Source organism: Ambystoma mexicanum, chromosome 5q (genome assembly GCF_040938575.1).
Source record: "Ambystoma mexicanum isolate Mex_15411 chromosome 5q, UKY_AmexF1_1, whole genome shotgun sequence".
Taxonomy (NCBI): domain Eukaryota; kingdom Metazoa; phylum Chordata; class Amphibia; order Caudata; family Ambystomatidae; genus Ambystoma; species Ambystoma mexicanum.
Genome location: NC_090933.1, coordinates 871,959,755 through 872,031,843, shown reverse-complemented (window position 1 = coordinate 872,031,843; position 72,089 = coordinate 871,959,755).

Sequence of the window (72,089 nt, the reverse complement as noted above, 5' to 3'; positions counted from 1 at the left end):
TGCACGGGGCTACAGGCTAAGTCATGTGTATAACAGACAGGTTAAGCTAAGTATACAGCGCAAAGCTGCAAGATAAGTCAGTTATGTTATAGACAGGTGTTAGGCAGAAACCTGTGCAGTTCCCTTAGGGAACACTGCAAAAGATTTAAGACTACAGGTGTTGGCAGTAAACCCACTTGGTAGCAGTCTGCACCACCCAGATTTACCTGGTAGCTGTGGCTGAGCAGTCAGACTTCCCTCAAGAAAAGTTAGGCAGTATGCAAAGTATACACAATAGGCACTCAGATACAATAATACAAGCAAACACTGACCAGAGCTTTGGTATCAAAGTATATAATTATTTATTTAAAAACACACAGTTTGAAACACTCCAGCACTCTTATTGAAAAATATTCTAAACACAGTTACTATTGTAATATATACACCCCTTTTTCCTTATCAGATAAGCCACAGTAAAACACCACTTATTTTCATACAGAGGTGAGCGCTTAACTAGATTGCACTCCAATAAGTTTGTGAGAAAGGGAGGGAAAAAGACAGAATATGGAAAGGTACACCACTCTAAGATTCGGGAACACTATAAGCAAGGCAGAAGAGCAAAAGTCACTAGTGAGCCAAAGTCCAAAGGCTGGGCCCACTCTTAGAGAGAGCAGAGCACAAATGCGCCCAAGATCACACAGTTACACTAGGCTTAAAAAGTCTTGCAGAGGGTTCAAAAAGAGTTTAGAGAGGCTTAGGAAAGGTTAGCCAGGGTGTCCCAGGCTAACCCAGGTTCGAAAGCCGGGGGCTAAATCTACCCCGTACAGTCGGTAGCAAGGGAAGCCAGGCGGGACACGGTACCTTAAGTGGGAAGGATCCTCCAGCGATGGCAGTTGTTCCTGGTAGTGGGTGCAAGTTGCATCGTCGTCCAGGGGAAGAGAAGATCTCGACTTGGAGGAAAGATGAAGGTCGTTGCACTACCAGGGCAGAAACCAGCCGCAGAGTTTTCCGGTTGAAGGTGGTACCTTTGTTTCGCGGTCGTGGTAAAACGTGGTATCCCGGTTGCCGGGGTGCTTGGCATGGGCAAGGCGGCCACGAGGTATGTCGGGAAAGCGAAAAGACGGTGAAACTGGTTATCCCCACCAGTCAAAGGAAGAAGACTCTCCGGCGGGAGATCTCCTCTGTCGTTGGGAAAAGTGGTGAGGCAGTCCAGCAGGGCTCCACCGGTCGTGGTGTCGTGGCAGGTCGGCTCAGCTTCTCCCTCGTCAGATTCTTAGGTCCTGTGGCAACTTCTGAAGTTCCAGTTCCAAAAGCCCTGCTTTTATACAGCAAACCCCCATTCACTCAGCCTAGCTGTCACTCAAACATGCTAAGTGGTGAGCCGGACGGCTCACCACTTGGGCCAATCAGGATGGAGTGCGACTTGAATTGCCTAGGCAACTCAGTCCAGGGTGCCTACATTTCCCACCACCCCTCCTAAGTACCCCAGACAGAGTGGCACCACTTTGGAGGGCTTCTGTGGAGAAGCCCGCTAAAAAGTGGAACAAAGGGCTCGACTTGGGTTGGAGTCACAGAAGAGAACACAAACGCCATTTTAGAATCAAGTTTTGGCAAAAAACACTAACCGGAGAATTAATATTAATTAAATAAACCGGCGGTATGTTCGAGGCTACCGTAAATAATTAAATAAAGATAGTAGCCTAAAACAATGGGAAATCCCATAGGAAAATATTCGCGGTTGAATATAAAAAGTAGTATCCACTGCCACCAGCCAAAACTCGATCAGGGGGGACAGAGACGTGCCCCCTCGACTAACAGACCCTGGGGCAATCGAATTGCCCCAGCCAGTACGTCCACAATATGATGGTTTGTACTGGTTCTGTTCAGAATTTAAAGGACAGTAGTCAGTCCCAGGGTATGGAGTCTATATGGGGAGTCACTATGACACCCCTGTGTTACTGCACGGAGAGTGCTGTGTAACACACATCACAAAAACACATGAAGCCCTATGGAGTAAAAGACCCCATAGCCCATTAAACACATCTAGATTCAAAGAAACGCACTCAAATCATGCCCAAGAGTGAGGGTGAAAGAGTCTCACTCTTGGCAGGAGAAAAAAATAAACCCCAAAAATCCAGCAAAGCTGCTGGGGGACTCACTAGGTTAGGAAATTCAGCCTAAACAGAGAATTCTCCCTAACACTAAAGGTACATAGGCAGCGCAGGGCTGCGGGACAATCCGGTAGGTTACAGAGCAGGTTAAAGTTATACATACAGCGCGAAGCTGCGAACTGAATAAATATCAAAACATATCTGCAAATAATGTTCAACTTAGAGATGTATATACAGGGCCAAGCTGTTGGTCAAGTCCGATGAGTTGTAGACGAGTTCAGTCATGTATACAACGCGGGACAGCTGGACAAATCAGGGGAGTAACGGTTCAAGGTTGACTGGGTTGTCACGAGAAAGAGTGCCGTCAGGTAGTGCCTCAGTGCAGGATACGTGAACTGGAAGAGTTTCTACTGATGTCAGGCTGACCATGCGAACGATTTGTAGAAAGGATAGATAGCATCAGTGCAGGGAGCAGCCCAGGACAGGCGCTAGATGTGTAAAACGAGGGCCCAGTGGCCGCATGTTGCATGCGATTATAGGTGGGGACACAAGGATGAGGACTTATACATGGACGCGTACCTGACATAGGTGCATAGGTGAATGAATGGCTGGATCGCTGCAGTAGTGGTCCAAAGTGACTCCATGGGTGGATGCAGAGTAGTATTCCCTTTGGCCTTGTATCCAGACCTTCGAGCTGGGCCGGCATCGCCTTCTGGCTCGGTTGGCTGCTTCATTTGTTGTATCCTTCATCCAATCAGGATGCAGTTTTGGAGCAGGCCTTCCTGGGCATTGAGAGAGCCTCTGCACAGCATTGCGCTCCATGGTGGCCATTTTTAGAGGTCTTGCAGTGTTGATCAGCCCTGTTAGCACCAAGGTATTGCCTCCCAGTGAAGCTGCACCATATGAAGAACTCCAGGGACCAAGGATGCTGGCGACAATGTGGGGCACAAGGGACATATTTTCACATGTGGTGGGGGTGGCCGTGGGTCCAGACCTTTTGGGGCAAGGTGGCATCCATAACTGAGGACATAACGTAGACAAGGCTTCCCCTACAGCCTGAGGTACTGCTCTTGTGAACGCTAGTCGGGCGGACCTATCTCAGATCGGGGGCGACAGCCAGGCTTCTTACACACCTCCTTTTTGTGGCGCGGATTACCATTGCACAGGTCGCAAAAGTCCCTGAGGGCCCATTTATCCCCCAGCAGTGGACCATGTATTGGGACATTTTGGTAGCAGAGAAGGTCTTGGCAGCCAAGGAAGGGGTGCTCCACCACTTCACAGAGACTTGGTTCCCCATTTTGGAGTATGGCTTAGACTTCCCAGCACAAGCTTATACGCCACGGCAGGTGGCACTATTTCTACAAAGCGATGACTAACTAAGCAGGGGAGTCGGACTAGCGCGGCGGGGATGAGGAGGGATGTACGACGAGGGGAGGGGGTAATAACCTTGGGACTTTGAGATTTGCATTGTCTTCTATCTGGTGCTTAAAGAAACAGTCTTTTTTCTTTTCTATCTTGTGTATCTTGTCTATGCAACCGTACCTAAATAAAGTTGTTTTAAAAAAAAAGAAGTGAGAAGTAGAATTGAGGTAAGTAGCTGAATGAGGTAATTCCAGTATAGATGGGTAACGTGAATGAGTTTGAAGTACAACTAAGGAATTTGGTAAGGGTAAAAAGGGAGTTTTTGCTCAAAAGAAAACTTGTGGGTTCGACTCAGTATAAGATTTTTTGTGAAACAATTTTTTGATAACTTGGGTTGGAGTATGGACACTCGGTTGAATCATTTGTGCCATGTGTTGCCCGGCTATAAGGCAAACATTTTAAAGTATCATAGAGAATGGTTGCAGGAGAGTAAGGGGAAAATCATAATTTCTTGGCCTATTGAGGGAACCTATGGTACAGTGATATTGGAGAACCTGCATACCTTTGTAACTACAAAACACAAGGGCTCGAAGTTAGAGAAGCGGTTAAACATCTTGATATTTTGGAGGATGTATGAAAAAGGCAGGAAGGGCCATAATGTTGAAATTGTGGGCGGATGGCTGAAAAATGAGGATACGGGAATTCCTTCTGCACCGTCTCCATATTGGTGCGATCGTACACAGACCGTGAACTCATACCACCACATTCCCCAGCGGCTACTCCAGTGGTTGCAAGACGGACACAGGTAGAGCCTCCATCAGCTACAATTTCTAAGAACGGGGATTTTGAAGAAAGTTGAAGTATAACTCCTTCAATGGTTAGGGCTATAGAGAGGTTGAAAACGGAGAGCGGGAAGGGGATAACTCCCCCGACTAGTAGGTTAGCAGATAGATTAAGTGTGGAGGAGCGAGAAAGAGTGAGGCCGGTAGACAGAAGAGCATAGGAAGGATTGAACATGAGAGAGAAAGAAAAGGTTAGTCCTCTTCCTGCTAGGATAGAGGAAAGGCAGTGAACAGTGGTAGCTATGCAAGAACAGGAAAAAATGAAGGTAGCGCTAAGGCTAGCGGAGTAAGCGGTAGTCCTGCTATAGCTGCAAAGAGATGAAGAGCTGAAGGAAGTGAGAAGACAGGTAAGGGATGTAGAATAAGGAAGGTGGAGACATGTACTAGTTCTTGTTACATTGGACAACACGGTTATCAGAATTGTTGAGGTGGATATGGAGAACAGGGATGCTGCCACGGGTACAGAGGATGAGTAGGGAGGATGGGAGACTGCACCGCATGGTAGCGCTGATTATGCTACCATGCTTGTAGAAGGGTCATGGGATGCAGTAGGTGGAGTTGACGATGAAGACGGAAAAGAATGGGATGTCGAGCAAGGAGAGCAGGGCCTAGTCACCCTACCTCCCGCTCCAGTAGCAGCGATAGAAAGTACACCATGGAGCCATAGGATGCGCCAGGGTACTCACATGGGTGTAGTGAGTGGTAGGGAGAACTGGGGGAAGTCACATTAACAACAGGGATTAATCAGTTTCCGTTGCTCCAGAAGGGTCTGGGAAGGGCGTATTATGGCCTGTAGTCATACATGGACTGGAGTAACTTGATGAAGACACTCCCTTCACTCACTGCAGGAGAGGGTAAGTGGATTCATGCATTAGAGAAACACGCTGCTGGTGTCATGTTGGCCATATGGGGCATGAAGAGTTTATTCACGGCCCTAATGGGGAAGCGGTCAGATGATCTTTGGAAGAGATTGTGTTGTCCTGGGAGGATAGCTCAGGAGCAACGTGCTTGCCTTGGAAGCAAGACGACACGGAGCACCACAGGTTCGATCCCCAGGTCTGCACGTAGAAACCTCTGGGTATTAAGCGCGTTATAAATAACCTCATATCTTATAATATCCAGGAGATAGGTTGCATAGAAATACCCATGATAGAGCAGCTTTTAATAATCTTAGGGCACAGTTATAGGAGGCTTGTCAATTATGTATCCCGATACGCCTGATATCAATTCAATTCGAACTAAAATGATAAAAATTGGATGATGATCCTGTCGCACACATACAGTTAATTCCAGAGATGCAGAGGGCAGCATAGGGAGAAGCATGGGAGAAGAATCTGGCAATTTATTACGACATGCTGAAGAAGGGACTTCCTAAAGCAGTACAGCATGATTTAGATGAAGTGGTAGGGATGGAGGCCAGGAGTTGGCCGTAATTAAGGCACGCATTGTGCATTTTTGTAAGAGAAGACAGGAAAAAGAGAGGGAGAATGTAGAACAGGCAAGGAAAACAGAGACTAAGCGTGTTCAAAAGAAATTGGCAAAGAATTGTTTAGAAGGGACAGTCATTACAAATTCTATGAAGGAACAGTAGGTTCAATCGCGACAACAGGGACACAGTGAACCGGGTTAAACTGACGCAGGGTTGGATGGATGGGTATGCTCCCGGTCCAAGGCCAATGAGAGGGGTTCTGAGGGGCAGTGAAGGATAACAACAGGGAAGTGGGTCATTTGGTGGGGTCGGTGGAATGGGTCCTCGGTTTAATGGGCCGATGGGAAACAGTTATGAAAGATTCTATGGGATTCAGTGTTGGTCATGTGGAAGGATGGGACACATGTCACGGGATTGTCGTGTACGTCCACAGTAATATAACATGGGAGAAAAACAGATGCAGGCCCTTGCCCTGCCATATGCCCCAGGCTTTGTGCAATTGCAGCAGCACAGGTTGAACAGAACCCAGCGACTGGGGCTGCACAGACCTTCGAAATCCCACCAGCCATGCCAGCACAAGCATCAGTGCAGAGATGGGACAAGAACCCGTTATCCCAAGGAACAGTTGCGCACACTACAATGGAGTGAGTGTTATAGGGGGACATGCTTTTTCTTTACCAGATGCTAATATGTACCGGGAGCAGGACAGCCCACAAGGATCTCTGATGTGTCCAGACCTGCCCATTACAACCAATCCTGAAGAGGCACCCCAGATAGGTGTGCAGGTAGGTGACCAAATGTTTTCATTCATGGTTGACACAGTGGCTACCAAGTCTTGTATTAAGGAAGGTAAGTTCCCTTTTTATAAGGTGTCTAATCAAAATGTATCAGCCCCTTTGCTGTATTGTACGAACACCCCAGCAAATCGTTTGGGAAGGGACATCCCGAGCAAGTTGCAGATGTCAATTGCTTTCACGGAGGATGGTATAGTATGCTCAACCCAAGGGTTGTATCTGTTAAGAGAAGGAGCACATGTTCAGACCTATTGTAGTGACAGCGTCATTATGGGGGTTACCGTGCATGCAGCATTGCTTCTTTATGGGGTGATGGTTTTGTTCAGTTGGGTCCCGGGGAACAGAAATCAGGTCTGGCGAGTACCATTTGAGTTTTTTATGTCCTGGTGTGCCGCAGGAAGTAACGCTAGGCACCATTGTTACGATTCTCTTAGAGGTTGTAGTGATCAAGAACAACAAGGTGGTGCTCTCAGACACAGATGAGCAATACGGAGAGTGGTGAACAGTTCTGTGCATCGATCCATCCTTCAAGTCATGTCACCAGCAGGAAGAAAGGTCAGATCGGAGAGAGCCACTGCAGTTCAGAATACGCCTCAGCCAGACACAGTGAAACAGATGCAGCAGTTTTTGGGGCTCTGTAACTATTGTAGGTCGTGAATCTTCGATTACTCTAGTCCTGTGATGCACTTACTGCAGGGACTAAAGGAAGCACAGAAGGTGAAAGGTATGTTTGAGTGGTCTGAGGAAATGGGCACTTGCTTTCGGGAACACAAGGCTGTGATCAACAATGCTCCAATCCTGGCAACCCCAAATTACAAGAACCCATTCTTTCTGTTTTCCCATTCAAATGGGCAGGTGATGACAGCGGTCCTGACCCAGCAAACATTGCTAGGCCACACACTTTAAGAATATTACAGCAGACTCCTAGTCCTAGTGGTGCAGCAACAGTGCCCTTGTAAGCAAGCTGTAGTGGGAGCGGCTTTTGTGATTCAAAACTCATCAACCAATACTCAGGGTTGCCCAGTGACATTGCACGTGGAGCCTGCAGTCTTCACAATTCTAGAAAAGTCTAAATCCATGTTTATGACTCAGAGTGTCAGGGTATGAGGTCCTTTTGTCAAATGTTTCAATTCATCCTGTGCCATGTCAGCTAGTAAATCCTGCGTCATTTGTAGCAGAGCCAGTGCAGCCTGAGGTTATTGTTCACAAATGGGCCACATATGAGGGAGAAGAGGAAGAGAGGGTGAATGTGAAAGAGGATGCCCTGGAGGGGAGTGAGGTAATTTTTGTTGAGTCTCCGATCATCAACCAGAAGACGGGTGAGAGGCATACAGGTGCAGCTGTCGTGGGTCTTGTGGATGGGGAGTATCGGGTCAGACTGAAGAGACGGTTGCCTTCTCATTACTCTGCACAAGCGGCAAAACTGGTGGCACTTATAGAGGTGCTAAAAACGTATAAAATGGCGGGCCCGCACTTGGAAGCATTTGAGTCCTTTGTGCATTTGAGTCTGATTTGGTGTGGCATGCTGCAATTGGCTGGAGGCCTCACTATCTTGGTCTATGGTATAGCCGGCAGGCGTGGCCGGCCCTCCCACCTAAGGCCCACTGCTAAGGCCCCCGTCTGCTCCCTGTCCACTACCAGGATGCTCCAAGGTCCAGATTCTGTCCCCCTGTTGTGTGCCTGTGCCAGTGTGCCTGAACCCCATACCTAGTGTCCCTCCTGTTGTGTGACTGTGCCAGCGTGCCTGATCCCCGTACTTAGCTGTCCCCCTGTTGTGTGACTGTGTCAGTGCACCTGGACCCTGTACCTAGCTGTCCCCCCTGTTGTGTGACTGTGCCAGTGTGCATGAACCCCGTACCTAGCTGTCCCCCATGTTGTGTACCTGTGGCAGTGTGCCTGAATCCTGTACCTAGCTGTCCCCCCTGTTTTGTGCATGGGCCTGAATGTGCCCTCCTAACTTGACCTTCCACATCTTTGTGTCGTAGCCGCCTTACAACATGAGGTTAGGCTCCATGAATGTGCCTATCTGATTGACTTTACTGCATTTTTATGTTGCAGCCGCCTTGCAACATGGGGTTAGGCTCCATCAATGTGTCCATCTGACTTTACTGCATTTTTGTGTCACAGCCGCCTTGCAACATGGGGTTAGGCTCCATGAATATGCCCATCTGATTGACTTTATTGCATTCTTGTGTCGCAGCCGCCTTGCAACATGGGGTTAGGCTCCATGAATGTGCCCATCTGATTGACTTTACTGCATTTTTGTGTCGCACCCACCTTACAACATGGGGTTAGGCTCCATGAATGTGCCCACCTGATTGACTTTACTGCATCTCTGTGTCACAGCCGCCCTGCAACATGAGGTTAGGCTCCATGAATGTGCCCATCTGATTGACTTTACTGCTTCTCTGTGTCGCAGCCGCACTGCAACATGGGGTTAGGCTCCATGAATGTGCCCATCTGATTGACTTTATTGCATTCTTGTGTCGCAGCCGCCTTGCAACATGGGGTTAGGCTCCATGAATGTGCCCATCTGATTGACTTTACTGCATTTTTGTCTCACAGCCACCTTACAACATGGGATTAGGCTCCATGAATGTGCCCACCTGATTGACTTTACTGCATCTCTGTGCCACAGCCGCCCTGCAACATGAGGTTAGGCTCCATGAATGTGCCCATCTGATTGACTTTACTGCATCTCTGTGTCGCAGCCGCACTGCAACATGGAGTTAGGCTCCATGAATGTGCCCATCTGATTGACTTTACTTCATCTTTGTGTCGCAGCCGCCCTGGAACATGGGGTTAGGCTCCATGAATGTGTCCACTTGAACTCTTTCTGCACTTTTGCCTGTGATGTAATTACTTCCATACTGCTCTCTATGATGTAATGACTTCCTGCACTTACTTTCTGTAAGCATAAGCACTGTAACCAATCTCTTAAACATAAGCGCCTAGATACCTCCGGGTTTGGTGCGCTATATAAATAATAATAATAAGGCGAGGGTAGTCATTGTCACTTCCACCATCCATTCTGCATTATCAAGATATCAGAGAAGAGGATTTAGGAGGTCTGACTGCTATCCCAGGTAATTGGAGCATTAACCTTGCAAGCAGAGCTAGGTATACTAATGTGCGCTGCCCTATTTGAGGAACTCATGGTGGTCCACAAGTAAGACAGACACAAGTGATCACAGTTCAAGGGTGTTCATTAAACAATTAATGTTGTATGCAGGTTGCAAAAATACCTATATCTAAAATGGGAACAAGCATCGGCCATCAAATGAAAAATAAGGCAGTCCTAGTGGCGTTGTGTCAAAATAAAAAGGGCCTATAATAAGAAATCTATTGCCAAACCTTGCAACAAATGAAAAACGGGGTGTGGGAAGGTTGTCAAGAAAAGAATGAAATGTTCTCAAATAATATATCAGGATGCTGTTTTGGAAATAAACAAAGTGAAAGGGTTTAAGTGCTCCAGCCTCTCACTGCCTATTTCCCATTTATAAATTTCACCAGTACAGAAAGCACCACTACTCAATGTGAAGTGGTTCTATTGATAAATAAAAATACTCAATTCCTGGTGATTTGAACATCATTTGTTTATAAAGTAAAGCAAAACTATTTGCACAAAAACATGAAGAGAAACAAGTGCACATCTTTGCACGTACAGTTATACATATTACACAATACTGTTACTTCTGTCGATGAATATGAGACAAGGACAGGGGTTGATACATAAACATAGATTGAACAAAACAAGTCTACAGACTTAGTTACATAAACAGTGATGACGCATGTGACACTGTGATTTATAAGGAAGAATTTCGTCTACACCAAGGTGTTTCAGCCAGTTCTAAAAGGCTCTCTAAGCAGTCTTTTTCTGGCCTTCGTCAGGACGGGGTGGACAATGTTGTCAAGAGGTTCAAGAATAGCTGAAATGGGAATGGAAGAGCGTGAGAGGGCTATTTCTAAATGTTTGGATGAATCATATAGTATCTAGTGTATAAAACACAGGCACTGCTTACCTGGGTGGTTATGAATAGCCACATGGAGCAAGGTCCCTGACAGGGCGGAGAATTATGGGACTCGTAGTGTCCAGTGTTAGTCGGTAGGGTACCTAATACACATATGGGAAACACAAAAGGGACAACTGTATTGTCTCTGTTGTTCCCACACTATGCTTAAACCATAAAATGCATGGCAGGAGCTTCTGTGTGGGGCAAAGAAAAAGCTTACCTCTATACAGGTAGCGTTAAATCAACAGGCTCCCTCTGAGTTGGGCTCGCCTGATTCAGTAGATCGCCTAGTGAAGTATGGTCTGTCTCCTGTTAATTGAAAACCACATTTAAAAAGGTTGGAGTTTGTGACATGGCACCATTTTCTAACGGTGCGTTAATGGATGTATCCAGACAAGCCCCTGAACGTACCTCGCTGATGATTACTTGGATCGATCTCAGCGTACGCTGTGGAGTGCCTCAAAACAACTGAGGCGTGACAGGGGGGCCGGAGCTTCTGGTGTAAGTCCGGCGGGCCCCTTGCGCACTCTGATTCAAAGCATCGACGAGTCGCGATGCGAACGCCGTTGCTATGACATTGAGGGATTAAAAAAGACGGCGGCCATGTTGGGAGTGGCACGCGGGCGTGTATGACGAGTATGACAAGTGCCTACCTGGCAATTATGTCCAGGCTCACACAAAAGTAAAAATAAAGTAAGTTAGATGGATTACTGTGTTTAATATTACAAAGTCCCATATATTTTTGTCGTTGTTTACATCAGTGGCCATGGCAACGGTATGCGTGTATTTCGGAGTGGGAATGCATTGCAGGAGAGGGCCAAAAAATGCCTCTGATGGTATTTGGTAGTGCATGTTGTTAGAGCCTCAAAAGGGACTAAATACCCATGTAATGGGACTAGGATAATGGTTACAGAAAGGGTGTACCCCATGTTGGTTGCTATGTCGGTGTACCCACGGTCCAGGCCAGAGCAGGGGGATTCTGCGTAGAGTTGTAACACAGTCAATGGCCGCACATATCTGCAGTGTGCGCATGTATTTATAACCGAAGCCAATGTGTAATCGTCCTGAAATGGGATAGTCTCCCCCATACTGAGCAGATAAAGAACAGATATCCACAGGGCGTCATTTAGCTTGATGTGTGACAATTCACTTATTCAAACAAAAACAACAAAAGCATGCTTAAAAATCAGATTACATGGAATACATATATATATATATGGTCTAGTTCTGTGCAACACCTATTCCTCATTGCAGAGCTAAATTCAGGACTGCGTGATGCACATAACTCCCTGATAATTTAGAGAGACCAGATCAAGGTACAGTCATCACAAAGGGAGAATACTGGTCAGGTCTGCAGTCTTAGTAGAAAGACTATCATACAAAGGCAGAGTATGGTCAAATGAATGATTTCCACTCATTGTACTGTGCCTAGCTTATGGACCCACCTTTCCTCCAGTTGGGTAAGGGTCTTGTTGAGATCCTCCCCCCTTATTGTTGGTGTAACTTTTTGGATGATGTACCACCTAAGATCAATGTCCTTATGGTTTTTTTGGCAAAATGTTCTCCCAATGGTTTGTCTGGGACATTGTTCCTGATGCAGGAACGGTGTTCTGAGATGCGCATCTTAATAGGGCGAATGGTCTTGCCTACATATAGTAGGCCACATGGGCATTCGATGATGTATATCACCCCTTTGGAGTTACAGAATTCCTGACCAGAATCCCTACCAACAACACAGAGTTATGCAACAATAAAGGGGGGATCTCAACAAAACCCTTACCCAACTGGAGCAAAGGTGGGCCAATAAACTAGACACAGTACATTCAGGCCTCAACATCTCTGTAGAGTGGAAATCATTAATTTCACCATACTCTGCCTTTGTATGATAGTCTTTCTACTAAGACTGCAGACCTGGCCAGTATTCTCCCTTTGTGATGACTGTACCTTGATCTGGTCTCTCTAAAGCATCAGGGAGTCATATGCATCACGCAGTCCTGAATTTAGCTCTGCAATGAGCAATAGGTGTTGCACAGAACTAGACCATATATACATGTATGTATTCCATGTGATCTGATTATTAAGCATGCTTTTGTTGTTTTTGTTTGAATAAGTGAATTGTCACACATCAAGCTAAATGACACCCTGTGGATATCTGTTCTTTATCTGCTCAGTATGGGGGAGACTATCCCATATCAGGACGATTACACTTTGGCTCCGGTTATAAATACATGCGCACACTGTAGATATGTGCGACCATTCACTGTGTTACAACTATACGCAGAATCCCCCTGCTCTGGCCTGGATCGTAGGTACACCCGACATAGCAACCAACACAGGGTACACCCTTTCTGTAACCATTATCCTAGTCCCATTACATGGGTATTTAGTCCCTTTTGAGGCTCTAACAACATGCAGTACCAAATACCATCGGAGGCATTTTTTGGCCCTCTCCCGCAATGCATTCCCACTGGGAAATACACGCGTACCGTTGCCATAGCAACAGATGTAAACAACGACAAAAATATATGGGACTTTGTAATATTAAACACAGTAATCCATCTAACTTACTTTATTTTTACTTTTGTGTGAGCCTGGACATAATTGCCAGGTAGGCACTTGTCATACTCGTCATACACGCCCGCGTGCCACTCCCAACATGGCCGCCGTCTTTTTTAATCCCTCAATGTCATAGCAACGGCGTTCGCATCGCGACTCGTCGATGCTTTGAATCAGAGTGCGCAAGGGGCCCGCCGGACTTACACCAGAAGCTCCGGCCCCCCTGTCACGCCTCAGTTGTTTCGAGGCACTCCACGGCGTACGCTGAGATCGATCGAAGTAATCATCAGCGAGGTACGTTCAGGGGCTTGTCTGGATACATCCATTAACGCACCATTACAAAATGGTGCCGTGTCACAAACTCCAACCTTTTTAAACGTGGTTTTCAATTAACAGGAGACAGACCACACTTCACTAGCCGATCCACTGAATCAGGCGAGCCCAACTCAGAGGGATACCGATGATTTAACACTACCTGTGTACAGGTAAGCTTTTTCTTTGCCTCACACAGAAGCTCTTGCCATGCATTTTATGGTTTAAGCATAGTGTGGGAACAACAGAAACAATAGAGGTGTCCCTTTTGTGTTTCCCATATGTGTATTAGGTACCCTACAGACTAACACAGGACACTACGAGTCCCATAAGTCTCCCCCCTATCGGGGACCTTGCTCCATGTGGCTATTCATAACCCACAGGTAAGCAATGCCTGTGTTTTATACACTAGACACTGTGTGATTCATCTAAACATTAAGAAATAGCCCTCTCACGCTCTTCCATTCCCATTTCAGCTATTCTTGAACATCTTGACAACATTGTCCACCCCGTCCTGACGAAGGCCAGAAAAAGACGGCTTAGATAGCCTTTTAGAACTGGCTGAAACACCTTGGTGTAGACGTAATTCTTCCTTATAAATCACAGTGTCACATGCGTCATCAATGTTTATGTAACAAAGTTTGTAGACTTGTTTAGTTCAATTTATGTTAATGTATCAACCCCTGTCCTTGTCTCATATTCATCGACAGCAGTAATAGTATTGTGTAATATGTATAACTGTACGTGCAAAAGATGTGCACTTGTTTCTCTTCATGTTTTTGTGCAAATAGTTTTGTTTACTTTATAAACAAATGATGTTCAAATCACCATGAATTGAGTATTTTTATTTATCAATAGACGCACTTCACATTGAGTAGTGGTGCTTTCTCTACTGGTGAAATGTATAAATGGGAAATAGGCAGTGAGAGGCTCGAGCACTTAAACCCTTTCACTTTGTTTATTTCGATTAAGCCCTCCTGGGCAGAATAGTTTTTTTTTCCAGGAGCCCTTATATATAATTTTAAAAAAAGGATGTGGTTTTGGACACAGGGTAAGATGGGAGCTTGGAGCACAGTACAGTCTCAGGTTTCTGCAGCACGAGACAACAGTTCAAATGGCAGCTCTCAGGACATGTCGCTGACCAAGTCTCGTTTCACTTGAAAGTCTCTTGCCTTCGAGGACCTGATGTGTTCAAATAACCAAACCGAAGTTCCTTTAACAAATTAAAAGTTTGTTTCCAATGTTCGCTGGGTGATGGCTCCATCCCTGGGTCCCCTCTCTTCTGGGCGCTGACCCTTCCTGTATCATATTCCATGAATTTTAATGTAATTTCAAACAGTTAAAAACACACTGTTTCTTGGGACTTTAGACTTTGCCGCTCTTGGGATTCTCTTCCCTTGTTTTCACACTGATGTAGATCAAAGTCTTTCGAGTCTACAGGAATTTTACTAGACCTCCTGTATGACCACTTTGACCTCTTTCGGCGATTCTCCTACAGCATTCTGGTACCCATAGTTTCGCTCAGATGGGGATCGACCAGAGTCTCTTGAATTAGCACCCACGTGGTGCCGGCTTTCCCACTGCAGCTGGTATCCCCTTAACACTTCTTGCAGTTCTTTACACAGTTAATTAAACTTGGCTCAAACTTGCCACTTTGCGCTTCTCATTCAACACAGCCCAGTTCTTATCGTTTCTCCCCTTGACTCACCCGCTGTGATGAACCACTTTTCTTTTCTTCTTCATTGGAGTCAAGGACGGTACCACGGTCGTGGGAGCTTCCCTCGCTCCTGTTTATGGTGTAGGCTGCCCCTTGTACCGTTGAAATCTGCTACAAGACACTTGTGCTATTGTTGGCGGTCTTAGGCTCTCTTCCACTAAGGTTCAACGGGTGTGGGATGAAATGGGCAAGGTCACTTCTCTCCCCGCCACCCTCTCCATTCCTGCCACCTTTCTCCTTCTCTTGAACTGCTGCATCTGATTAGCTGTCTTTTTGTGCTGTCTGCCGTGCTCTTACTGTGCTCTCGGACTCCACCTTTTATCCCTGTGGGGAAGGGAAAGGGCTATCAGGTGTGTGTGATTCTGATCAATTGCCTGACTTTGCCTGACGCTTGTATTGGGACATGTCAGGTAAATCGCTCTGGTGTTAGTCAGTTGTCCTTTGTGGTGTGCAAAAGTATTCATGTTGGAGAATGGGTGGGGCAGTGGTTTAGAATGTCCTATGTGAGAGGAGGGGAAAAAGTGTCAAAGGAAGGGTTATACCGTGTCTCACTGGTCGGTGTCCCACTCCTCAAGGACCCCCCCATCCAGGTGATCCTCCCTCACTGGTTCACCCCCAGGAACTGGATCCAATAGCGATGGCCGTGTCCTAGCCACCTGGATGACAGATCCCCGGGGACTAGCTAGGGAGACACCTTCAGGTTTCTCACACCAAACTAACCACACTAATTAAATAGCAGAGTCATGGTGGTGAAGGAAGCAGTGTATTTTCCTATCACAGATTCCCAGAAAAAGGAAACTGTGTCCAAACACATACAGTTAACAGCCCTGTATACCGTAGACCCGGTACTGCAGATAATAGAAATGCAAGGGAAAGCCCCTATAGAAGAACGGGAGGTCTGGAAAAATATAGAACATGTTCTCGCACCCACAGATTTGAGTTGGAGGCAGGAGGTGACAGGGAAGGTAGTAATGCCTGTAGAGCTGCTTCTTTTTGCTCTAGAGCAACTACATTACCCGTTGCAGACTTCTCAATGACAAATCGCAGCAGAGCTCCTGGGGGACTGGTTTATCCCTAACTTACAAGAACAGGTAAGTAGATTCGTAAGGAATGGTGTAGTGTACAAGGAGTTGAATCTCAGAAATAACATGAGGTCTCGCCCAGGCCCTCTGGTCCATTCAAGGAGCTTCACATCGATTTTGTGGACATAACAAGGTGCAGTCACTTAAAATATTGAATTGTCATGGCTTACTCATTTACCCGGTGGTTTGAGGTTGGTCCCCGAGTACATCCTGAAGCTAAATTGGCAGTGAGATTTCTGGTGAGAGGTATTTCCAAAATGGGGAATGTGCGAGGTCCTAAAATCCGACAAGAGTACCCACTTCTTTAATGCCTTGTTTGTAGAAATCACTTCGCTGCTAGGAATATAGCATCAGTTGTGCTCAGTATATCACCTGCAGGCCAACGGTATTGTGGAGAGGCTCAATGGGGTCCTTAAGGCACGTTTAGCTAAAATAGGTGCAGAGTTTAAAAAATCATGGTTTACATGCCTCCCAGTAGACCTGTTTTTTTTTACAGAACCAGCCAGCCAGGGACCATCACTTGAGCCCTCACGAAATTGTGGGTGGGCGTAGGCTACATACACCTCTCTGACCTACACAGACGCACAAAAGCCTACAGCAGTCCTAGGAGAGGAGCTATGGGAACACCTTACAGCATTAATGAAAAGTGTTAAGATCATATCATCACAGGTTGTGTCTTCTCACCAACAGACATCAGGAGAAATTGGGGAAAGCAGCACAAGACACAGCTGCTCACTCGCTGGTAAAAGCAGTATTTCCATGGGCCGCACAGGGTGAACTACATGATTCCGACTGCCGTGTAGGTGGAGGGCAACAACAGTTGGACAGCAAGATAACATCTGTTCCCCTGCAGGATTGTAAACCTTGTCCTGTTCATACGCTGACCATCTTACTAGGTGACTCATTCTTTTTCCGTCAAGAATGTCCCTGCTACTTAAATTCTATGCCTACTCCTGCTCCTGTGCAGGTGGAGGGCTGCTGGCATCCCTTCAAATTCCTTTCAGGTGGATCCAACTGTTATTGCCCTCCACCTTTATGGCAGCCAGAGTCACGTAGACAACTGCATGAGGTCCTTGGAATGTAGACTTTGTCCCCAGGGAGAAGCTGTATTTTGTGCTGATCGTCGCTAGTCTTGCTGCTTTCTCCTGTTGTCTGTTGGTGAGAAGACACAACCTGTGATGTTATAATCTTAACACTTTTCACTAATTTTGTAAGATATTCCTTAAATTCCTCTCCTAAGACCGCTGTAGTCTTGTGTGCATTTGATGTCATACATGTAGGTGAGAGAAGTGTATATGTAGCTTACCCTCTGTCTCTCCTATCTTTTCCAACTGTTACTCTATCAACTATCCTTCCCTCTTCACTAAGTCTCGTAGGAAGAAGTTCAAAAAGGATATCCTGGTCTCCAACCCAGGCCTACCTATCACTGATACCTACGCCAGCGCTTCCACCAGACAGACTCTCGACGACATTCTCTTTGTCGTTCCTTCGCCAGACCTATGGACTCTTCATATGGTCTCTGTGCTCTCATCTTTCTCCTCCTCTCCCATTAACGGTGGCACCTGGTAGGAGGCCCTCCTTCCCGCTTTCCACTTCTCCAAGATCATCATTAATGTTTACAGGAATGGTACCGTCCTGGTCCAAGGCCCTCAGGCCAACCTCCTCCTCTTTGACAGACATTTCCCATGCCTTATCAATTTTCTTTCTGCTCTCACTATCCCTTCCCTCCCTTCTGTGGCTTCATTGCCTCCACCCTCTGCCCCCTCTCCCTCGCTGTCCCTACTCTGCCCTCTTCTTCCTTTCCGCCCTCTCTCGGGCTGCTCCTACACCTGCGCAGGGAGTACCTCTGATCTGTACCCCTCCCCGGAAGTCTTTCAAGGACAGCAACGTTCTCCACCTTGCCACTCTTAACTCTCGCTCAGCTGTTAAACACTCCTCTGACATCTGCCGTCTCCTACAAGAGCATGACCTTGATGCTGGCTCTGTTATGAGTTTTGACACTCTCCTCCCTGATGGCTACAAGATCCTCTCCGTGCCAAGAGCCAACCGCATCTGTGGGGGTGCAGCCTTGATCTACCCTGAGTGGATTCCTGCCTCTATCAATCCCATGCTGGCCTACACCTCCTTTGAATGTCTAGTCTGTAGGCTTTCTCTCTCTCCTCACCACTCTTACTATTTACCGGCCACCTGGCCAGATCACCTCCTTCGTCTCCGAGTGGGAGGACCACTCCTCCATCCTTGGAGACTTCAACATCCACCTGGATGCTTGCTGTCCCTCCTCTGGACTCTTTCGCGACATCTGCGACTCTCTCCCTCTTTCAATTCTTCCCTCTGGCCCAACTCACTCTGCAGGGCACACACTAGATGTTCTCATCTCCCCCAACCTCCCACTCTCTAACCCTCTCACCACTCCTCTCTCCTGGAGGGACCACTTTCTCCTTTAATCCCAATCTCTCCCTCTCCACCCCGCAGGCCAAGCCAGTTCCAGTACTGCAACATACCTTCTCAGTTATCTGGCCCATGAAGCGCATGTCAGCTGTGGCTTTTGCTGCTACTTTCTCTCCCCCTCCTCCACCTCATGCAGGCTCACATCCTGACACTGTCCTTTCCAAGCTCCACACTGCTATCTCTGATACTCTCAATGTTCTTGCTCCTGTCTTGGTACGACTCTGACCTCATCACCCTGAAACGCAACTGTAGGGTTGCCGAGAGGAAATGACTGGCTTCTTGTGCATCCTCTGACAAACTGGCCTGCCACATGCTCCAATGACATTACCGGCTCTCTGTCCGCAAGAAGAGAGCCCACATCCAAGCCTGTGTCTCTGCAGCATAGAACAACTCAGCCAAACTCTTTAAAATCTGCAAGGAGCTGGCCAATCCTGCAACAGTCTCCACTTCTGTCCCCTCCCAGGCCCTCTGCACGGCCCTGGCTTCTCATTTTATCACAAAAACCCAGGACATCCTGTCCACCCTCTCGTTTTCTCCTCCTCTTCTCTCTCCCCTACTTCCGCCCCCCCACAGCTCCCTCTCCTCCCTCTTTCTCTTCCTTTCCTCTGTTCTCCCCATTTGAGATTTTTAGACAAGTCCGATCTATGAAAGTCTCGTCAAAACAGGTTCTTCCCTGTTTGTCTAAAACCATCAAGGATCACATTGACGCCCTCACTCCTGCCCTGACCAATTTCTGCAATAATTCCTTCGTCACTGGAGCCTTCCCATCCCCTTTGAAGCACTCTCTTGTGCACTCTCTTCTCAAGAAACCCACAGACAACCCCTCTCTGCCGGCTAACTTCTGCCGATCTCTATGACCCCTTACCTGGGCAAGGTCTTGAAAAAGCTGGCCATCTCCCATCTTAACCTCCACACTGGCTCTGTCTGTTGTCTTCATGACTTTCAGTCTGGCTTCAGAGCTGCCAGGTTCACAGAAACTGCTCTCTTGAACATCTGTGAAGACTTGTTCCCCAACCTTGATTCCAATCTCCCCTGTCCTCATCCTACTCGATCTCTCTACTGCCTTTGACAACGTCAACCATGCCATCCTGCTCAAATGCCTCCGTGATAACCTGGGTATCACTGATCAGGCCCTGGCCTGGCTGAACTCTTTCCTCTCTGACCGACCCTCCCATGTCCTACTTGGGTCCTTTCACTTTCCACTTGTAGTGTTCCCCAGGGGTCTAACCTCTCTCCCTGGCTCTTCAACCAATACCTATCACCCCCGCCCACTGCATCGCTGCTCCAATCATCACTGCTATGCGGGTGACACTCAGCTCATTTTCAGGCTCCCCTCAGCCACCTCCTCTCCCTCCCTCATCTCTGACTGTCTGTCTGCAATCCAGGATTGGTGTGCCACCAATGACCTCTGCCTCAATGCTAGTAAGACAGAGATCATTTTCATTGGTACTCCTGCATCTTCCTTTCCTGTCACTTTCTGGCTGGCCTCCCTTGGCCCCCTTCCTGTTCCCACCTGTGAGGCTAAGAATCTCAGGGTCATCTTTGACTTCACGCTCTCCTTTTCTCCACACATCACCGATGTCTCTAAGAAGACTAACTAACAACTGCACCTCCTCAGGGGTAGTCTTCTTTTCCTCTCCTTCCCCCAGAAGCTCACTGTCTCTAGAGTTCTGGTTCTCTCCAGGCTAGACTACTGCAACAGCCTCTTTCTAAATCTGCCTGCCTCTACTCTCCACCCTTTGTAACTCATCCAGAACAGGACTGCGAGACTTGTCTTTGGCCTTAAACCCCGAGATCGTATCTCTCCTTCCCTGAAATCTCTTCATTGGCTCCCTGTGGCTGCAAGGATTAAATTCAAGACCCTCTGCATTGTATACAAGGCCTTCTGGGGCCTAGGTCTGCAATACCTTCAACTCTCCTTCTGGAAATACCTTCCTACTCAAGCACTTCGCTCCTCTACCTTCAACTCCATCAGGGTCAGTCGCTTCTCCAAGCAACGAGTTGGTGGTAGATCTCTTTCTTCGGCTGGGGCCTCCCTCTGGAACAGCCTTCCTACCTCTCTGAAACTCAAAGAGAACCACCTTTGGTTCTGGAAGCACCTCAAGACCTTCTTCTTTGTTTCTGCCTTCTCTCCTTCTCTCTACCTCTCTCCTACTGATCTGTCTGTTTCTTCCCTGAGCTCCTGGTTACCCTCTGTATTAAGGCCCAGATCCCTGCCCAACCATCTGCTTACATGCACTGCCTCATGGAGACCCTGCACTTGGGTCCGTTTCTGCAACCCTTCAGTCCCCTTACCTACACTTATCTGACACTCATTGTCTGTGCTTAATTTATTGCACTTTCCACCTGCCGACCGCACTAACTGTTGTTGTTACTTTTAATCCTGTTTCAGCACTTTCAACTCCCCCCTGCCCCTTGCACTTTCCTCTCTCCCTCTACTCTGCACTTGCACATTCTCAATGTCACAGTGCCTAGTAAGATCATTGTGTTTTATTTTTTTTCCTCCCTTGTACTCCTCCCTTGCCTCATCGTGCCCTGAAACACTTGTGTATGGGCGCGATATAAATAAACTATCATATCATGATTCATTTAACCCTGCACACAAATTGGCTAACCGGGCCTTAAGGGCCCCATTGAGCCTCTCCACAAATCCGTTGGCATGTGGATGGTACAATGAGCACAACCGATGCTTTATTTCTATCAGCTAAGTGATTTCTGCAAATTCCCCATCTTGGAAATACCTCTCTCACCAGAAATCTTGCTGCCAATTTAGCATCAGTATGTACGCAGAGACCAACCTCAAGCCACTGGGAGAATGGACAAGCCACCACAATAAGATATCTGAAATTACTGCACCTCGTTATCATGTCCACAAAATTGAGGTGGAGCGCCACGAATGGACCAGAGGGGCTGGGCAAGAACCCCCCCCCCTTCACCGACCTCATGGTATTTTCAGGATTGAACTCCTGGCACACTACACAATTCCCTACCAATCTACTTACCTGTTCTTTAAGTTAGGGATAATTCAATCCTCCTAGATCTCTGCTGTGATTTGTCATCGAGAAATGTGACATGTAATGAAGTTGCTCTAGGGCCAAAAGAAGCAGCTCTACAGGCATGCCTGCCTTCCTCATCACCTCCTGTCTCCAAAGCAAGTATGTGGTTGAGAGAACACATCCTCTCTTTTTCCAGAGCGTCTGTTCTTCTCTAGGGGCTTTCCTTTGCATTTCTAGTATCTGGAGCACCAGGACTGCTGTGTACGGGGCTGATAACTGTACCTGTTGGGACATAATTTCCTTTTGCTGGGAATCTGTGAAAGGAAAACACGCTACTTCCTTCACCAGCTTGTCTGTGGCATAATTTCAGAGAACTTTTGAATTAGTGTGGCTAATATGGGCAGCACACTTCACTAGACCTATCTCTGCTGGCAAGGTTAACGCTTCGATCAGCTGCGAGAGCAGCACAGCATGCTGGACAGGGGACCCATCAGACCTCCTAAATCCTCTTCTCTGCATATTGATAACCCAGAATGGACGGTGTAGCTGATGAGGTGATAGTACTTTATTTAAATCATGCTGGACGTTTTTCAGAAAGTCCCTACTTCAGTATGTGGTAAAAAAAAATCACCACATTCTTGTCCCATGCCTCTCCCGTTTCAGCCCTCCACATCTCCAGAATTAACTGGATGTGTGCATCAGGATCATTATCCAATTTCATTGTCTTGGTTAAAATCGAACTGATATTAGGCGTATCAGGATACATAATTTACAAGGCCCCCCATACTTATGCCCTAAGATTAGTAAAAGCTGCTCCATCATGGGTATTTGTATCCAAATGAACTACTGGATACCCTGATCTCTTCCAAAGCTTGTCTGACTGCTCCCCCTATAGGGCCGTGAATAAGCTCTTCATGTCACCTATGGTCAAGATGGCCCTGGCAGTATGCTTCTCCAATACATTAATCAACTCCCCCACCCCTGCAGTGAGCAAAGGGAGTGCCTTCACCAAGTTATTCCGGTCAATGTGTGACCATGGGACATAACACGTCCTTCCTAGACCCTTCGGGAGCATCAGAAACTGAGCTGTACCTATTTTTAATGGGGCTGCCCCCATCTCTCCGCTACTACTTACTGCAGCCATGCAAATACCCTGGCACGTCCTATGTCTCCATGGTGTGCTTTCTATTGCTACTGGAGCGGGAGGTAGGGTGCCTGCACCCTGCTCTCCTTGCTCGTCATACCATTGCTCTCCTTCATCATCTACTCCGGCTACTACATCCCCTAACCCTTCTACAGTTACAGAAGCTTAATTAATACTAGCATAGGTTGCCATCTGCTGTCCTCCCTGCTCAGCCTCTGAGTCCATGGCAGAATATCTGTTCTCCATGTCCATCTCAACCATTCTGATAACTGAGTTGTCCAATATAACAAGAACCCGCCCATGTCTCCACCTTCCTCCTTCTACGTCCCTTACCTGTCTTCTCACTTCCTCCTGCTCTTCATCTCTCTGCGGCCCCAAATGCATTACCTCTTCCTCCGCTAGCAGTATCGCTTCTGTGGGATGTTTTTATCCACGCATCCAAGCCCTACCTCAAAACTGTGCAGTACTGACATGGAAAACATCATGATGGCCAGAGATTCCCAGAAAATGCCCAGGGAAGTGCATGAAGAATAGGCTGCCACCCATTTTGCCGATGTTATGGGCACAGAAGGGCACTGCCTAAAACCACCATTGGACTACCCACACAGTAGCCTGAAACCATTGGGAATGGCAATGCTGATTGCCAAAAGCAACCTAGAATTGTGGGGAATTCATTTTCTTAAATCCCAAAAATGGGTGCATTACCAGTACTCACCACTATCAGAAAGCCGGCGTTTTAAAACAACACCAGACTTTTTTTCTTTTTCGTGTAAAACTGAATAAATGAACCCAAAGCAGGCCAAAGAAAGACTTACTGAGAGGTGGATCCAATGTAAAGTTATATTCTGAAGTGACTTGAAGGTTTATACAAGACTGGCTGAGCTGTGGATTTCAGCAGTTTAAGTAAATTTGGACTGAAAGACACTAAAAATCTAAATGTTTAAAAGAAATGAGTGACCTACTTTTGAGTGTCACATAGGTTGCAATTGTTTAAATGTCATAGTTTTAAACTTAGAATCAGAATTCTAGCTGCATATGTAAAAATGGTTAGTTTTATTTGAATGCAGAAAACTGGGTAACTAAAAGTGACATTAGCTGGGGCCTGGCTTAAGGAACTGAATTCTGCCCACCAGCTACCCCCGACAGGAGATGAGACTTGCACAACAGCTGTGTTCCCAGGCCTAGCTGCCCTTTTGCTGTTCCCACCAAAAGGGATCTGACACTTCTCTGATTGAATTACCTGGGCTCTGCAGGAAATTGAACAAAGCCCTGTCCTGACTCAGGCAAATGTTTTATTGGTGGGACTTCGTAAATGTGGTTTCCTCCTGGAAGGAAAGGGGAGGAGCACTGCATGTGAGAGCAAGCTGGCTTGGCAGAAACTGGGAGGGGGAGAAACTGGAGACAGAGGCTGAGCTTGAAGAAAGTGGAAAAACTGGTTTCTGTACCATGTGACCTGAAAAGACACACCCCTGTAGCCGGAATATGGTCTTAGAAAAAGATGAATAACTCATAGTACGGACTTGTCATAATTATTTAAATGATACCATAATTCTTGTGATTTTTCTGCCCACATTTTAAGAGGTTTTTAGAACCGGCGGCATGATCTGGGGGCAAGCTAGCAGTTAAGAGGGTATTACTTAAAATGTATGCATGTTAAAAGTCTGATACTTCATCAATTAATGCCTGCATGCCTTGCACACATTTGGGTAAATTTGAGTAAGAATCTGATATTGGTAACCTGACCAAAAAGTGAAATATGTTGCCATTTCTGAATGCAAGCTCCCAGGAAGAGCAGATTTGGACAGGGTATACCTCCTGTGATATGTGATGGGTGCATGTAATTTTAAACAAATGTGTACCTGTGCAAATATGTCTTTTGGGTCAAAATATAGATTGTGTGTAATTTGACAGGGGTGGGTTCTCTGTACCATAAACAGACCTCATCATGATGACACTTCATTTCATTCCCCCAATCAAGGGGAAGAGGATGAAGTGGCCAATGACAAGTGGAGAGGGGTAGGGCCTAGGAAGCTAGCCTTTCCACCCATTTTCAAAACACATAAAAGCAGACAGTCAGGACAGATAGGGACATTCAATTCCATTTGCTGCGGAGCATGCTGCCGGACCATACAACATCCAGAGATCCAGACTTCAAATCCATCAATCTCCAGAATCCAGAGAGGCTAGACCAGCAGAGCAGAGCTGACCCAGACCGCTGTTAGCAGAACCAGAGAGCTGACCCAGATCACTGTGAAGAGACCCAGACCAGACCAGAGTCCAGTCTAAAACCTGACCAGATCCGTGGCAAGGCCTAATTCAAAAATATATTGTGAGTACCTAGCAGAACTGTGCAGAACCAATCTCTTAGTTAAAATAATATAATTCAATCTATTTTAATCTAAGTAGAACTGCCTAAAAGCTGTAACCTGTCATTTCTAGTTGCTAGCTGTCAATTGTCACTTTGAACTTTAAAATTTCAAATCTGAAAAACGACCTTTACCATATCGCTCATAACTCCGTAACCGTTTGTGCTAGGAACTTGGTTTAACTTTCCTCTGAAAGCTTAGAATCTTGGCTTTTGAACGAACCTAGAACCGCATTCCTATTCCATACACCTTTGCCGCAATCGTGAAAAACGCACTCACGAATTTTGCCGCGATTTGCAAATTTCTCCACGTGTGAAAACAACAGTTTCCTTGCTTTCCTTGCTAAAAATTCGTTTGCCTCTTAAGAACCATCCCTGAATCATTGCTAGAGTGAGCCTGGACTAATATTAACTAGATACCACTCACCCTGAACCTCTAGAGGGAATTAAAAGCATTTTAGCATATTTTTCACTTCATTGCCAGCACATATAAAAGCATTTTGGGCCTGTGTTTCCAACTTCTGTGGTCTAAGCTTGCTGGGGTGAACTGAATTACATTTGATTGCATTTCTGAGAACTGTGTGCTTTCCTTCCATTTCCTTGCATTGCATAAAGGGGGGAGGGGATTGCCAGAGAAAAGTGATTACATTGTTTTGTTGAAATCATATTGAGTATTTTCTGTATTGCATTTTCATTCAACATTACATCCATCTGAACTTATATAAAGCATTCTCTACCACCGTATTCTTCTGTCCCTATTTACCAGTGTTGCTATCTTATCCATCCTATCACCACTCATCATTGATTATAAAGAAGTGTGCTAGTGCCGGACTATCCATTATTGATTACTGCTCAGATTAAGTGTGATATTCAATTATTAATTTATTATAAAGTGTGATATATATATCTATTGTTTAAATTATCAAATAAACCTTTTAAACTTGCAAAACAGAACTACTTCTTGGCTCAGTGGGGTCAGGGGGGTTCCAAGAGAGGGGTGTTATATAGGGGTAGTCATCCAGAACGCATGAACTGGACATAAAGATATATTAATAAGGGTTTCCATTCAGTATCCCAGACTAGGCATTGACTTAGCTGTAGTGTTGAATTGAACCCTCTTACAAATTGGGGGCTCGGGCCGGACGTTTGGGTTAGATCTATCACTTGTGCAGATTAATACAGTGTGCCAGCTGACCAGATACACATATCCGGTCGGATCACCACGCTGTGTTACGCTGTAAAGCACTCCTCAAAGGAACACTCTGAGGAAAAGGTCTGTTTTGCAAAAATAAAATACAAACTTCTGTAAGTCAGGAAGGAACTCAAATTCCAGAATGACGACCTTAGTAGACATGAAAATAGCCAGAGAGCACTTCTTACATAAGTTATTTGTGAGAGGTGAGTGGACTCACCAGGACCGCATGGTCTGGTTGCAGGCCATCACGCAACAGGTCATGGAAACAGGGTCAGATATATGGAGAGATCAGGGTCCCTTACATGTGGCCCTGAGTGAACTATACATGGCTCCTAAAGCTAAGGATGAACAAGACAAGATGGTTAGGATAGCGGCATACCTGTACCTATATATGGGAGACATGCAGGATAAATGTGGCGTTAGAGAAGGTCCAATCTGACCTGGTCTCTTCTGAGGAGAGGCTGCAGGGGAGCCAGGAGTCAGAAAATGAGAGTAGACAGCACATCATTAAAATAAAGAGGGATATGGACATCCTGCAACAGGAAAAGGCTGACCAGGATACCAGATTTCTGGCCTTGCAGAAGGAGTACCAAGAAGGTTTGGACTCCCTACTGCAGAGCCAGAAAAAGCTGGAGCAACAGTTAGACTTCAATAGGGCATGTGCTGAGCAGGTAGTCACCCTGCAAAGCCACCTAGATAGGGAGAAGGCAGAGAGCAATAAACTGATTTTGAAAGACCTGGATACCCAGGCAGAGTTTGACCAGGAGCGCCAGAAAGTTGGTGCCTTCCAAAGGCAAAGGGACGACCTGGCGGCACAGATGCAGGCTCTTAGTCAGGAAAGGGATACCTTAGGCCAGGAAGTCTGCCACTTAAAAAGGAAAATGGAAGAAAATCACCTGGCCCTCCAGGGACTGGGTGACCTCCAAAAAGAACACCATAACTTGTTAGAGCACACCAGGAAGGTGGAGGATGCTCTGGCAAGAAAGGAGCAGGCCAATAGGGACACAGCTCAGGAGGTAACCCTCCTGCAGCAAAGACTGGCCCAGTGCTCCAGGACCAATCAGGAAACACAGAGAGAGAATGAGGCTCTCTGCCAGCACAATGATAGACTCCAACAACAGGTAGCGATGCAGGAGAGACTGATAGAGTCTAGTAAGGCCTTAACTGAGGAACTGAAGGCGCAGGCTCTTGCATTGCAACAGGGAGCAGGGGCGGATAGAGATGAGGTTCGCTGGGAAAGAGAAACTCCTGAGCATAACCCCAGGAGCCCTAGTACCAGAGGCCTGTATCTCTCTCAGTCCCTGGACTCTGCCACCCCCATGTCCCCTGGCGCACATGAGCACAGGGCCACAGGGATGGCAGATTACTATCCAGCCAGAAGCATGGGGCCCATAGGCCAGTACCACCCAGAAATGGAGGGGCAGGCATCTGGGTATGGGCACCCAAGCACAGTGCAATTTGATGGGGAACCCCAGGTGAGTAGGCCCATTAAGGGCATCCTGAAAACCTCTGCCCAGTTAGGTCAGTGGGGGGGGTACCCATCAAATCCTGGCAGCAAAGAGGAATCTGAAGACTCCTCTGAACGGTACAGGACACAGGAGACCAGGTCCCCACATTCTGCCAGCCATTCCCAGGCTCGCAGAATCCGGGAAAACCTGGAAGATCAGACAGGAACCTCTGGGAGCAGTGCCTCTGAGTCAGAGGACGAATGGACAAGGGTTACCCGAACCAAAAAGGCCAATAAGGCAAAAAGGGCCTTGCTTAAGGACCCATTGAAACAGATTAAGGCAATCAGGAGTGTCATCACGCCTTATCATAAGAACGCCAAGTATTCTGTTTGGGAGCACTTAGAGTTGTTTGAGCAAATGATGGAGACTTTCCATTTGAAGGACAGCCAAAGCTGTATTCAATATGTAAAGTGGACCTTCTCCCCGGAATACTTCAGTTTCTTTGCGGGGCTGGAGGACCAAAATCATTTAAGATGGTCCACCTATAAGGCGGCCATCTTGAAACATTTTTCTACTCATAGAAATCCTCAAGAGGCTCGCAAGGCAGCCTACAATTTACAATGTGGGGAGGATCAGGCCCCACAAGAGTTTGTGCAGGAATTAAAGCGTGCTTTTGCACAGACCACAAGAAGGGTGCGCACGGATAGCAGAGAATTTATTAATACGTTTTTCCATGCCTTGCCCAAATACATAATGACCCAGCTTGTGAGGGATTTTCACGAGAAAAGATCTTTAGACTGGGTCATTGAACAGGCGACCCGGATCTATGAGGTGCAGAAGCCAATAGAAAATAAAAATAATGCGCCCAAAAACCCCAAAGCCAACAACACCCCTGCTGCTGCCAAGGTGGCAGAGGTAAAGGTCACCCCCGTTTTAGAGTTGGAGATGGGGGGGCCTAAAAACCTACCTGCACCTAATAATGCTAGGCCCAGAAGGTCCTCGGGCCAGTCACAAACAGGGAGTCAAGGAGGTAGTCCCACAAATGGGGTCCCTCGCTCTCCTGACTATGTAAGTCCCCGTTACAAGGGAAGTCGACCCATCCTTAGTTATGTGTGGACTCCTCCAGCCCAAGGGGGGGGATCCAGCCAAGCACCTAACCCAGGGAACTTCCCTCCCAACTTCCCACAGGAGGGCAGAAATTCTCCAAATCCTGGGCAGAACTTTTTCCCCAGGTATCCACCCAATTTCCAGCCCCAAAATCCTCCACCCTTCTTTCCCCAATTCCCTGAGCCCAGACAACCGAATCCGGGAGAGGGGAGGCCAAGGGTGGAGGGGTATCCAAATCTTCCCAACCAGGGGTACTACCAAAGAAGGGATAGCTACCCTTCCCGGGATCAGCCCAGGGGAGAAAACAGGGCCCCGTATCAGCCTGAGCGGGTTTCCCAGTTAGAGCGCCAGGTTCAAAACATGGCGCGGGATCTGGGTCACATACTGAGGGCTCAGCAGAACCCTCAGATCGGCATGCCGGCGCAGAACGCACCCAACTCTGGACCTGGTGCTCCAGAACAATGACGGGGGCAGCACCCCGATAACTCACCGGTTCCCAGGGAGGAGGCACAAAGGGAAGGGGGGTGTAAAGCCTTGGAGGAAGCTTCCTTCCCAACTTGTAAACAGCCCTTGGAAAACCAGGAACCGGAAACAAAATATCCTGCCCCTGAAAGTCTGCCTCCTAAGGAGCAGAGGGGGGGTAGGAGAAACAAAAGACCCAAACAGACTCAGTTTGAGGAGGAGGTACAGATCTTCCAATTTGAGGGAGAGGGATCCTCAGAGGATCCTGGGAAAAGGATCTTCTCCTTCAGAGAGGGGGGAACTCCTCCCAAAGAAAAATGGGTCCCTAGGGATGCAAATCCAGACTGGGGAGATGGGGAGACTGAGCTACCGCCGCCCACCATCTCATCCCAGAACCAACAGCAAGAAAATCCCCTGGTTCAAACCCATCCTGATGACTGCCTCCAAAAAGGGGGGGGGGGGCGGCCCAGAACCGGAGCCAGGGGAACCCACAATGGCTCTGATCTCCAGTTGCCAACTTTTTCTTTCAGATTCCCAAGGCTCTCCACAGAATTCTGCCCAAATCTCTTCGCTAGCGATGTCCAAAACTAGAAAGTTAGCCCACCAGTTGTCCAAAAATGTGCATTATCTGTGCCCCCTTGAGGAGAAGGAGGGAAGATACTATGCCCCGGTACAAGTACAGGGGCAGGGTACAATTTTGGCACTGGTGGACACTGGATCTCAAGCTACCCTTCTGTCCAGAAGGGCCTTTGACGAACTGAATGCAGGAAGGGGAGAGAATTACCAAATTCCTCTCACCTCTCTTCCTGGACAACTGCAGAACTTTGACAGGAAGGAAATTCCCGTTGAGGGGACTGCAGACTTGGACATTAAGATCGGGCGACACAAGGTGAAACACCCGATCATAGTAGTGACTCCAGAGGGCACCCCTTGTTTACTGGGGAATAACCTCCTGAGGAGGTTGTCACCCTTAATAGATTGCGTAAACAAGGTCCTCTGGACCCAGACTAGCCGACCAATAAAATTAAAACAGAGTGTCAACCATGTTAGTTTAAACGGCACCTGCCACATGGTTGAACAAAAATCTGACCAAGTAGAATTTCACTTCCAGAATAGCCAAATTCCAGACGTGACAGTAATAGCAGTAGGACAACAGACTGGTGATGGAGGGTCCTCTCTATTTCTGAAAATCAACCTTCCTTCCAGTCTAAAGTGGTACTCCACGCTGGAAGGAAACACTCTGAGATTCTATACTAATCCACAATCAGAAACTCCCACTCCTATAGTCCAGAAAGATGTGAAATCAGCTCAGAGCCTGGCTGATATTCAGCAAATTGGAGAGCAGTTGTTCATCCCTGTCCAATTAAATGATGGGAAGGACTCTGTTCTCACTCGAGTGTGTGTGAACAACGGTAAGAGCTTCATCAGCGAAGCCATGTTCCGCCAACTCCCAAAAGATCCAGCCATTCCCACATTCAAACTGATAGACAAATGGGAAATGGACCTGGAAGCACCTAATTCCAAACATCTCCTGCCAAGCAGGTGTATGCTCAAAATCTCCATTGGCAACAAGAGCATAGTCCACAATTGTTGGGTCGTGCGAGACGTCCCTGCCGCCTTTTACTTAGGCAGTGACATTCTCAATCGCTTTGCCATTAGTTTGGACCTAATAAACTTCAAAGCTTGGTCCCGATTAGCGGATAATCCCATGGGCTTTGATGATCCAGAAAAAGCATTTAGGTCAGCTCAATTGCTACCTTATGCAGTTGAAATTCAGATCAAAGAGGAAGTCACCATCCCAGAAAGGACCCGACAATTCTCCCTGGAAGTGAAAGCTAAAAGAGGACAATATTTGCAAAACCCTGATGCTTACATACATCTAAACGCTTCTCTCCAACAGCAAGGGTTGGGGGTAAACCCAACACCATTAGTCAACATAGAACATGACACCATTCTAATAGAGGTGGATAACAGCGACTTAAAGAGTATTACTCTAGCCGCAGGCACCATTATTGGAATGGCGGTTGATGACCGACATTTTTCCATAGATTTAGGTAATGAACTGTTAGGGCCAATCCCCAAGGACTGCTTTGACAGTGACAGTGATGACAATACAACACCAGACAGGATTTTTACCCGGCATGGGGGGAACTTCCTGGTGTACACTTCTTGCCCCTATGGTAAGGAAGATGTGACTTGTGACTTCAGGAGGGATGAGGTGATTTTCCAAGTCCATGAGGGCTGCCTTTCCCACCTGAAGCCCCCAGTCCAAATCAGCACTCTGACCAGGGACTTCTCCACCCAGCTGGAGGAGGCCGCTGAAATAGCCAAACCAGAAGTCTTTCCAGGCTTCAGGCAGATGGTGGAAGAGAGAGTCAACCTAGCTGATGCCTGTGTGACTCTGGAACAAAAGCAAAAGTTGAAACAAGTTTTCTTGGATTTCCAAGATCTCTTTGCGGTAGACTCATATGACTGTGGTCGCACTGACATCCACACAACAACAATCCCCACGGACCCTGGCATGACTCCAGTGTTTGTGAAGCAATATCGCTTGCCTCTCGCATCAATGGAGTCCCTTACTGAAATAATTAAGAACCTTGAGTCCCGGGGAATAATCCGTCCAGTCCACAGCACCTTCAATAATCCGGTGCTGGGAATATTAAAGCCAAACGGCCAGTGGAGACTCTGCACCGACCTCAGGGAGCTCAACAAACGGGTCCATACTTCCCGATGGCCTCTGCCCTACATTGACCAAGGGCTGGCCCAGATCCAGGGGTCACAGGTATTCACTGCAATAGACCTGACCAATGGATACTGGACTGTGCCTGTCAGTAGGGAGGACCAATACAAGCTGGCTTTTACCTTTGGGGGCCAGCAGTACACATGGACCCGGACTCCCTTCGGATACCTTAACTCCGGTAATGAGTTCAATATTTTCCTACATAAGGCCATGCCCGACCTGGGTGCGAGGGGTAACCTGGCTTATGTAGATGATGTCCTCATCAAAAGTTCATCTGTGGAGGAACACATAGCGGAGATCCGTTATGTTCTGACCCAGTTGAGGGCCGCCGGAGCAAAACTTTCCTTTCAGAAAGCACAGTGGTGTAGAACCCGTCTTAATTTCTTGGGGCATGAGATTACTCCTCAGGGTCTCTGTCCCCAGGAAAGGAAAGTGGAAGCACTTCAGAAACTGAAAGACCCCACAACTCTGCGGGAACTAAGGAGCCTCCTTGGACTGACTAATTACAGCAGAAAGTTCATTGAGGGCTACGCAGAGATCACCAGACCCCTGATTCATCTCCTGAAGGGGGGGTCAAGTGGGAATGGGGTCCAGAACAAGCCGAGGCAGTAAAACAACTCAAAAGAAGCCTCTCAAAAGCGCCTTGCCTAGCGTACCCTGTCAGAAACAAGGAGTTCTTCCTGGAGACGGGGTTCTCTAATACGTGCTTGACAGCAGTATTATACCAAAAGCATGACAAGGTCAATAAAGTAATCTCCTATGCGAGCAAAACTTTATCCTCTGTGGAGGAAAAATTCAACGATTGTGAGAAGGCACTCCTGGCAACGGTGTGGGCATTGAAGAATTACCGCCCGTTTATCCATGGGGAACACATCATAGTGGAGACTCCACACCAGCCTCTGCAATATCTCCAAAGTGACAGAATCCGGGCCGGAAATGTGAGTAATTCCTGAATTACTTCCTGGATTCTGTCAATGCAAGGCTTTCCTGTGGAGGTCAGATATGGCCAAAACAAGAAGAGTCCCCTCGCGCAAGGTCTGGCTGACTTGCATGATTGTGCCAGAGAAAACTGTCTCGAGGACGAAAGTCTAAAAATAAAGGACAACATGGAGGCATACCTTAATTCCCCCCACAAAGTCTTTGAAGAGGACAAGTGTGAGGGAATGCCCACTGTATATGTGGATGGATGCTCTTACCATGTTGACAACGACGGGGAGAAAGAACTGGTGGCCGGCGTAGGGAATGCATGGGTGAATTAGTTCCCAGAACCCTCCGCTGGATACAAAATTGGTCCCCGAAGTAGTCAGGTGGCAGAATTGATGGCTGTGCATCAGGCCATCCTCACTGCTGTCCAGCATCAACTCCACGAACTGGTCATAATCACAGATTCGGATTATGTACGGAACGGGTTCGTGGAGCACCTGGTTAATTGGAAAACCAGAGGCATGTTATGTGCTAATAACAAACCCTTGAAACATGGGAAGTTGATCCAAAACATTGATGATCTGGTCACCTCGAAGGGAATGACCATCTATTGGAAGAAGATCAAGGGTCATTCCAAAGTAGAGGGACCAGACAAAACTGGAAATGACTTAGCTGATCAGCTGGCCAAAACCGGGGCCATCCAAGGGGATCTAATTGAGATTGAGTCCCTGTTGGGGGAAATCCAGGTCACTGCTATCACTAGGTCCCAGACAAATGCTCACAACGACCTTTCAATTGCACAATGGAGTAAGGAGACCCCTGATGCTGATTTGATTACCGCTCAGAAGGGGGATCCAATTATTGGTAAGTTTTACCAACACCTTGAGGACCCTGAGAACTTTCCCCTGACGGATACCGATTATATTGGGAAAGAGTACCTAAGAGTGTTGATGAAATGTCCAAAAATGTTCCGGATCCAAGACGGTTTGCTGTAAAGGAAATCCAAAGCTGGCCACGATCAGTGGGTGGTTCCTACCTCATTCCGAAGCCTGATGTTAAGTCACGCCCATGATGCGGCCACCGCCGGTCATAGGGGGTTTCACACGACATTGGAAATCTTAAGAGAGGTTGCATACTGGCCACACATGGGGCAGGACCTCGACCAATACTTGAAGGGGTGTCTTGTGTGTGCACAATTTCAGCCATCATCCCTCACGCACCACGCGCCTCTCCAAAAGAGGGGGATGACACTGCCATGGTCAGATTTGCAAATCGACTTTGTAGGCCCCGTGATTCGCTCTGCTAGGGGGAATAAGTACATGTTGTCTGTGACATGCTTGTTTACCAAGTGGGTGGAATGTCTCCCAGCCCCAAATTGCAAGGCATAAACCGCAGCTGCCTTGATGATTAACCACATCTTTTCCCGTTTTGGTCTACCTCAAAGGATTGAGTCAGACAGTGGTAGCCACTTCACCAGTGAAGTAATGACAAAGATGTGGGAGATACTGGGGGTCAAAAGGAAGTTGCATATTGCTTACCGGCCAGCTTCTTCTGGGGCAGTAGAGAGATATAACCGAACCATTGTGAGCATATTAAAGAAGTTTGTGGCAGATTCTGGGCCAAGTTGGGATATCCGATTACCTCTGGTCCTAATGGCCATCAGATCTACCCCTTCATCTGCAACCAAAATGTCACCATTTGAGTTGATGACAGGACACAAGATGGTGCTTCCTCAGCATTTGCTCTACAGGACCCAAGAGCAGACACTGATAAATGCCTCCACAACTCATGAGTATGTGGAGAATTTAAGGAAACACCTTCAACATGCTTTTGCTTATGCTCAGCAGAATCTAGAAAGATCAGCTGATAGCATGAAGACCCACTATGACCTAAAGACTTCCAGGAAGGAATATCAGGTGGGGGACCGGGTCTATCTATACAATTTCGAAAGGAACCAGGCCAAACAGCGAAAATTTTTGCCTACATGGAAGGGACCCTTTGAGATTATAGACAAAATCTCCCCTGTGGCCTACAAGATCCGCATCCCCAAAGGCGGTTTGGCAGAGGGGGAAGACAAGTGGGTGCACATTAACCAGTTGAAGTGTTGCCATCCCAGGCACACTCTGCAACAACTGGAGGAATCCTCTGGAATCCTAGGGGGTACTGTCTCAGATTAATTCAGTTCTAACTTAAAATATCCTACATATCGCCTATCAAATTCTGAGTTTCTCAATGTGGGTGTTTTTGTTTTTGAATGCAAAAAGAAATGTGCATGTTCATATGTTTTGACTATAAATTTATATGCCACCCCACTATATCAATGGTGGGGGAAAAATGTCTATGAATAGGTATTGCCGCTCTTCCTTTGTCATCCTAGGAGAAAGAAAATCTGGAGACGGGCCAAGGAGGATGATCCGGAGACTGGGAGCTGAGACGCAAGGGGCCCGGCACCGCCCAATCTTCCCATCAGGACCGGCGAGGAGAACCGATCGATCCGACCGGATGGAGAAAAAGATGCTGAACTGTGCCATCTATTGGAAGAAGATGAGGAAACATCCCAGGTCTTGCGAGTTCCATCAGTGAAACAGAATGGCCATCGCAAGAGGGGGGCTTGTGGGATGTTTTTATCCACGCATCCAAGCCCTACATCAAAACTGTGCAGTACTGACATGGAAAACATCATGATGGCCAGAGATTCCCAGAAAATGCCCAGGGAAGTGCATGAAGAATAGGCCGCCACCCATTTTGCCGATGTTATGGGCACAGAAGGGCACTGCCTAAAACCACCATTGGACTAGCCACACAGTAGCCTGAAACCATTGGGAATGGCAATGCTGATTGCCAAAAGCAACCTAGAATTGTGGGGAATTCATTTTCTTAAATCCCAAAAATGGGTGCATTACCAGTACTCACCACTATCAGAAAGCCGGCGTTTTAAAACAACACCAGACTTTTTTCTTTTTCGTGTAAAACTGAATAAATGAACCCAAAGCAGGCCAAAGAAAGACTTACTGAGAGGTGGATCCAATGTAAAGTTATATTCTGAAGTGACTTGAAGGTTTATACAAGACTGGCTGAGCTGTGGATTTCAGCAGTTTAAGTAAATTTGGACTGAAAGACACTAAAAATCTAAATGTTTAAAAGAAATGAGTGACCTACTTTTGAGTGTCACATAGGTTGCAATTGTTTAAATGTCATAGTTTTAAACTTAGAATCAGAATTCTAGCTGCATATGTAAAAATGGTTAGTTTTATTTGAATGCAGAAAACTGGGTAACTAAAAGTGACATTAGCTGGGGCCTGGCTTAAGGAACTGAATTCTGCCCACCAGCTACCCCCGACAGGAGATGAGACTTGCACAACAGCTGTGTTCCCAGGCCTAGCTGCCCTTTTGCTGTTCCCACCAAAAGGGATCTGACACTTCTCTGATTGAATTACCTGGGATCTGCAGGAAATTGAACAAAGCCCTGTCCTGACTCAGGCAAATGTTTTATTGGTGGGAGTCGTAAATGTGGTTTCCTCCTGGAAGGAAAGGGGAGGAGCACTGCATGTGAGAGCAAGCTGGCTTGGCAGAAACTGGGAGGGGGAGAAACTGGAGACAGAGGCTGAGCTTGAAGAAAGTGGAAAAACTGGTTTCTGTACCATGTGACCTGAAAAGACACACCCCTGTAGCCAGAATATGGTCTTAGAAAAAGATGAATAACTCATAGTACGTACTTGTCATAATTATTTAAATGATACCATAATTCTTGTGATTTTTCTGCCCACATTTTAAGAGGTTTTTAGAACCGGTGGCATGATCTGGGGGCAAGCTAGCAGTTAAGAGGGTATTACTTAAAATGTATGCATGTTAAAAGTCTGATACTTCATCAATTAATGCCTGCATGCCTTGCACACATTTGGGTAAATTTGAGTAAGAATCTGATATTGGTAACCTGACCAAAAAGTGAAATATGTTGCCATTTCTGAATGCAAGCTCCCAGGAAGAGCAGATTTGGACAGGGTATACCTCCTGTGATATGTGATGGGTGCATGTAATTTTAAACAAATGTGTACCTGTGCAAATATGTCTTTTGGGTCAAAATATAGATTGTGTGTAATTTGACAGGGGTGGGTTCTCTGTACCATAAACAGACCTCATCATGATGACACTTCATTTCATTCCCCCAATCAAGGGGAAGAGGATGAAGTGGCCAATGACAAGTGGAGAGGGGTAGGGCCTAGGAAGCTAGCCTTTCCACCCATTTTCAAAACACATAAAAGCAGACAGTCAGGACAGATAGGGACATTCAATTCCATTTGCTGCAGAGCATGCTGCCGGACCATACAACATCCAGAGATCCAGACTTCAAATCCATCAATCTCCAGAATCCAGAGAGGCTAGACCAGCAGAGCAGAGCTGACCCAGACCGCTGTTAGCAGAACCAGAGAGCTGACCCAGATCACTGTGAAGAGACCCAGACCAGACCAGAGTCCAGTCTAAAACCTGACCAGATCCGTGGCGAGGCCTAATTCAAAAATATATTGTGAGTACCTAGCAGAACTGTGCAGAACCAATCTCTTAGTTAAAATAATATAATTCAATCTATTTTAATCTAAGTAGAACTGCCTAAAAGCTGTCACCTGTCATTTCTAGTTGCTAGCTGTCAATTGTCACTTTGAACTTTAAAATTTTAAATCTGAAAAACGACCTTTACCATATCGCTCATAACTCCGTAACCGTTTGTGCTAGGAACTTGGTTTAACTTTCCTCTGAAAGCTTAGAATCTTGGCTTTTCAACGAACCTAGAACCGCATTCCTATTCCATACACCTTTGCCGCAATCGCGAAAAACGCACTTGCGAATTTTGCCACGATTTGCAAATTTCTCCACGTGTGAAAACAACAGTTTCCTTGCTTTCCTTGCTAAAAATTCGTTTGCCTCTTAAGAACCATCCCTGAATCATTGCTAGAGTGAGCCTGGACTAATATTAACTAGATACCACTCACCCTGAACCTCTAGAGGGAATTAAAAGCATTTTAGCATATTTTTCACTTCATTGCCAGCACATATAAAAGCATTTTGGGCCTGTGTTTCCAACTTCTGTGGTCTAAGCTTGCTGGGGTGAACTGAATTACATTTGATTGCATTTCTGAGAACTGTGTGCTTTCCTTCCATTTCCTTGCATTGCATAAAGGGGGGAGGGGATTGCCAGAGAAAAGTGATTACATTGTTTTGTTGAAATCATATTGAGTATTTTCTGTATTGCATTTTCATTCAACATTACATCCATCTGAACTTATATAAAGCATTCTCTACCACCGTATTCTTCTGTCCCTATTTACCAGTGTTGCTATCTTATCCATCCTATCACCACTCATCATTGATTATAAAGAAGTGTGCTAGTGCCGGACTATCCATTATTGATTACTGCTCAGATTAAGTGTGATATTCAATTATTAATTTATTATAAAGTGTGATATATATATCTATTGTTTAAATTATCAAATAAACTTTTAAACTTGCAAAACAGAACTACTTCTTGGCTCAGTGGGGTCAGGGGGATTCCAAGAGAAGGGTGTTATATAGGGGTAGTCATCCAGAACGCATGAACTGGACATAAAGATATATTAATAAGGGTTTCCATTCAGTATCCCAGACTAGGCATTGACTTAGCTGTAGTGTTGAATTGAACCCTCTTACACTTCCTTCATCTTTTCTCGTTCTTGCGCATCTACTACTCTTTGCAGCCTATCCTCTATCCTTGCAGGAAGAGGCCTAACGTTTTCTTTCTCTCTCATTTTCAGTCCTTCTGCTCTTCTATCAGCCTTGCTCTTTCTTGCTCCTCCAGCCTCAATCTATCTGCTAACCTAGCAGTTTGGAGAGTTATCCCCTTCCTACTCTACAATTTCAACCTCTCAGTAGCCCTAACCATTGGAGGAGTTAACCTTCCATTTTCCTCAAAATCCCAGTTTGTAGAAATCGTAACTGATGGAGGCGTTATCTGTGTCTGTCTTGCAACCACAGGAGTACCTACTGGGGAAGTTGGTGGTAGGAACTTAGGGTCTGGGTACGCCTCTGCTGGCGATAAAGTATAGCACCCATATGAGGGTGGCGCAGAAGCAATTCCTGCACCCACCTTTTTCGGCCCTCAACATTATGGCCCTTCCCGCTTTTTTCATACATCCTCCATAATTCCGAGATGTTTAACAGCTTTTCTAACTTCGAGCCCTTATGCTTTGTAGTTAAAAAGGCATGCAGGTTCATCAATATCTCTGTATCATAGGATCCCTCAATAGACGAAGAATTCATCATTTTCCCCTTACTCTCCCATAACCATTTCCTATGATATTTTAAAATGTTCACCTTCTAGCCGGGCAACACATGGCACAAATAATTCAATGGGATCTCCATACTCCAACCTAAGTTATCAATCAAAAAAATAAAAATAGATTCACAAAAATCTGATACCGAGCCAAACATGTGGCACGAAAATAATTTCACCCAAGAGCTCCCTTTTTACCCTTACCCAATGCCTTAGTCGCACTTCACACTCATTCAACGTGCTCGCCTATATCACAATTACCTCCCTTCACTATGTACTCCAATTCTACTTCTCACTCATACGCAGAAGACAGCATCTTATGAAAACTCTTGCCGGACAATATTTCCGAGATATCCCCACCACCGGAGGGGCACAATTCTTTTCACTACAGCACTGCTGCTATCAGTCTCTTTATCACTAGAACAGTTTTGTCTATTACAAACCCTTATTTTCCTGACTACAAGAAGTTTCCGTTCACTACTTCAACTAACCAAGAAAGTTGAGGTGAGGGGCTCCGCCCACATGGCAAATATTAAAGAATGTCAAGGCCTACTTCAGAAAGAGATCTATGGTTGGATTTATGCTAAGATACCACCCCCACCTTTAGGTGAGAGCTCCAGACAACCAAACGAAAGCGTATCAGGACAAGCTTCACACCTCTAAAATATCAAACTAGGTAAAGAATATATACAAAGGACTTACAACACAGAACAGTTCAACCACTATCAAAAAACATCCACTTTTCCAAACCCTGCAACCTCAACTAATTTCACACCCACACTTCAAGTCTACCTTTACCCCAAAAAAGAAAAAAACCTTAAATCAAAGAAACAACTCTTTTTTAACCCCTGTTTCCCCCTTGATTTACAGCCCCAAATGTGTACTTATGTGAACCCAAGGATCTCAGATGTGGTGCTTCGTCAAATCAAACTGCACAGCTAAGCTGTGCATCACATCTCCGGGGAGCAGACATGCAGTTAACCAATATGGCATCCGCAGACTTCTTTTTCACTGTGCACGGAAGAGCAGTCCCCATCATGAGGTGCCATAGTTGGGAGGCATGGACAGAAGACCCCCAACATCTCAGAATGCCTGTGCTACTACCTGGCTCGCAAAATGTGGGGATGGGCCTTTAATCACCTTAACCCAAAACAGGCCCACCACTTAAGAAGTGAGTACACGGTTGTATATAAAGCAAGTTTATTGTACAAAGCTCCGGGGAGCTGTTAGATGATATTGCAGAATCAAACTAACCCAAGTCTCAACAGTACAACATCAGTTGGCATCTTATATACTTTTTGAAACAATTAAAACACTCCCAGATACTTTATTAGAATTCACTCCGCAAAATATGATACACCATACCCTCTTCAAAGAAATGCCATCTTTTCCCAATTCTTCCATTTTCATTGGCCAGTCTTATCTTGATTATTACACACATCTTCTTCAGATTCGTCTGTAGTAGGCCATGATGTCAGTACATGCTTAAACATTTACATTGAAAACATAATTCATTGCTAGCTATAACTGGCCTAAGGCCTTTAACTTTAAGTGTGATTGCATATGGCCTGCTTACGTATTTTAGCAAATAGAGTCCTGGCACCTCTAAAACACCTACTAATTTATGCGGGCACATACATCCTCTGATGACCTGTAAACACTTAACTGCTGGATACCCTGACCTCGGGCTTCATATTTATTACTACCAAACCAATGACTAACCACCTCTAGGGTAACTCCCCCTTCTTTCCGTCAAGAATGTCCCTGCTCCTTAAAATTCATGTGCAGCAGCTAACCACAGAGCAAAACACCCCATTGTGTGGATTGTGTTCGTGTTACATTTGCAGTTTTAATATTGTATCTTTCTACGTGCGTGAAGATCTAGTATGTATACATTCTGAACAACTGTAACACTAAAAAGTAACCGACACGGAGCAGCTTCCCGAACGGACCACAGATCAGGACGGGGAACTTAACTCCTGACCTTAAGACAAATATAGAATCAAAACAGAGCACTGCAGTATATCAACAATGATAGCACAGATAGGACTATTTTTACTGGGACTGCCCCCATCTCTCCCATACTGCTTATTACAGCCATGCGAATACCTTGGTGTGTCCAATGGCTCCATGGTGTGCTTTCTATCGCTGCTACTGGAGCGGAAGTAAGTTGCCTACACCCTGCTCTCCTTGCTCGACATACCATTCTTCGCCTTCTTCACCATCTACCCCGACTATTACATCCCCTAACCCTTCTACAGGCACACAAGCATAATCAGCACTAACATAGGTTGCCATCTCCTGTCCTCCCTGCTCAGCTTCTGTACCCATGGCAGCATCCCTGTTCTGCATGTCCACCTCAACCGTTCTGATAACCGAGTTGTCCAATATAAGAACCCACCTATGTCTCTACCTTCTTCCTTCTACGTCCCTCACCCGTCTTCTCACTTTCTCCAGCTCTTCATCTCTCTGCGGCCTTAACAGCACTAACTCTTCCTCCACTAGCCATATTGCTTCCTTCTTCTTTTCTTGTTCTTGCGCATCTACCACTCTTCGCAGCCTATCCTCGCTGGAAGAGGCCTAACCAATTCCTTCTCTCTCATTTTCAATCCTTCCTCCACTCTTCTAATTATCAGCCTCTCTCTTTCTTGCTCCTCCACCCTAAATCTATCTGCCAACCTAGCAGTTGGGGGAGTGATCCCCTTCCTGCTCTCCATTTTCAACTTCTCTGTAGCCCTAACCATTGAAGGAGTTACCCTTCCATTTTCCTCAAAATCCCAGTTCTTAGAAATTGTAACTGATGGAGGCATTACCTGCGTCTGTCTTGCAACCACACAGAAGCTGCTGGGGAAAATGGTGGTACGAAATCAATGTCTGGGTAACCCTCTGCTGGCGATAAAGGATAGCACCCATATGGTGGTGGTGCAGAAGAAATTCCTGCACCCTCCTTTTTCGTGCTGCAACATTATGGGCCTTCCACCTTTTTTCATAGATCTTCCATAATTCCAAGACGTTTAACAGCTTTTCTAACTTCGAGCTCTTATGTTTTGTAGTTGAAAAGGCATGCAGTTTCTCCAATATCCCTGTATCATAGGATCCCTCAATAGGCCAAGAATGTACCCTTTTTCCCTTACTCTCCCACAACCATTCCCCATGATATTTTAAAATATTTGCCATCTAGCCGGGCAACACATGGCACAAATGATTCAACAGAATCTCTATAATCCAACTCAAATTATCAATCAACAAAAAAATATGTTTCACAAAGATCTGATACCGAGCCAAACCTGCTGCATGAAATAAATTTCACCCAAGAGCTCCCATTTTACTCTTACCCAATTCCTTAGTAGCACTTCACACTCATTCATCGTACTCACCCATACCACAATTACCTCACTTCACTAAGCACTCCAATTCTACTTCTCACTCATAAGCAGAACACAGCATCTTATGAAACCACTTGCCGGACAATATTTCAGAGATATCCCCACCACCGGAGCATAGGAGGAGCACATTGCTTTCCACTACAGCACTTCTGCTCTTGCTCTCTTCATCACTAGTATCATTTTCTCTACTACAAACCCGTATTTTCCTGACTACAGGAAGTTTCCCTTTACTACTTTGACTAACCGAGAAAGTCGAGGTGAGGGATTCTGCCAGCACGGCAAATATTAAAGAATGTCAAGGCCTGCTTCAGAAAGGTATCTACGGTTGGACTTACCCTAAGATACCACCCCACCTTCAGGTGAAGGCTCCAGCCAACCAGACAAGCAAACTAAAGGGTATCAGGACAAGCTTCACACTGGGCGCTTGAGTAGGTACCCCCTCACACCTCTAAAATAAGAAACTAGGTAAAAAATATATGCAAAGGACTTACAACACTGAACAGTTCAACCACTCTATCAAGAAATATCCACTTTTCCAAACCCTGCAACCTCAACTAATTTCACACCCACACTCCAAGTCTGCGCTTACACCAAAAAATAAAAATAAATAAATCAGAGAACCAAACTCTTTTTGACCCCTATTTCCCCTTGCTTACTTTACACCCCCAAACATGTACTCACGTGAACCTGAGGTGCTCAGATGTGGTGCTTTTTCAAATCATTCCAAACAGCAAAGCCGTGGCACCACGTCTTCAGGGAGCAGACGGACCGTTGACCAATATAGCATCCGCAGACATCCTTTTCACTGTGTATGGAGGACTGGTCCCCATCGTGAGGTGCCGTAGCTGAGAGGTGTGGACAGAAGACCCCATCATCTCAGGACGCCTGTGCTACTACCCGGCTTGCCAAACGTGGGGATGGGCCTTTAATCACCTTAACCCAAAACAGGCCCACCACTTAAGAAGCGAGTACACGGTTTTACATAAAGCAAGTTTATTGTACAAAGCTCTGGGGAGCAGTTAGATGGTATTGCAGGACTGAACTAACCCAAGTCTCAACAATACAACATCAGTTGGCATCTTATATACTTTTTACAACAATTAAAACACTCCCAGATACTTTATTACAATTCACCCCCCAAATATGATTGGACATAACCTCTTCAAAGAAATCCCATCTTTTCACAATTCTTCCATTGTCATTGGTCAGTCTTATCTTGAATATTATCTTCATAATACACCACTCTTCTTCAGATTCGTCTGTAGCAGGCCATGATGTCAGTACATGGTTGAACATTGGTATTGAAAACATAATTCATTGCTAAATTGCTAAATTTGAACAATATATAAACAGCATGATGTGATTTATTTATGAGTTGCGCTGATAACGGGGGAATCTTCTTACAAATTCTTCACTACAAGGCCTAGGTTGTTAGTCTTGCTCAGTGATAAGCAGCACTCAATACTGGTCAGTAGGACACAAGCAAAACAGACAATTTACAAATATAGGGAGGTGCTGGCAAGCACAGCCTAACAACCACAGATTCTTGAAAAAAAGTACATATTCCATCCATAATTGACTCCACTCGATACATATGGATTTGCAACATTGCCCCAGTTCGCTGACACCCCCCATCATTAATATGGTGTGCGCAACATGAATCCCCCATAATAATCGGGACCCTCCATGACCACCCCTACATTTCGCTTCACAGATCCGTTTGGAGGTACGACTGCACTTTTGAATAATTTCTGGACCTGTGGATTGCATGCATACAGACAGTTGCCTCCAGCCTGGCGAGATGTGTGCAGTCTCTCTACCCTTCATGTGCCCATCATCATGATCCCTGAAGAAAAACTGATTTTGGCCTGTCCAATGCCCAAAATTACATCTGGGCCCCCTTTGTCCCCTGTGCCCCTTGTGTCCCTTTCACCACCTTATATGGATAAATTAAAGACTATGTTTGACAGCGAAAGTCATGAACAATTGCGACGTAGGAGAAGATCAAGCTACCTTTCAGCAGCATCATCAAAGGCCTTAGCAGACATTCCTGATCGATATCAGCTGTTTAGCCACACAGAGACCTTCTTCGCCTCCCTCCTGGCACCTGTCACCTAAGCACCGGCCAGTGCCAAATGGCTTCAGGTGACCAGATATTAACTCCTACTCTTTACGAGCGCGTCTGAGTCAGCGTTCAGCACCATTAAGGAAGAATTAAGGGCACTCAGACTTTGCAAAACCGGCATATACTTGACCTCCTAACAGCAAAAGAAGATGGGATGTGCCAGAAGATAAGGAGCAAATGTTGCACGTTTGTGCCTCCCAATGATACTGAAAACAGGACACTTACCAGAACTATTGCTCCCCTGCATAAACTGAAAGTGATCACAGGCACAGATGCTGGGATCACCAATCACTCATGTATTGACTCTCTGTTCTCGTAGGAGCCTTCTTAGTTGAGCTTGCTGCAAAAATCATGTTACCTATTTTTTCTTTTTTTCTCATTCTCTTTTGTTCCTGTCAATTGATCCTGCATTGTAGATCTGCCCGGGTACCAACCCAACAGTTGCTGCCATGATGCCCATAACCCTGTCCAGGGCTAGGGCCACCACCACTTCATCCCATATGGTTACTGAAAGGTTCCATGTGTTAATATCCCCGCAAAAATATCGCAATACAAAAATATCGCCATATTTTTGCAGCGATATTGAGGCATGGACCCTGCGGGGGACACCCCCGCAAACCCTGAATTATTTTTTAATGTGCAGGGGACACCCCCGCAACCCATGCTCTCACAAATGATCCCCCCCAAAAATATCACCTATGGCATTCCAGACGAACATATATACGGCCATATTTTTGGTGGGGATAATATGTAGGAATACCTACTCAAACTGAAGGTGTCTTGTGTCCTCCAGCAAATTGGCATGCTTGTGTGGAGCAGCGGGTAGATTTTGGGATTGGTAGGGAGGATGAGTTGTGTTTGTTCGGTGGACGAGTATGCCCATATTGAGACAGAGATGCTTATGAGGTTGTTTCCCAAGAAGATGATAATCATTAGTTAAAATAAAGTATTAACTAAAGGGGGAATGTTGGGGCAGTCAGGAAAGGTCCCGATGATCATGAATGGGTTCATGCTACATGCACTGTATGACTAACTGGGGGGGGGGGGTGGCGAGCTGGGCGCCATGTTGGAATTTCATAGGTATCAAAGTCTAGTTAATTGGGGATGCAATATGATACTTTAGTGTTCCTGTTGGTCTAGAAATTGATACATATTAGCTTACATTCATGCAGAAAGATAAAATGTTAAAGCCACCAAATGTCAAAACATACATATACAATAATATGAATTACACTATCTATTCCCAGCAGAACATACGTCACTCTAGCATATCTTAAAGGTCAACATCGGTTCATATTTCATAGGGTCACTTCTGTACCCCTTCTTAAATATCGGAATTACAATTGATTGCTTCCAGGGAGGGGGCATAGGTCACTATGACTTATTAATGGTAATTGAAAAGGCTAACGTTTTCAGAAACTGTCTTCTTTTAAATTTGAAAGGCATATTTGTATCAGATGGAATGAGAGGTATGCCCGGCACAAGAATAGCATCTAGGTTTAATCCATCGATTAAACAGGCCTCTATGATATATCTTTGTAGATGCAGAATGTCAGCCTTGTTCCATTGCAGAGTCCGTGTGATGGCATAATATTGCGTAGTAGCATAATTACAGCACCTACTTTCAGTTTTAGCTCGTGAGGAGGCATTCGTCCAACAGTGTTTTGCTCCTTAAGAGACTGAAATGTTGAGCCGGTAATTAACTGTTGACACTGGAACCACCGTGCCTTGTTTGAAGAGAAGTGGGGGTGGAAAGAAGTATTTTGAAATTATTCCGAATGGATGCGATAGTGGAAAGTGAAAGTGACCACACAGAACTGTGCTCATTCTGTTTGTTAAAATGATAGTTGTTGTTGAAGTTGAAGGGGACACAGAGGTGTACTTTGCCATTTAGCCAGCAGAGGGCAACCGAACACTGATGAATTGCAGCAGCTGAGTATGGCAACATATCTAAGCTTTTTATATATAGATAGATGAGAAATTCATGTAGGAACATGGTAGTTGGGACCCCTTTTGCAAAATGTACTTTGACTTTCAAACTAACCTTGCCAGGTTTTCGGAAGGCAGGTGAATGAGTAACTTCAACCTTCATGGTCAGTATAGCTGTAGAAAACAGCCCTGAGCTTTTATGGTCTGATAAATCTCATAGATAATAGATGAAATCTCCTGCTGCCTCACAGCGTGACATAAGGAGTTTCATTATGTATTTTGGTCGGTAGTAAAACGCAGGGTAAACCAGTGCCTAAAGCTATTCAGGAGTTTCAATTGTACGATGAAGTGGGAGTTTTTGTAGATTGGAAGGTTTCAATGGAACAGTGACCTGGGGAATGAGAAAGCGTCACTAACAAAGAGAAATCATTCACACAGCCTTGCCTCATGTTGCAGGGAATATTCATTCGAGCCTTGTGCAAATCAAGAGTTAGGGTTTAAATGGCTTAGGCCAGTTATTTCTAGTAATGAATTATGTTTCAATACCAATGTTAAACCATGTTTTGACATCATGACCTACTATGGATGAATCATAAAAAAGATGTGTGTTATGAATATGATCTGAAGATAATTATTAAGATCAAACTGGCCAATGTAAACGTAGACATTGGGAAAGGATTTCTATGAAGAAGGTTTTGTCAACTCATGTTTGGGGGTGGATTGAAATAAAGTATTTGGGAGTGTTATAACTGCTACAAAACTGTATAAAAGATGTAAACAGATGTGGTTTGTTGAGAATTGGGTTTGTTTGGTCCTGCAACACGATCTAACTGCTCCCTGGAAAACTGTACAATAAACTTGGACTCCCTTCTTAAATGGTGGGCCTGTTTGGGTTAAGGTGATTAAAGGCCTTTCCGCACAGATTGGAGAATAGGCCATTACAGCTAAAAAGTCCCACACATGCAAAGCACCACCTAGAAGCCATCACTGGAATTTAACCTCCAGGTCAGAGCCACACAGCAACACACTAAGAGTATGCAAAGTAGCTCTAAAGCTTACTTTCTAGTTCATGAGTGAATTGTGATTGTCTTATAAGACAGTGCTATTATAAACATAGCTTCGATAACCCAAGACTGACAGCTCTCAAGGATGTAGCAACCACTACAAAACACTGGGTGGCCGTTCGCTGAACAAATGCTAATACGCGGAGTGGCGGTGAGTGGCAGTCCTGCAGCTTGCTATCATCACTTCAGTCTTTCTACAGTGCTAATTTCTACTGAGAGGTGTGTTTCCAGCCACTTACTACATAAACTCATTGTCTCCGCGGAGCGGATGCGGAGTGGCGGTGAGTGGCAGTCCTGCAGCTTGCTATCATCACTTCAGTCTTTCTACAGTGCTAATTTCTACTGAGAGGTGTGTTTCCAGCCACTTACTACATAAACTCATTGGGCCTCATTACGAGTCCGGCGTTAACCGAGGCGGTAAAACCGCCTGGTTAACGCCGGACTCGTATTACCATTCCGCCTCCGTGACTCCCGGAATTACCGGGGCATCACAACCCCGGTTTTCCGGGAATCACGGAGGCGGAATGGTGTAAATCCCCATTCCCATTGAGTCCTATGGGACTCAATGGGAATCGGGATCATGGAAACACCGGCAGCATCTTGTAATGCTGCCGGTGTTTCCTCGTCCGCCTGCAGGCGGGCGGTGTTAAACCCGCCAGGTCAGACCTGGCGGGAACATCACCTCCCGCCTGCAGGGGTCGGGATCAGGCGGTCCGGAAACAACGGTGGCGGCGGGTTTACCGCCACCGTTATTTCCGGACCGCCACGATCGTAATGAGGCCCATTGTCTCCGCGGAGCGGACGCGGAGTGGCGGTGAGTGGCAGTCCTGCAGCTTGCTATCATCACTTCAGTCTTTCTACAGTGCTAATTTCTACTGAGAGGTGTGTTTCCAGCCACTTACTACATAAACTCATTGTCTCCGCGGAGCGGACGCGGAGTGGCGGTGAGTGGCAGTCCTGCAGCTTGCTATCATCACTTCAGTCTTTCTACAGTGCTAATTTCTACTGAGAGGTGTGTTTCCAGCCACTTACTACATAAACTCATTGTCTCCGCGGAGCGGACGCGGAGTGGCGGTGAGTGGCAGTCCTGCAGCTTGCTATCATCACTTCAGTCTTTCTACAGTGCTAATTTCTACTGAGAGGTGTGTTTCCAGCCACTTACTACATAAACTCATTGTCTCCGCGGAGCGGACGCGGAGTGGCGGTGAGTGGCAGTCCTGCAGCTTGCTATCATCACTTCAGTCTTTCTACAGTGATAATTTCTACTGAGAGGTGTGTTTCCAGCCACTTACTACATAAACTCATTGTCTCCGCGGAGCGGACGCGGAGTGGCGGTGAGTGGCAGTCCTGCAGCTTGCTATCATCACTTCAGTCTTTCTACAGTGCTAATTTCTACTGAGAGGTGTGTTTCCAGCCACTTACTACATAAACTCATTGTCTCCGCGGAGCGGACGCGGAGTGGCGGTGAGTGGCAGTCCTGCAGCTTGCTATCATCACTTCAGTCTTTCTACAGTGCTAATTTCTACTGAGAGGTGTGTTTCCAGCCACTTACTACATAAACTCATTGTCTCCGCGGAGCGGACGCGGAGTGGCGGTGAGTGGCCGTCCTGCAGCTTGCTATCATCACTTCAGTCTTTCTACAGTGCTAATTTCTACTGAGAGGTGTGTTTCCAGCCACTTACTACATAAACTCATTGTCTCCGCGGAGCGGACGCGGAGTGGCGGTGAGTGGCAGTCCTGCAGTCATGCCAGGCAAGCCGGCTAAGCCTGCAAGGACCGCCACTCCACCAACCACACCAGTCAATCAAGAGGTCGACTTGGGCCGCTGTTTGAGAAGCTCAACGGCCACCATAAGAAGCACTGCACCAGTTTTCACAGACTTTTCCGCCGTCCAGAACCAGTCCAGCACTTCTTCCACTTCTGAGAACATGCACCAACGTTGCCTAAAAGGTGCAGCGACTACAATCTCTTAAAATACAAACTCCACTTACTCGAGAAATGAAAACACCAGTTCGACCTTCCAGTCGTTCCTCGCCCTCGCCCGGGGCCATTCCTCCGCCCTCTGAGGCGATGACTGAGGTTTCGCTCCTCGACGACGTCCACCCGCCTTCAAGTCAAAGCTCGGAACCACCAGCGACTCCTGCCCGCCCGCAGCCTCCTTCAGTCGAGACTGGAGCTCCGCCGTCACCCAGAGGGGAGACGGCGTCGAGACCTCTGGACGGACTGATGGGCGCTCGCGTCGGTACGGGTGCCGAGGCCGAGACGCCCATAGTGGCCACCCCCGCTCAGAAGGGGAGAGGGGCCTCGGTCGCGATGGATTCAATGATCAGGGGCCTTCAAACCGCGCCTCCAGAACCACAGCTACACGAAGCTGCGCGCAACATGGCTTCCCAGGAGGGAACACAGTTCCAAGCGCCTCCCCCCACCGTACTAACGGTAACAGCCGAGATTCACAAAAGCGCAAAGCAAGCCTCAATACAAGAGGCTAACTCACAGCCTCTACTCATCGCCGTATCGAAATCTCCATTACTCTCCACCCCAGACGGCAAAGGTACAACGCTAAACCTGAAAAAAAGGTCACGACTTGCTAGTGCCTTTCCAACTACAAAAAAAACACAGTCCAAAAACAGAAAAAGAAAACATTAACCCCATTGACGAAGCAAGCTGCTAATACTAACCGTGGTGAAACAAATAAGAAAAGTAGATTGGCTCTAACAAAAACCTCTACAAAGACAACAAAGAAACATCAACAACCATTGAGCCTTTTATCGGACTTTTTTCTCAAACACCCAAAGGTCCTCCAAGGAATACGCCAAGATTTGACCAACGAGGAAATCCTAGAAGCGGCCAGCGAATGCTCCCCTCCTACTAAACAGCGTAGACTGTGCCGGCAACATCAACCCTCTTTGCTGACTAACCCTAAAGGAACCGACTGCCCCACGCAACCCCAAACCAAGGAAAGGGGGCCAGGCGCAGACATACTCTCAGCTGCAACCGTTGCACCAACTACTGCTCCACAGTCCACGGGCCTAGTTTCCAACAACGCAGCTGACATAGCGCCTGATAAAGCGCCTGGGCGCACAAATAACACTGCCATTACCACGGACGCCCCGGTCCCAGAGCGGGTAGATAGTGAAATACTGTCCAGCAACGAGAGTGAATCTGCCTCCCCAGACTCTACGGAACCGGAAAGAGAGCTTCACGAGACATCCTCAAACTACTCTACGGTTTGTCATAGCGCAGTCCTCACCGGTGCAAGTCTAATGGCTTCCCAAACCCTACCTCAGGACCTTATTTCTACAGACAATCATATCCCTTTAGTCGTGGAGTTAACCAACAATAACGAACAAGCGATAACGTCCCGTCCTGAGGCACGGGACCCCCATAACAGAACAAATAAATCACCAGTTGACAGCCTTCGGAACATGATGACCCCCCAACCGCCTAAACCAAATCCTCCACTTGAGAGAACCATAGACTCTTTCTACTCAAACCTCAACAACTACAACACTCAAAGAAGACTCTCGCTTGACCATCCTATCAGATCGATAAATACAGATTCTACCCCAACCCGCCCATTATCCCCTCCGCGAAATCGTTCCTCTTCTCAAAGTTCCACAGCTTTAAAAGATCCCCCCCCTAAAAAACTCGACATGTGTACCCTGATGTCGGCACTGACAATCGCCCTCGCCCCCTTTACCAAACTTTACGAGACAATTGGAGACACCTTGAAAGACCAAATCTCAATACAGGCGGCAATGTCAACCAAACTGACTTTCCTCGAAGGGTACATAACCGCCCTAGACCTGAAACAAAAGCAGGAGGTCGCCTCTAGATCTCAGCCACCGACATCACCCACAGTCATAGAAAAGGACAACACAACAGTAGTGATCTCGCGGCCAAATCACACCCTGCAAAAATCTACAGCAACCCAAACAACAGCATTAATCGACCTAACAATCACGTCCAACCCACTAACCAGGTCAGAAAAACCTACAAAAGACCCTCCAAAGAGCACTACACGACCTACGACAGCCCCAACTTTCAAACCAGTATTTCTATTTCAGGCCCCGACCGGAGGTAAACTTTCACCATCATTAAAACTTCCGAAGACTCAACCATCCCCAACACCCAAACCTGAAGCAAAGCAAAGGCTGTCACGTGAAGAAAGTGCCCCTATCAACCCCTCGCCAAGAGGGGCCCAGGCACCTTTAGATCAAGAAGACCTGATGAACTTAACACAGCACTTAACAGAGAGGTCGACACTCAACTCAATGAACGAAATCTACATATCAGATCCAGCTCCGCCATCTACTCACAAACATACGAGGTTTAACCCAGTAGACTCTGACTCCGATTCGCCATTTCTCACCCTGGCGAACCGTAGAAAGTCAGCCATCAGGAGACAGGACGATACGAAAAAGCACTCTTCTCCTTACCCTAACCACAACACTAAGAAAAGATCCTATCATCAACAGAGAGAAGCTAGAAAAAGTGGAAATTGTCCGAGCAATTCGAAAGAACATCACGAAGACACTAAAAGCTCTACCCTTGATCCCGGTCGACTATCTAACCACCCGCAAAGATCCATAAATAGACCTCCTATAAACAACAGAACAATCAGAGACACTTCACAAAAAAGACCTCAAATTAGATGGATCCTTAAGCTAGCACAAATCCAAGAAAACCAAGACAGAGTAACCCTGAATAGAAGAGGAGTCATCGACCTCTTCAGCTACATCCCTAAACTACGCGCAGTCAAATCTGCGGACATCCGAATAGTAGATCCAAGCCACATTCACCACAAGGCGATTTCCCATCTGTACATCTCCTCTTCGTCTACGAACAAATTACTAAGATCAGCGGCTGAAGACCTGCTAACACTGGGCTACAGCCTAAGCGAATCGACAAGGAAAATAAAAACACTCATAAACGAGGAACCAACGCTTATTGCAAACTCCTCTAAGAGAGAAATTGAATCAAAGCAACCTAGTCAATACCAACATCGTTTGACAAAAAATGTCCGAGATAACCGTTTACGGGAAGAACCTGCCAATCTGACCACCCATAAAGTGCACTTGACGCCATCCATAAAACAAATTGCCCACTCGACCACGTTAGGCGACCATTCTTTAAATACGCAGTTCCTCCATGCTCCTCAAAGAGACAAGTCTAAACAACGACAAACGGTCGATCCAATGAAAATCCAAAAGACGGTACAAAATTAGCTCTACTCTAACGTGGCCAAACCCACTCCAGCCTCCACCCTCGAGACAGTGTGGTCATGGCTTCCTAAGGCCTTGAAACCCCGGCGGATAAAATAGCCATCAAAACCCAAGCTCTACCGAGATACCACCAAAGACACGCACAGCCTGACGAGCGATCGTATAAAGTTGTGCTCATGGAACACTAGAGGTTCTCACCATTTATTCTCCCAGAGCTCCGTAGACTGGCACGAATACGATATTATCTGCCTTCAAGAGACTTGGCTTCTTCAACCACCGACTATAGACGGGTACGTGACCAATATAGTCGCGGCCAAGAAAGGCTCAACAGGCAGACCAACCGCCGGCCTACTTGTAGCGATCCGAACTTGCCGAGGTCTAACGAACATAGAAAAACTAAAAGAGTCTGACAACATGTTAATGATGAAGCTAAACTGGTCCCCGACTGTAGAGACCCTTCCAACTAAACCAAAGCCGATGATCATCATCACAGTATATTGGAATCCGGACACGACAAACACTACAAAATTCATCAAAAAAATGGAACAAGACATTGATTGGATCCTCCTAAAACATCAAGTGGACAATATACTTATATGTGGTGACCTCAACATTAAGTGTCACAACCCGGAAAATCCCCCTGCTGGCAAACCGAAAGGCCCTTCTACCGACCTAAGGGCGTCCAAATGGCAGAAGTTAATGGAATCCAGAGCCTTCTCAAACCTTGACCATACCTTCCACGATCCAAAGAGACACCCATCCTGGGAGAGAGCCAACTCAAAATCCACTATTGACTATATCTTTGTCTCTCGGCCGCTGCTAAATTTAATAACATCATTCAACGTCCAAAGAACAGAGGAGAGTTATAACAACCTTTTAGAAACCACCTGGGTCTCGGTAGCTCCAAACATCATCTCGATGCCAACCAGCCTTGAGTTAACAACGCAAGGCACAAGATTAAAAATGACCAAAAAAGCAATAACCTCCTTAACTACTGCCTACAAAGATCTCACCTCACGAAACAAGCAGTCGACGAACGACTATACTCCGCTGTTGACAGTATATAGAGTTCCACGTGGCAAGACCAGTCAGAACCCCCTTCAACGAACTCATACTTTTGACAAACTAACCCAAGGAAAAAAGAAAGAGTTAAGGAGAATCAAAAGACTCGCCCTAAAAAGCAAAGACCCCGCAACGCAATCAGCCGTCTCTATAGCTGTTAAAGCCTACAAAAACTGGCTGAGAGGACATCGACACAACCTATACCAGCAAGACGCTGAAAACATCCTCACGGCAATAAACGGCAACCACGCAAGAGACTTTTGGGCCCTCATTCATTCAGCGACCCCAGGCACTCTCCCCGACCAACTAAACGGGATTGCTGCCTCAGTTTGGGAGACCCATTTCGAAGCCCTATTCAAAGAAACAGACCCCGTTCAGGGCAAAACAATCGAAACCAACTCCCCATGGATAGACATTACTGACCAGGAAGAAATCCAAATACAAATAAAGAAGCTAAAACCCTCCCGCGCCCCTGGCCCAGATGGGATAACAAACCTAGACCTAAAAACCCACCCTGAAGCGTGGTCCCAGCTTCTGAGTATCATCTTTGCCCGTTGTGTAGCATCCAGATCCATACCTCCATCATGGACCAAAGCGAACATAGTTCCAATCTACAAAAAAGGAAATAGGGCCGACCCAGCCAACTATCGCCCTATAGCCCTCCTAGACTCAATAGGTAAACTATTCGGATCCCTTCTCTTACAACACTTCACTAAGTGGGCTAACAACGCCCCCTGTCATGATAACCTCCAAACAGGTTTTAAGAAGAACCTGGGCACGAACGCAAATATCTTGATACTAAACACACTGAAAAACAAGATCCTTGAAGGTAAACCCACACTCTACATCACGTTCGTGGACCTTACTCAAGCCTTTGACAAAGTGGATCACGCTAGACTATGGCAGAAACTTACGACCTGGAAATGCCCACCCGAGATTCTGAACCCAATCAAGGCTTTATACTCCGGTACATCAATGAGGGTGAGGTTAAACCAACAAGGGTCACTTTCGGGAGAGATAAAAACAGCTAGAGGCGTTAAGCAAGGTTGCCCACTTGCTCCTGCATTATTCTGGACTTATCTAGGCGACTTTCAAGACTTTGGAAAACAAATCCGTTCGTTCCCTCCAAAGCTAGGAGGTACCCAGATTAGCCGCCTGCTGTATGCCGACGACCTCATTCTATTAGACCACACCCCTATAGGTCTCCAACGGCAATTAAACAGCCTCCAAAGGTACATGACGGAAAACAATTTAGAAATCAACGAGTCCAAAACTAAAATGATGAAGTTTCAAAAAAACACCTAAGAAAACAGAAAAACTCCACCTCTATCTTGGCTCTACTCAAATCGAAACGGTATCTAGCTTTAAATACCTGGGAGCCACGCTAGATTCATCCTTAAAAGACAAAGCCATGCAAGAAATCCTCATTGACAAAGTCAAGAAGCTATCTACACAGGGAAAGGCAATTGATCTCAAATTCGGTCGCTATTCCTTAATCCCCGTAAGAGACTTCTACAAAAAGAAGGTGATTCCCTCGGTCACTTATGGAACTGACGCCATGCTTAACCTTCCGTCAGAGTTATGGCCAAAATTGGAAGCCCTGTTCTGGAGGAAAATTCTTGGTCTCCCTAAATCAACTCCAATAGCCTCGATTAGGAGGGAATTAGGCCTTCTATCTCTGGGAACCTCTGTCGCACTGAACAGAGTCCAACTATACAGGAAATGCATAACGCCTGGGTCGCCATACGCCTATCAACTGATAAACCAGGAACTCGAATCGAAATCGTGTAACTCACTCCAGAAATGGGAATCAAACATGCACAATCTGCTGCACCTGGCTGAAAGTAGCAAAGAAGAGCTGATAACCAACCCTGCTAAAACCTCGAAAAAAATTAAAGATTGGGACTTTTACAAACCATAGAAACCGCTAACAAATATAAGCTCACCAGTCACCTTCCCCCCTTTTTCAACAACTTGGACTCACTGCAAACTTATCTCAAACTTTTTCCAAGCAGACGAGCGCGTCTATATTTTTTGAAAATACGTTTGAATCTTCTGGCGACAAATGAAATCTTGGCAATCAGAGGGCTATCAGAAACTAATCGATGCCGGTATTGCAAATCGACTACAGAAAAAGAGACAATTCGCCACCTCCTCTTGAACTGTCCAAAGACACGTGACATTCGTGCCATTTACTTGAAGAGCATCATCTCTGACTTTGTATCGTTAGACGAGGGAAACTGTTGGAACAAGCTGATCGCCGGCGACAAACCTGGCTGGGCTCTAGCCACGGTTAACATCATGCAACATATCATCAATATGACCCCTCCTTAAGAAGCTTCGAACCTTGATCCCCGCCCACCTACTGCTTACATATGGGTCCAAACTGGCGAAATCGCCAAAACCTTAGAACTCGCCTTCATGGTGCCGCTTTGTGAGACTTCGTCGTTCCCACCGGACCATCTTGGTCAACCCTTCTTCATCCTTCATCGACATGGAGAAACTTCTTTTTACCTGAACATTAGACATTGTCCTTGAAACTTCCTTCAACACCAACCATTTGCTCCTTTTTTCTTTGTAAAAATCCGTAGTGATTATATACAAATAAAAAAAAAAAAAAAAATGCTAATATAACTGCTTGATAGAGCCTGCTCAAATAGATCCCAGCGGGACATGTGTTGGGTGGGATAGGGTAGGAAATGGGTGGGAATAGCCATAGAGACAAGCATGGCAGATATGGTCAATGGATGGGTAAACATCCACAGGCTGTGTGTCTTTCCTAACATTGCATCTCTTGCTAATCTTCCATTCCCCCGACAATCATTCCAGAATACAGGAAGCATTATCAGCACCACCTAATAAGCAAAACTAATTTAAAAAAAAGCAAAGTGTGGACCCACTTCTAATCCCATTCATCAACTAGTTAATAGATATCCGAGAATCCGACGTATGTGGAAAAAGCAGAATGGAAAAAGTACACCACACACTTGAAATAACAGTCGCTTCTGATGTCAATGGAAGATAGCCACATAGGGTCCTACAAAGGGGTTGCATACTACAAAGTCTGAAAGCAAAACACTAGCCGAAATGTGTATAGATTAACGGAAATATCCAAATGAATGTGCCTCGATACAATGGTATGCCGATCCAGGATTGACAATAGAAACTATTGGCACTTTTTTAAAAGATACCTCGGGGCATACAATTAAGAAACAACTGGTGATTTGTATGTTGTTACTGGAAATATCCACAATAAAAAGGGCACATTTCAAGCAGTAAAGAAATCCCTTGATTAGAAATGAAGTAGGGATTGGTTACATTGATAGCATAAACAAATTCACTATTTTATGGGGAAGATTATATAATTAAATATTTAGGTGTTAAAGAACAGTATTTTATGTTGTTTCATCAAAAACAGTTTCCGCTGTTCAGACTTAAAGTATTGTACTTCACAAATGACCCGGTTAGTTAAGCAGATAGCTCAGTTTGTTGAAGGGCCCATCTAGTGAAAACAAATTATTGCAATTGTCTTTACCCAAACCTGCGCCGTTGTCAACAATGGCCAGCAGTCTGATGATTATGGCATGGCCCTTGGATGAAGACTGGTTCCGTTTCTTGGCACCTGCCAGCAGCCACTGGTTCCACGCCCAGCAGGGTTGAGCCAGCTTCTAAGGTCAAGACAAAATGAGCGCCATTGTATTGACATAACTAAATGTGTGCAAAGGCCAGCAAAGTCGCAGTTGTGGCGAGCGCCAAAATAGAGAAAAGTAAAGCTTGTTGTCTGGTGACTGGGGCTCTGGGTGTTCTGGCATGATGTGTGGGTTTTAGTGCCTTTGCGATGGTCCTAGTTACCGTTCTGCACATTTTTGAAGATATCGTTGGTATTATTTCTCAGCGTTTATTTGTTGATTATTCATCTGCATTTGAAAAGTGGCTTCAAGACACGCATGCATTTGTACCGATGGCAAAATGAAAATAAATGATGGTAAATACAGGCACTAAATAAAAGTAATTATGCAGAATGCCGATTGAATGAGACGCCATTTGATACCTGCCACAACCTTTCAACAGGTATGCCATCACCCACCAGGTTTGAGTGCAAAAGCATTGCTAAGCAAATCTCTGTTTTTTCATTTTTTCAGCTCCGCTTCAGTTTATCTGTCTTTATATTTTGTATATGGTTATATTTTTGTCCATGTATACACAGGACTTGAGATGTTTGTTTTTAACAGGACTTCAGCTGGAAAGACACACACAATTTATAAAAACAAGTGGCTGAATGCAAACTTGGTTAAGACATTTTTATTACACCAGTAGCCATTATCAGCTGAATTAACTCTCAGCTGCATTACTCAGAATGCTGCTTTAAAAAAAAAAAACATTGCCATGACCTTCACAGAACAAAGTCTGATGATGCTGCTTGTTAGAGGTAGCTCAAAGAGGTCCAAGCGGGATGTGTTTTGGGTGGGCAGAGGCAGCAAGTGGGTGGCAATTGCCATAGGGATCAGCATGGCAAGGTGCAGTTAATGGGTGGGTAACTACCAAACATGTGTGTCCCTCCCCACATGGCATCTTTCTCCTATCTACTTCCCATGACACATTTTTGGCTCATAGGCAGCGCTTTGGCGCTACCTAATAGCCAAAACCAATAAGGAGTTAGCTGGTTCACCTCATTGGACTGAATTCTGGCAAAGAGACTATAGTCACGAGGTGCGTTTGCCCTTCAACTTTATCACATGTGCCGTGGCATCCCTCAAACCTCTGAGTGCCCTTCTAGTGCATGATGAAATACGTAAACAAAAACACAAATCACCTTAGACAGTGTTACTTGCTGTGGCTCATCCCAATGCTTACTTGTTTTGTCTGAGTTGTCTGGAAACTGCTGTTTACCTGTCCGGCCAATTTATTGGACCTTGGTGTCTGTTTGCGTGATATGCTTGGCATGTAGATCTTTGATTTTTCAGGCATATGTTTGGGATCTGCAATTTCTCGGTTCCTGCACCTTGTTGTACATTGATGTTGCCTCTTGCAGGCCAAGGAAAAGGAGGACGCGCACACGGAGATGCTGGATAAACTTCTTTATTCACTTTCCTTAACATCGATACTGGCGCTTCCCGTGCCTTACCCAGAAACCCCTTTTCTCCCTCGGCCCCAGTAACATGGCTCCGCCTCCACAACGGTGGGGGCAGCACTCCTTAACCCCTGAGTGCTTGGCAACATCACCCCCGAACAATATATTCAAACATCGAAATCAACATTCTTCAACAAGTCTCATAGGTTTCCTTACAACTCTCCGTGGCCTCTCATCTTGGTCACCTGGCTCTTGCAGTTCCGTGGTTCTCACTTCCCCGCTTGCCCCTCCTGGGTCTCCTCCCGGAGGGATCCACAGGTCATCCCGCGACTCTCGCGGTTCTGGAGAGGTCGATCGCTGGAGCGGTTCTGTTCCCTCTCGTCTGATGTAGTGTCTGAATTGTTGACAGTTCCTGGTGACAGCTCTGCTTTGATCCTCGGCCGTCACCATCGTGCCTTTCACTGCGGTTACCCTCAAGGGGCTTGGAGCAAACCGCGGATCTGTCTTCCTGGGCGTTGGTTGCTGGACGAGTACTTCGTCCCCTATGTGGAAATCTTGTATCACCGCATGGCGGCGAGCATCTGTCTCTCGTCTTGCTCTCTCCTTGGCTTCCGCGTCCCTTCGGAGTACGTCCATGTCAGGCAGCTCCTCATCAGATAGATTGCGCGGTATGCGGGTTCGCACTTTGTAGCGAAACATTAGCTCGGCAGGTGTCTTGTTGGTGGCTTCATGAGGAGTGTTTCTTTAGTCCTGTAGGAGTCGGCACAGTGCCTGGTGCGGATCGACTGCTTCTACTCTGGCTCTTTGTCTTGTTTTCTTGATCGACGCCATGAAGCGTTCAGCCATCCCATTCGCTTGTGGGTGGCGAGGAGTTATCTTCATGTGTTCAAACCCTAGGTGTTCCGCTAGTGTTCCGAATTCATATCCACTGAACGGGGGCCTGTTGTCAGATTTGACTATTTTGGGGATCCCCCACTCGCTGAATACCTCCTCTATTGCTGCTGCTACTTGAGGAAATGCGGTGGTGGTGACTGTTTTGACGATCGGGAATCGTGAGTGTTCGTCTATTAGGAGCAGGAGGTAGTCACCCGCCTCCGTGGGCCCATAGAAGTCCATGGCTACACGCTCCCACGGCCGATCGGGTATCTGTGTGTGTTGGAGCGGGGGTGGATGTTCTGCAGGATCCGTGCACTGGCAGGCATGGCAGTTCTTCACCCATTCTTCTACTGCCGCGTCTAGAAACGGGAACAAGACATGGCACCTCAGCTGTCTTTTGGTGTTCTCCGCTCCTCTATGTCCCTCGTGGGCCGTACTGACTACTTCGTTCCTGAGCGTGGCGGGGATGACAATTCTGCACCCTCTGAGGAGGATGTCGTTGTCCTTGACGGCCAGTTCGCTATGTACCCTGGCCAGCCTTTCAATTTCCTGTCTGCACACCCCTGGGTGTGCCAGCATTGCTCTGTGATGATCCCTCCATTTGTTGGTCAATGTGAGGCTGATGGCGAGTGCCGTGGTGGGGTCAGCCGCTGATGCAGCGGCAACTCTCTCCAGGGACAGCGCCGGTGGTAACGAGTTGGACGCTATGTATTGTACATAGGCGATGTCTCCCTCGCGGGTCAGTGGGGCCCCAACTGGGTGTCGTGACAGATAGTCAGCGGGGTTAAGGTCACCCCCGGGTCGATGCACGATGTCATAGTCAAATTCTTGTAAGCGGATTCCCCACCGCTCGATTCTAGGGGGCATCTTGGTGTGCGGGTTGCCAAAAAGCGATAACAAGGCCTGGGGGTCCGTAATTAAAGTGAACTTTTTCCCAATGATGAAGTCATGGAAATGTTCGCACGCCCAGACGGCAGCTAGACTCTCCTTCTCCGCCTTGGAGTAAGCCAGTTCCGGGGTGGACAGGGCCCTGCTCGCATAGGCGACCACATGTCTCGGGTGGACATCCGCACCGCTGGTTTGGGCTAAGATGGCACCAAGGCCCACCGGGCTTGCGTCCACCACGATTTCAGTGTGCCATGAAGGATTGAAATATGCCAGGCGGTGTGCTTCCATCAGGGCACGCTTGATGTTGGAGAATGCCTGGTGGCAAACAGGGGTCCACTCGAACACAGTTTCTTTTTGGAGAAGCTTCCTTAGTGGGTCGGTAAGGGACGCATAGTGTAGTATGTACCTCGCACAGTAGCCAGCCATGCCGAGAAATGAGCGAACGTCTGCAACCTGTCGCGGTTCATCCAAGTTGGTGATAGTGTCAACCTTGTCGGGATCCGGCATCATCCCTTCGCTGGAAAAGATGTGTCCAAAAAATGTCAGCTTTGTCTTGCTGAAACGGCACTTGGCAATATTGAGAGTGAGGCCCGCTTCCTGGAGTGCTGCACACGCGGCGAGTAGGGCTTTGTCATGAGATTCTTTAGATGATCCAAAGACAAGGATGTCGTCACTGTAGTTCAGTGTGCCCTTGATGGGTCTGATCACCTGCCGAATGGCCTCCTGAAAGATTTCCGCGGCTGATGAGATCCCAAAGTTCAAACGCCGATACCTGTAGAGACCGTTGTGAGTCGCGAACGTCGTGATGGGTCTGGATTCCGGATGTAGCTCCAGCTGATGGTATCCTTGGTTGAGGTCAAGTTTGGAGAACATCCGTGCGTTGTTCAGTTGCACGATCATGTCCTCAATGCACGGTCCCGGATGCCTCTCGTGCTGAATAGCGGTGTTTGCCACCCTCATGACCACGCACAAACGGATCTTTCCTCCCTCCTTGGGTACAACCACGAGTGGGGATACCCATGGTGTCGGACCTGTGGCTGGTTCAATGATGCCATCAGACAGCAGTTGTTGGAGTGCGTCTGATACTGCCGCTTGCAGGTGAAAACCCACTCTCCGGGGATGTTGCGGTACTGGCCTCACCGATGAGTCAATGTGGAGTCGGATGGGAGGGGCCTTGAGTTTGCCCAGCCCCGTGCAGAGGTTGGGGAAATCCCTTGTGATGTCAAGCTGTGTGACCAGGTTCTGCGGCTGGTAGCATGCTATGGTGCCAACTGTGTCTCTCGTGTTTGTGCTCTCGGAGGTCGCTGTGATGGAGTCTCCCGGCCTCACGTGTATTTCAATCAACCCCAAGTGGGATGCCGTGTGGTAGCTGAGTAGGCATCGGCTTCTGGCAAGTGACCGGATAATGTGTATTCTTGTGTGAACTTTCCGGCCATTTAGGAGGAGGTGTTGTGTGAAACATCCTACCGTCGGTAGGGGGGTGGTAGCTCCCCACTGAAATATCCTTGAGCGAGATTGTTCGAGTGCCGGTGGGTTCGGTAGTTCGGCATAGTCCTGCTCGCCCATTATGTTGACAGTAGCGCCTGAGTCAATCATGAATTGAAATTGTCTGTTTCCCATTTTGATAGGGATTTTTGGGGCGTCTCTGGCCTCTTCAGTGTCGAGTATGAGATTGACAAACTCGTCCTGGTCATATGGGTCATATGGCATGTCGTATGCGGCTCCCTGCTCGTCCCGGTAAAGAGTCTCAGGCCTGTATTCCTCTGGTGGATGGTCATATTCGTCCATGAAATATTTGGTCCGATCAGCCTGCTCTGGCTGTAGTGGGTACCCCTGCGTTTGGTATTCGTCGATGGCCCTGACATACCGCCTCTGTCCCTGGCCTTGTTGGTAGTATCTGGGTTGGATGTATTGTGGAGGTGGCGGACGAAAGAATGGCCTGACAGGCGTTTGGGGCCTCGCTGGGGGAAATGGTATGCCTTCTCGGCACACCGAGTGAAAATGTCCTTCTCTTCTGCAGTTCGTGCACCGTTGTGATAAGGCTGGGCATGAGCCTGCATGTGGAAAGGACATCCCACAACGATAGCACTGTCTCCGTTGGCGAGGAGCTTGGATGGTTTGAGTTCTGTATGACTGTGACCCTCTGTCACCTGGACGAGATGGTTGTATGGTTGCGACCAGTTCCGCTGTGTCTTGCTTGGGGTTGCTCGGATTGCCCATGGATGTAGCTTGGGCATCAACCCTCTCGTGTATGCGAGCGAGCTCGCTCACTTCCTGGATGGTGAGGGGTTTCTTCAGGAGCTGTTTTTTGAGAGCAGGGGATAGGCAGCCTTCAATGACCCTCAATCTTATAGCTTCATCCAACAAGAATGCGTCAAATTGGCAGTTTGCGCCTTTTACTCTTAGGCGGGTTATGAATTCGTCGACTGTCTCCTGTGGCATTTGGGTGCACTTGTTGAATAGGTAGCGTTCATAGTCACGATTAACTTCTATGATGAGAAGTCTATCTAGAGCCTTGATCAAATCCTTGAAAGTGTTCTGTTCAGCTGCAGGGATGGTCTTGACCACAGTCTTTATCTCACCCCCTACCAGATTGAGGAAGATGTCCCTAATATTGGGGGAATTGCCATCACCAGACCCCCTCACGTAGTGCTGGAAATCTTCCATCCAGTCAGTCCATCTGGGCCCCTTCGTGGCTTGCGGAGTCATGGTGAAAGGCGGGGGTAGTCGCAGCTGAATCGGCTGTACAATATGAGCTGGTGTAGGTGACCCAGGGTTGGACCCTGAGGTGGAGCCCGGTGTGCTCATGATGCCAGAAGGTGGGCTTGTGCTCGGCCCTTGTGGATGCCTTGGTTAGGCTGGCGGTGCGTCACCCACCTGGGAGGTCAGGTGCCAGAGATGGGCATGCAGCGTCACAGACGTTGTAGGGAGGGATGGCACTCAGCACTGCTGGGGCTTCGCGGCGAGCGCTGGCAGTATGAGGACACTGCCAAACGTCCTTGTTGGGCCTCTGGAGGGCGTGGGCAGGCTCGCCGGCACGCGACGTAGGGGGGGGGCCGCAGCGGATGTCCAGGGCCCGACTGCACACTCCCTGGAGTACACGTAGTAACGTGGGGACCAGGCGGACTGCCAGGGTCCAAAGTCGTGCCTCCTGATGCAGTGCGGGAGAGAGAGAGAGAGAAAACACAGCGTTTTCAGGTGCGGCCAGCAGCTGCCGCCCGTGTAGGAGGTGGAGGGGCGGGAGGAGGCCCAGTCGCAGCCGGAGCGAGGAACTGGCGGATTGCCAACAGGGACGGCTTCGAACGCGCATGCAGCGCGGAAGTGCCGGAAAGCCACGGAGGAACGGCGGACTGCCGAAAGGTGGACTCCGTGGGCGCACGGAAATGACCTCGTCGCCAGTGTTGCCTCTTGCAGGCCAAGGAAAAGGGGGACGCGCACACGGAGATGCTGGATAAACTTCTTTATTCACTTTCCTTAACATCGATACTGGCGCTTCCCGCGCCTTACCCAGAAACCCCTTTTCTCCCTCGGCCCCCGTAACATGGCTCCGCCTCCACGACGGTGGGGGCAGCACTCCTTAACCCCTGAGTGCTTGGCAACATCTGAGCACATCTGACATGTTCAAAGGGGCTGGTCTAGTCCGTCCTAGAGATTCCTATGTACATGAGCAATGTGGCACAGTGTTAGGTGCTGCGTAGTTGGCGATGCGACTCTGTTTACGTAACCACATCAGCACTCCTTTAACACAATAGTCACCGTTATTTGCCGAATACACTTGTTTATATGTATATATTACAGAGTCGCAGTCACAGCTCTTTACTTAGGTATGTTTAAGTTGGTGTTTCCATAGAGAAAGGCCATTTTGAGAAGCGTATAACTTTGGCGCTGTTTGACGGATCTGCATGGCGACACAGCAAGTTACTTGATATGATATGATATGATATGGTATTTGTAACGCGCCTATACACAGGTGTTTCAAGGCGCGACGAGGCAGGGAGGGGAGGAACAAGGGGAGACAAAACAAACGATCCTACTAGGCCAGGTGTCATTCAGATCGCGCAAGTGCAGGGGTGGGGGAGGGGGGAAAAAGTGCAAGGGGAAGGGGAGGGGGGGAAGTGCAGTAAAGGTAAGTGGCGTAAGTAATAAATAAAAAAGGGCCAGCTAGTGGCAAGTGCAAGGTAAGTGCAGTACAAGTGCTGGGGAAGGGGGGGGCTGTAGGGATACAGAGACAGTCCCGTAGTGCAGAGGGGTTCCAGGGGATCAGTGACTGGGACCAGGACCGAAGGCAGTTTAGAGTGGTCCAGTTGCAGGATCAGTGCAGTTTAGTGAAGAATTAATTAGCTGTTCAGCAGGGGAGAGGGAGAGAGAAAGCAGAAGCAAAGAGGAAGGTTTTGAGGTGCTTCCGGAACCGGAGGTGGTTCTCCTCAAGTTTCAGGGAGGCAGGAAGGCTGTTCCAGAGGGAGGCCCCTGCCGCGGAGAGAGATCTACCCCCAGCTCGTTGCTTCGAGAAGCGGCTGACCATGAGGGAGTTGGAGGCGGATGAGCGAAGGGCTCGGGGAGGAAGATATTTGGGAAGAGAGAGTTGAAGGTATTTAGGACCCAGGCCCCAGAAGGCCTTGTGGACAATGCAGAGGGTTTTGAACTTTATCCTCGCAGCCACTGGGAGCCAGTGTAGAGATTTCAGTCCTGGAGAGATACGGTCCCTGGGCTTGAGGCCAAGGACAAGTCTCGCAGTTCTGTTCTGGATGAGTTGCAGAGGGCGGAGAGTGGAGGCAGGCAGATTAAGATAGAGGCTGTTACTTCCGGCTAGGCGTGTCGCAAAACGTACATTTCCCAGTCATTGTTCCATTGGGAAAGTTTACTCTCGCTTAAAGGAAAATAAAAAAGAATGGAGAGATTTGCAGAAAACATTCGCCACCTAGGTCCCAAAAGCGTGCTTTTTCAAATTTGGTTAAAATCCATACAGCACTTTTTTTTATTTTAAAAAAGCCAGCAATGTGGCGTGTTTTTGACATATTTATAATCTTGTCAGGTACATTTGCGGATCCTTTTTTTAAATGTAAAAACCACTATTTGATTGGTTGGCTATATAATGTGACAATTTTCATTGGACGATGTTCCCCTGAACAATTTTAGAAAACGGCCGTGTTCGATCTGTAGCTCCAGAGATGAATTCCATCCCCGGACCCGTTCACATCAAGTGGAAGGCCCCACTTCCTTTCAGCAGTACCTTGCAGCTCAGGGCGCCGAGTCAGAACACCATGACGTCGGCTACCTCTGCTGGTTTGTCTTGGTGCTACGAATTTGGGACTTAGACATGTTTTCAATTTGTAGAGGCTGTTGTGGGCTGCCTCTGGTCTCCGGGACAGCCCACAGATGGTGTCGGGATCACCCGACAGAGTCGACACGCCGGCGGGCAACCGGCGTATCACGAGTAGGTAGGCACCCTATGGTGCCCGGTGCCACCGGGCGCCGGCTCCACAGTGTGGGGGTGTCACCCCCAGTCCTCAGCGGTCGCGGCTCCGAGGACACTCGGGCCACGCCGCACACAAAGCCACAACCACGTGGCAGGCCCACAACCTGTTTCGACACACACACACACAGACACGAGTTGCCACTTCCTGGGGCTCTGCTGCTCTGCCCTCGCAGCGCCAGCAGAACCCCTTTTATTAGATGAGCACGTGAGCGTCATGACACAGTCACGGCGCTCACGTTGACAAAACAACTAGACCCCTACATAACATCCCTCCTTTATTATAAGTAAACAAAAACAAACAAAAACCCACCGCAAATATTTGGTGCATTCCAGTCCGCGCACCACCTAAAAGCTACTGAAACTCAAACATTTTTGACACTGCAAAACAAACAGGTGTGTTCCAGTCCTCACACCACAGGGCCCTATAACGAGCTCCTCCAACTCAGAAAATCCCAGGATCAAACTGGACCCCGGCGCCGCTGCAGGACAAGAAGAATATATTCTCTTCGTACTCCACCTCTCCCATATCATGCAGTGCTTCTCGGGGACTCTCTGCCACCTGGACCGCCGCCACCTTGGGGGTCTTTCCCCCCCCTTCGCCTCATTCCCCCCTGATGCCCCCACCATGCCGGCTGGTGTTGGAGCGAGACACACTCGTGCAAAGTGATCTCCTTTCCCGCACCTTCCACAGATTTGTCCTATCGCCGGGCAGTCCTGTGGGTGTGGAAGATCCCACCCACACTGATGACATATGGTGGCATTGGGGTCTCTCTTCGGCCAGTCTCCCCTCCTCATCACTCTTCCTCCTGGCCACCTGCCGACAGCCGCCACCTCCTCAACCTTCCCTCGCGGCATGGGAAACTCCATATTTAGGTGGTGTCTAGAGGAGTCCATGGCCGAGGCCCGCACCTCTGCCAGTTCCTGGGCCCGGCCAAGCTCCAATATTCGATCGAGGGTCAGCGCTGGGTCACTCAGAACCTGCTTGCGCAGTTTGGTGTAGCTGCAGCCATAGATTATCTGTGCCCGGATCTCGTCCTCCTCGAAATTCCCCAGGGCACAGGAGAGTGCAATTCCGCGCAGCTTCCCGTGGAATGCATCGAGGCTTTCCCCTTCCTCCTGCCTCGCACACCTCATCCTGAACCGTTCATAGCCCCTGTTGACCATGGGTCTGAAATACTCGTTCAGGGCTGCGATGGCTGCGTCGTATGACTGATCTCGGGCCTTAATGTCTTAAACAGCCTCTGAACGGCCAGTCCGGCAGAGTATAGGAGTGTTGGACGTTTGGCTGCTTCCTTGATCTCCATTGCCGCGAAGTACAGCTCCAGGTTCTCCACCCAGGCCACCCACCGGGCCCCCAGGCTGGCCGGCGCACCCAGGATGTCGAAATGGGGTATTGGTGCCAGCTGACCCCGACATATTCCCTCGTCGTCCGACATGCTGAAAGCTGCTGGGAATGCCGAATGCAGCCACCGGTGCTGATAGGTGCCTGCCGTTCTTCCTGCCCAGGGGCGCACGAGCACTCCAAGTGGAGCCGCAACCTCTAGGGTCTGAGCAGTCACAGCTCGCGGGGTTGATATGACACCCCTCTTTCAGGCAGTCTTTATATCTATATTTTCAGGCCCGGATGTTGATGGGCCCACATGCAGTGTGGACCAGCCCAGGCTCCTCACCACCACGGCCCGGTTCTCCCCTTTTCTCTGGGGACACTGCAGGCCGTGTGTCCGTATAGGCCACGCCCCTGTCCAGGCAGCTTTGCCAGTCTGATTATACTTGTTATTTTTCCTGCAGGCCCGGGTGTGGATGGGCCCTCACATCCTCCATGCCAGCCCAGACTCTTCCCCACCGCGGCCCGGGAGTATCTCTCCTTCCCCGCGGGCGAGGCGGAAGTAGGACCCCGCCCCCTTTTCTGCAATTGGGCCTGCACCGAGACCGGCCCACACCGCCCGGCCCGGGTGATGATGCTGGGGCCAGGGGTTTGCCGCGATGTCCGCCGCTGCTGAGCTGTGCCCAGTAGTCCAGCGCACCCTGCGGCCTTCGCTTCTGGGTGGTCCACCTGGAAATCTCACCGCTGCGTACCCGGATCACTCTGCTCCGCCCCTTTTCTTTGTTGGGCAGCCACGACACCACCACGCCGCCGATATGGGCCGAGCCAGCAGGCCCCGCCTACCAGGCTCGGAGCCCACTCCAGCACCCACGCGTAATCTCTGGGTGCCGTTCCCTCGCGGCTCCTCATCGCCGCAGGCACACGGCCACCTTCTTCCAGGCAGCGTCACTCGCTGCACACTGTGGGCATCCAGCAGCCTCCACACCATACGGGTGTGGAGGACCCGGACCGCCTCGTCGCCAGTGTTGTGGGCTGCCTCCGGTCACCGGGACAGCCCACAGATGGTGTCGGGATCACCCGACAGAGTCGACACGCCGGCGGGCAACCGGTGTATCACGAGTAGGGAGGCACCCTACGGCACCCGGTGCCACCGGGCGCAGGCTCCACAGTGTGGGGGTGTCACCCCCAGTCCTCAGCGGTCGCGGCTCCGAGGGCACACGGGCCACACTGCACACAAAGCCACGACCACGTGGCAGGCCCACAACCTGTTTCGACACACAAACACAGACACGAGTTGCCACTTCCTGGGGCTCTGCCGCTCTGCCCTCGCAGCGCCTGCAGAACCCCTTTTATTAGATGAGCACGTGAGCGTCATGACACAGTTACGGTGCTCACGTTGACAAAACAACTAGACCCCTACATAACAGAGGCCTGAGATGAAGTGGAGAGGAGAAACCTAAGCGTGAGAGACGCCCGAGGGAACTAATCCTGCGTACCAAGGCAAAAAATTTAGCAGCACAAGGAAGAATTATACTAAAAAGATACTGTGGATTTTCTATTTCACCAATAATCTCCTTCTATTTTATGAAGGTGGTGCCAATCTTGACCCACGGTGCAGAGTCTTTCTTTGCACTGCCTACAGAGGTCTGGTCACTTTTAGAGGGCAAGTTCTGGAAAAGAGTCCGCAATATACCTAGAGGGGGTCTCGATCCAAGTGATACGGGTTGAATTGGGTCTAATATCGATGTATGCAATGGTGGTATGGAAGACTGTAGCATTATACCAGGAAATGTATTTTGCCAAGTCTTATAGGAGGGTTTAGATGAAACTTTTGATTGCAAATCCACTTTTGGTTAAATGGAAACTATGGACCCAAGACTGGATCGACACGCAGAAACAGGCAATCGTTCAGGTTGTTTGCACAGGTGCTCCCGGAAGCCCGCAGTTACAACTCATTACCAAAATACTTGCAAAAATTCCCAGACATTACCGCTCGCAGTTCATGCGCTTCGGTTTAAATGTATACCCTACAAGAGAAATATGAGGAGCAAGAGAGAGACTTACCAGGACTGACCAAACATGTAGATTGTGTGGAAGTAAAGATTCCATAGAAATCTTGCAGCACTTGGTATTGCTTGCACGGCATTAACAGAACTCAGGAAGAAAATACCGGGGAAATTCTTCAACAAACAAACATAATCATGTGCGGATCAATGGTAGCGAGTATCATGGACCTTAGCACTGGTAACATTTCCAATAGAAACGTTTGCATTAATGGAGACCATTGAGAAAGCAAACGCAAACACAAACATAACTTGAAGGCTACTGGGGTGTTTGAGTTCTAAAACGAACACTTGAAATGGGAGTGTTGATGCTAATACTGTTTAAAAGTGAGATTGACAAAAGGTTTGTTTTAAGCTGAACGCTTTAAAAAAAACAAATGACCATGCGTTTCCTCGCTCTTCTGCCTAATGACCATTACGACGTAGATATTTGTCATGGTCCCTCATTACGAGACAAATCCTTATCCTGGTACCTCATTACCGCATGTTTACTCATCCTGGACCCGCTTTACCCATAGCTCTCAACCATTTGTTTCGCAAAGGCAGATGAAATCACCTGATTTGTTTTTTGGCCGGTGAGTCGCCCATTGGAATTAATGGGCGTGCAGGAGACATGGCGGGTGAGTCAGCCCTTTACAAGGCGGGTGACAACCGCCAAAAGCGTGTGAGTTGAGAGCTATGGCTTTACCATTGTCAAAAGCAACCCTGACCTGTCCAATCCCCTGTCAGCTTTCAGCAGTACCTTGCAATATTGGCGGATGAGTCAAGGTCCCACAAGATTGAATACCTCTTGTGGTTTCTTCCAGTTCACAGCAACTTGAAACAAGCCTTGGCAGGACCTACAGTTTTCGTGTAGGCCTTGAATAGGCATTTGCTGTAGTGGTATCACCTAAGCATAAGATGGCAACAGCTGGAACATTGTGTGATTGCATGGCATTTAATAGCAGTGCCTGGCAAATGCCTAATACCTATACACAAGCTAAAACTGTTGGCTTTGCCAATGATTGCTTTGAACAGGACTTCAGTGCAAAGAACACATATAAATCATGTGGCGGAAAGCAGGCCTGATTAGAAGATTACCCATAGCTCATTTGCAGCTGCAATTAAGCCATCAACTCTCAGCAGAATGCTAAGAAATAACAGTGGCATGCCAAGGTTCTACTGCTAGATCGGTCTTGCTCAATAAAGTCCTAGAACAATGCATTCTCGGCAGGGGTGGGGAGTGAATGGGTGGGATGTTGCCAAAGGGATTAGCATGGTCATGGGCAGTCAAAGAGTGCGTAAATAACCAAACAATACCCAGAAGCTGTGTGTTCCTCCTCACCTGTCATCTTCACCTAGCTGTACCACAATGCAATAGTTTCTGCTTATAGTTGCTGCTTAAGTGGCATTTAGTGGCCAAAACTAAAATATATATTAACCATGTGCATTCTTGTCCCCATCCCTCAATTCCCATTTCCGTGCACATCCTCAACCTGGTCCCTCAATACAGTGCCCAGCCTTAACCTGATCCCTAATTACCATTCCCATCTCTGTCCCAGTCCCTCATTACTGTACACTTCCTCATCAGGGTCCCTCATTAACATTATCGCATGCAACCTGACCCAGACTCTTATTACTCTATGCATCTTTGGCCCAGTAGCTCATTACCCTTACCATGTGAATCATTTTTCCAGTCCCTCATTACCACTACCACACACATCCTCACTGTGCGACCTAATTATCATTACTGCTTGCATCCTCAGCAAGGCTCCTTGATACCTTTGCCATGCACATTCACGTTCCAGTCTCTCATTAACATGGGTCTTCATTACAATCCTTCATTACCATAACTGCACGCAACATCATCTCAGTCCTTCATTGCAGCATGCCCCTTTGTTCCAGTACCTCATTGCCTTTAATGCACTCATTCTTGTCATGTTCACTCATTATCATTACCATCGCAACCAAATCCTGGTCTAAAATTAACAAGCTTATCTTCATTCTGGTCCCTCATTAAAGGACCCATTCTTGTCCTGGTGCCTCATCCTGGTTTGTCATTACCATTACTGCACACTTCCTCGTCCTAGTGAATAGTGTTACAAAGCGCCCACAGCATAAAGGGGACATGGGAATGAAAGGCAAATATATTAACAATGAAGAGAAAGAGAGGCGGTCCTACTGGGCCTTGTGAGCATTCACGAGTTTTGACAGACTTCTCTCCGAAGGCTACAAGATATTCTCCATGCCCAGGCGCAACAGGCCAGGAGGTGGAGTAGCCTTGATCTTTC